This window comes from Clarias gariepinus, chromosome 6, assembly GCF_024256425.1.
Source record: "Clarias gariepinus isolate MV-2021 ecotype Netherlands chromosome 6, CGAR_prim_01v2, whole genome shotgun sequence".
Lineage (NCBI taxonomy): Eukaryota > Metazoa > Chordata > Actinopteri > Siluriformes > Clariidae > Clarias > Clarias gariepinus.
In genome coordinates this window covers 39,752,501-39,815,000 of record NC_071105.1, presented here as the reverse complement: position 1 = coordinate 39,815,000, position 62,500 = coordinate 39,752,501, and the positions used below count along the sequence as shown (strand labels likewise).

Below are 62,500 nucleotides of genomic sequence, written 5' to 3'. Positions count from 1 at the left end.
ATCAGGCTCAAGTTTTCACAAAATATCTAATGTTTTTATACCTTGTCCAAGGCATTGCACTATTAGATGCTTTTCGCAGCAGAGATCCTTTTTCTTTCCCATATCGCTTGAAACCTGTGGCCTGCTTAATAATGTGGAACAACCTTCTTCAGTACTTTTCCTTTTATTGGGTTTATCTGGCAAACTAATTATCACAGGTGTGTGAGATTCATTTCAGTGATCCAAAGAGCCCCGAGACACCACCATGAGTTTAATTTAAAAACGAAACATTTAATGTTTATGACACTTACATCCAATGTGCATAATAATTTGAAACGTGGTGTTAAAGACCCTGGTGTGGAGATAAACACAACTAACTTGAAAAAATTTCCTGCTACTTTAACTATAGATTTTTTTTTAGTAGTAACAATAATAACCATTAAAATAATGACATTTGCTAACTCGAGTATGTGCAGCTCCGTGCAAAAGTCTTATTCTTTAGTACTTCAGGTTCTTTATGGACTTTTCTATGCATTCCTATGGATATTATTGGATATTATTTTTAGGACTTTATTATTTCTAAACATTAGTATTCCAGCACAAGATGTTGCAGAATTATTTTTATGCTAGAAAAGAAAACAGCATATTATATAAGTCAGCACTTTTGCATGAAGTAAAAAAGCACTTTGTTGCTAATTTGCTCATAAAACCGCACCAACTGTACCTGAGACTAAAGGGTCATCAAAGTGTCATCACAACAAATACTGATTTCATTTCATTTAATTACTGTTTTCTGGACTTTACGTCTAATTTATTATTTTATCCGCCCATGCCTTAGACTTTTGCACACTACTGTATGTTGTTAGTGTCATTAATTATTTTAAAGGTAAATTATATTAAAAAAATGAATAAAGACAAGACAATGTTTACACTAGCGCTCAAATGTTTGGGTTCACTTAGAAATTTTATTGTTGGCCAAGTAAACGCACACGAAATTAGCCTGAATAGAAATATAGCAGAAAAACAAGACAAGCTGTTATTGTCAAAGTTAGAAAAAAAATGATTTTAATGGAAATGTCTGTTTCTCTAAACCTTCATTAAAAACACATCTTGCAGTAATTACAGCCTGGCAGACCTCAGGTGTTCTAGCTGTCAACTTATCTAGATAATCTGATGAGATCCCCCAACACCCCCCACCCCCACCCCCACCCCCGTGCTCCCTGGAGCGTCCACACGGTCAGGCTCCTCCCACAACAACGGCTCAATAGGGTTCAGATCCGGAGACTGGGCCGGCCGCTCCATTACAGTCAGAACTCCGGCTAAATTCGAATTGTTTGTGAAATGAAAAAAAAAAAGTGAATTGCATGAAAATGTGTTTTTCTTTGGAAAACAAGGAAATTTGCAAGTGATCCCAAACTTCTGCGTGTTTGTGTAAATTGGAAGGAAATACAATTCCCACAAATGAATTTCCTTTGTTTTCGTTGTTGTTCATTTTAAGCGCAACCAGTCAGATCTGGAAATTCATTCCTGTTTCTCCTTCTGCTTATAATTTGCGGAGGGAAAGTCATTCTTTCAGCGTTATTAATAAACATTTGTCTTAACCACTTCCACACACAGTTTGTGTAAAGCTGAGTCGAGCTCGAGCCACTTTCCTCTTACGCATCTGTTTGAAATATTTCTTATCGGCTTGGTAACAAAATTCACATTTTTAATATTTTCACCCAACAGCCACGTTCCCGTCCTCATCCTGTTCGAGAGATTTCTGATTTCACCGCTGCCATAGCGACCGCGCGTGATGTCTCAGTGATGTCACTGACGTTGGAGCGCTCGCTGTGTTGAAGTGTCCTTCACTCTGATGAAACAAAGACGCGCAACTAAAGCGACTCACACACACACAAGGAAGGACATCACTGTTTTATAAGAGTGTAAAATCAGAAGCACTTGAGTAAGCGCAGACAGAATATTAACACACACATACACACACACACACACTTTAGTGTCTTTCTCAGTCTTAATTGTCTGATGACTCCAAGCTCACACTTAGAGCTGATCTGTGCAGGTCACCTCCAACATGCTGAATGACACACACACACACACACACACACACACACATACCACACCATTTTGCAGGCATTTCTCAACCACCTGACTTGTTAGTGTGCTAACTTCACTATTATTAGCAACGCCTGCAAACTCCCATCTAGAAAGAGCTGCATCTGTGTGTGTGTGTGTGTGTGCGCGTGCGCAATAATATTACATTCTTGCATCACAACAACTGCTGCATAAAATCTTTTTCTAATAATGTGGATTGTATAACACGTGCGTGCAGGAAACGTTACGCTAGCTATTAGCACGCTAGCGCTTCATTTAAACCCTCAGTGCATTTAAAAGACTCAAATTGTTGTGTTTCTCTTCCTCATGTTGATTGTTGCGTGTGTGTTTGTCGTGAGCATTACTGTAATGATTTAGCTAATGTAAGGTAAACCGCTAGCTGTTAGCAAAAAGCTAATCACACTACGTTGTAATAAAGAGTTCGTAACGCTCTTTATTTTTAGTAGGTAAATAAATATCTATTTATCTATTTTCTTGACTTTTGTTCAAATAATGTTGTAACTTTAGGAAACTTTAACTCTACCAGACTGAGAACATCTTAAAACTGGAGAAAACACACACACGCACACACACACACACACACACACGGGGAACATCTGCTTCTGCTTCGGTGCATATTTATCTGTTTATTTATTTCATCATTTGATTATTTATGACATATTTATCTAACACATTGTAAAACCTGTTAAATCATTTGGTAATAAAATCAACTCAGTAAGAGTCAAATATTTATAATTTATTTATTTTTCATTAATTTATTAATTATTTCATTAAACAACACCAGCGTTTAACATCTGGGTTTTAATTCTTAACCATCAGTCGCTGTTCGCTTTCATGCGACACTGAAACAAACCTGATTGTAAACATTAATATTAAACACTATACTGTACATTAAATCTAATTCTATAACGTTAATCAATAAACAGCAGTAAGTCACATTCTATCATTTTGATGATTGTACATTGAATTTCTAACAGATGAACTTATATAATAAAGACTGAGATCATTTTAGTTTTTAGTTTATTTTTCTTTCTTTGATTAAAATGCATTTAATTGCAATTACCATCAGTTTAATTTCTAATTCTTTACAATACCCTTTCATTTTTAATGAGTGATTTGTATAATTCCATATTTTCTAGCTGGAAATATGAAGAGATTAATCCTTTTAAATACATTTTAACACAACAACAAAAAAAGAGATTAACTCTTCCGCACTGATTATAACAGCATTTAATATTAAATTAATTAATGTAATTTTTAATATTAAAAATTAAATGCTGTTTAACAGAAACCTGGATTAAACAGGACGAGTATGTAGCTCTAAATGAAGCTAGTCCTCCTGGATACAGCTACATACACCAGCCTCGGTTAACTGATAGAGGAGGAGGCGTCGCAGTTATTCACAATGATAATTTGACTATTGTACAAAAACACGGACAAAAATTTAATTCATTTGAAATTCTTTATAGTAACATAAGTGTATTTAACTATATTAAGTCAGCTCAGTCGATCCCGCTAATTGTCATTAACAGACCTCCAGGGCCGTACTCGGAATTTCTTAGTGAATTTGCAGATTTCCTTTCAAATCTAGTCGTTTCTGTAGACAAAGTGTTAATTGCTGGAGATTTTAATATTCATTTTGAAAACCCAGAAGACCCTCTGAGAACTGCATTTATGTCTATACTGGACTCGGTAGGAGTAAATCAGTGTGTAGTAGGACCCACTCATAAAGCAGGTCACACTTTAGATTTAATAATATTATTTGGATTAAGTATAAGAAATTTATTCACTGTACCACTATCTGAAGTTATCTCAGATCACTATCTTGTCTCAATTCAAGTGTGTCACAATAATAATGTACACACAGCGCCGCGCTACCGTATGAAACGTACATTCACATCAACTACCAAACAGAGTTTTATCAGTAATCTCCCAGAGTTCCCAACTTCGATTAGATCACCGTCTGACCCCACAGAACTCGATCAGGCGACTGAATATTTAGAGTCGACATTTCGCTATACCTTAGATAATGTAGCTCCAGTCAAAAGAAAAATTATTAGAGATAAAAAACTTGCTCCCTGGTATAATGATCACACGCGCACTTTAAAACAGACCGCTCGGAAATTAGAACGTAAATGGCGTCAAACTAAATTACTAGTATTTCAAATAGCATGGAAGGAGAGCATCCTGAACTATAGAAAAGCTCTTAGTGTAGCTAGATCAACATATCTCTCCACTCTTATAGAAAATAACAAAAATAATCCTAGATTCTTATTTAATGCTGTAGCCAAATTAATCAGAAATAAGACCACTGCAGAAATCTCCACAACAACATCATGCAATAGTGAGGACTTCATGAACTTTTTTAATAATAAAATTGTAAATATTAGGCATAAAATTGAGGTTTTGAAACCGAACAATGTAATTGATGCAGATGTTAATCTAGCCATGTCAGATCAGAACCTAGAATACTTTACTCCCCTTGAAGAGAATGAACTAATTTCACTCATCTCTTCTTCGAATTCATCAACCTGTATATTAGATCCTGTACCGACACATTTTCTTAAACAGATAGTACCAGCAATAACAGAACCCCTGTTGAGAATAATTAATTCTTCACTCAGCATTGGATATGTTCCAAAATCTTTTAAATTAGCAGTTATCAAACCAATAATTAAGAAACCTGACCTCGACCCCTGTCAGCTGTCCAGTTACAGACCAATATCAAACCTCCCCTTTATCTCTAAGATTCTGGAAAAGATAGTAGCGGAGCAGCTATGCTCATATATACATAGAAATGGCATACATGAACTGTATCAGTCAGGATTTAGGCCTCATCACAGTACAGAGACAACGCTCGTTAAAGTAGTAAATGACATTCTATTGGCCTCTGATCAGGGTTGTGTAACTATGCTTGTATTACTCGACCTCAGTGCAGCTTTTGACACCGTTGATCACGCTATTCTTCTTCACAGATTAGAAAATGTAGTGGGAATTAAGGGTACAGCCCTCTCCTGGCTCAGATCCTATCTGACCCATCGTTATCAGTATGTAGACTTAAATGGTGATTATTCTGCATGTTCTCTAGTGGAGTTTGGCGTTCCGCAGGGTTCAGTTTTAGGTCCACTGCTTTTTTCCCTTTACATGCTTCCTCTGGGCAACATAATCCGTAAGCATGGTATTAGTTTTCATTGTTATGCTGACGATACACAGTTATATGTCTCAGCAAAATCAGATGAGAAAATACAGCTTACTAAAATTGAGCATTGTGTGCAGGACATAAGAAATTGGATGCTAATTAACTTCCTTCTGCTAAATCCGGATAAGACAGAAGTTCTAGTCATAGGACCGCATACAGCTAGGAGTAAAATTTTAGATCACACCTTAACTTTAGATGGCCTTTCTGTTCCATCAAATGCAACAGTGAAAGACCTTGGTGTGATTATTGATTCCAGCCTTTCATTTGAAGCACATGTAGATAATATTACCAGGATAGCATTCTTTCACCTCAGAAATATTGCCAGAATAAGAAACTTATTGTCGCTAAACGACGCAGAAAAACTAGTTCATGCTTTTATCACCTCTAGGTTGGACTATTGTAATGCCTTACTGTCTGGTTGTTCAGCTAGATGCATAAATAAGCTTCAGCTAGTCCAGAATGCAGCAGCGAGAGTCCTCACCAGAACCAGAAGATATGAGCACATCACCCCTATCTTATCTTCACTCCATTGGCTCCCTGTGAAATTTCGCATTGATTTTAAAATACTACTCTTGACATATAAAGCATTAAATGGTCTCGCGCCGCAGTACCTGAGCGAACTGCTAGTGTATTACGATCCGCCACGCCTACTTCGATCAAAGGATGCAGGCTGCTTGTCAGTACCTGCAAAAATACAGCCGGGGGCAGAGCTTTTTCTTACAAAGCCCCAAAGTTATGGAATAGTCTTCCAAATAATGTTCGGGACTCAGACACAGTCTCAGTGTTTAAGTCCAGGCTAAAAACCTATTTATTTAGCCAAGCATTTTTATAAATAGATTTGCCATAGGTAAAGGAGCAGATCTGGGGGACTCATGGACGTAGAGTATTATGGTGAACTGGTATGTTTGGATGCTGTCTTCCTCACTCTCATTGATCACTCAGGTTTGCTGACGGTGAGGTGATTGTTTGCTTTACATGTCAGGAAGCCCTCATGTTTGTGTTTCCTTCTGGCTCTCCCTTTTAGTTATGCTGTCATAGTTAGTCCTGCCGGAGTCTCTGCTTGCACTCTACAGTTAATATACATTCACATTATACATTGTGTGACTGTGACCATACCTAACTGCCATCTCTCCTCTTTTTCTCTTTCCCCCCTCTTTCTTTTTCCTCTCTCCTCCTGTCCCCCCCTTTCACTCTTTCCCTCTCTCTGTCGAGCTACACATGTCGTTCCTGAGCTGCCAGTGATCCAGACTCCCTCTGCCCTCCGGACCTGTCTGACCCATCCTGGTGCCCCGCTTCTGGCTGAAGATCTCGTCACATGGATGCCCCGTGTGTCTCTCTGGGATGCGTCTGGTGTCTGGGGATGATTCTCTCTACCTAGAAAATGGTTCTGGCCTTGACTGGTGTTGGCAACTGTTTCTCTGGGGACTTGACAGTTCGATAGCTCATGACTGGAACTTCTTACAAGTCTACCTGGGTCTTCAATAACTACCTGGACTCCATATTAAGATCAATTAACATCAGCTATTATAGCTAAACTGCCTCCCACCCTACACACTGTATAAATGCAGATCATTTACTGCTTTCTGTTTCACCCAGATGAGGATGGGTTCCCTGTTGAGTCTGGTTCCTCTCAAGGTTTCTTCCTATTACCATCTCAGGGAGTTTTTCCTTGCCACTGTCGCCCTCGGCTTGTTCACCAGGGACAAACTGACCATTTTGATTCATACAAATTCACATTTGATACAAACTTAAATAATTATTTTGACTATGTAAAGCTGCTTTGCGGCAATGAAAATTGCTAAAAGCGCTATGCAAATAAAATTGAATTGAATTGAATTGAATTGAATATTAAAATAATCAAAATAATATGCGTAGAAAAAAACAAATGAAATAGTATACATAAATAAAGACTATTGAATAACCAGCTATAGATTGATTTTATTATTATTATTAATATTATTATTAATTTATTAATTTATTTAATTATTCTTATAAGTCTTCTTTTTTATATATATTATTTATTTTTTCTTGACAGCATTAAGTTCTCACTGAGTGATTTATTTTAGGATGTTTTATTGTATTATTTTATTTATTTATGAGACTCCAACACTGTACATGAAACTGTCTGAGGCTGAGACGTTAATCTTTTAAAATCAAAAAGTAAATTTATCAGAAAACAAGCACACACACACACACACACACACCGCTCTACACACACACCGCTCTACACACACCGCTACACACACCGCTAAACACACCGCTCTATACACACACACTCTAGGTCATTTTAAGCCCCCCCCCTCCTCCCCAGAGGAACGGCTCAGTGCATTAAGAGCCGTGTCAGTGCTCAGGATGTGTCAGATGACCTCTGTGACCTTGGTGAACACTCGGGTCCGTGTGGGAGATGTTCAGCAGCTTCACACACCGCATGTGACTCTCCAACCCCGAGCACTAACGCTGCTGTACGACTGTTACAGTAAACCACAGTGTTTCTCTCCGGTCTTTATTTCACCCCAAAACTTCACACGGGAACAGGACACACACACACACACACACACACACACACACACTCATCACACACTCAATTACACATTTGTATATTAAAAAACCCACAGTAGACATTTCCATGGAATTTCCCCCGGAGGTGATTTTTGAATTTGTTAAACTGTAACTTTATTAAAATTTAAATGATCATCTTTCACTTTGTTCTGCTGCTGCTTATTATTATTATTATTATTATTATTATTATTAAGTGTGTGTACGTATCTTGTTGCTCAGTAAAATGACTCACGCTGCAGTGAAGCTGATAACGATATAATTAATGTATTATAATGTTTAATTTCCCGTTCCATCACATTTATCTCATCATTAACAACAACAACCAAAAAGCGGCCTCGTTACTCTGCCGTGTCTTTTCAGTCAAAAAATGGATTAGTGAGCGGTCTTGTACTTACACATGCACACACACACACACACACCCTTTTCAAGAGATGAGTCATCTCAATAACAAAAAGTCAACGGATCTCTTTGTAACACACACACACACACACACACACACACATCTTGGTTGCTGAACCATAGAGCCGGATGTTCCCGCCATGAAAACGCCCGGGAGGCCGGCGAGACGTTATGTTGAGTCAGCGATCACCAGAACTCCACCACATCATAGAGGCTGAGAGGGGAGCATACTCAAAGCATCACGCATCGCAAACCTCTCCTCATGTGGGTCCAATCTCCATGTACGCCTGGACCTCCATCTCCACCTCTCTCTCACACACACATACACACACACATGCTGCAGAGTGGGAGACCTCGGATTTCACATCCGGACACCGAAAGTCATCCTGAGATTTGGGGCTTTAGTCAGAAGAGTACTTTTATTTTTTCAAATCTCAGATTACTTTTAAGTGAAATGCACACACACACACACACACACACACACACACACACATAAGTATCTACTTAGTGCCGTTTGCTTTGCACTGGGGTGCCAATACTTGTGCCGATGGGTTTATATACGGTTTCCATAGCGACAGCTCGTCCACAGGGACGCTTGGTCTGTAAGGGACATTTCATTATTAATATTATTATATTATATTTTATTGTTATTATATAATATTAATATAATATTTATAATATTTTTATTATAAATTTATTATTAAATCTTGGAAGGAGTCTCCAGTACCAGAGCTGAACCTGTAACTATGACGTGACAGGACATGAGACGCTGCTGCTTTATGGGTTTTTTTTTTTTTATTTATGTTTTATACTAACATAACAAACTTTTTTTAAACTCTTTTATAAGAAGATAAACTAATAAAGAGAGAGAGAGGGAGAGAGAGAGAGAGAGAGAGAGAGACTGGTGAAGGAACGAGTGTTTATAGATTTCACAACAGTAAATGTAAGTGTAGACGGATATAAATTCATTTAATAATATATACATAATAACAGTTGGTGCTGGGGAAAATAATCCCTAATATACTTATTTAATTAAATTCTTGAATTAAAATGTATTTCTCTTCTTGTCACACATTTGGTCCTGATGATATTTCACACTGCAAAATCTGATTATGGCTTTTTAATGCATCATGAAACAAGTTTAAAAACAAAAGAAAAACAAAAGATTCTGTCCAAAATTGTAGCATATAAAAGGCAAATAAATTAATAAATTAATTCTGTAATTAATCACAAAATTTTAAAGCAGAGGCTCAGGGTGTGAGTTTCCTGTTCCCTGTACATAAACAGTGTGTGTGTTAGTCATTAAAGAAAAGTTCATCTAGAATCAAATTACATACTAACCTATTTATACATGCATTATTATTATTATTATTATTAATTTATATTATATAATAATAATTTATTTTTTATAATCCAAATTCTTGGGATGGTTTTTATTGTTTTAAAATAGCACTTTTTATGTTTTTTTTGTATACCGCATATACTAAAAAGTAAAATGATATAAACATTCTGTGGGTAAAAATACCAGAAGTTGAAAATAATAATAATAATAATAATAATGTTACATTTTATTTTATGTTATATATAAATGTTAAATCCCAATGTATAGAAATACCAGGAGTTCTAAAAGAAATTATGTAATATTAAGTGTAAAATAGTGTAGTCAGAAAACAAGTTCAAGAAAACAAAAGAAATTAATACAAATATTAAATATTAATAAAAAAAAAATTTAAACATTAAATGTTGAAGAAATAAACCAATCTCTTCCACTCTTAAATGCAAATACAAATAATACAACTAAAACAAACACCTTAATAAAACTTTCTAATGAAATAAAAACAGTTACAGTATTTTAGGTATTTTAGGTATCATTTAAAAACAACAGCAACACAATTATATATATTTTTTAATTAAACCTGACATATTTTTAATTTTTAATTTATCTTTATTTAAATTATGTCATGTCAAAAATGTATATTATATACATATAGTATAGTTGTTGAATTAAATAATTGTTACTTATACCTCAAATACTTTAAATTCTTATTTTGTCCTTATTGTATACTTATTATAAAGTATAACAAAAGTGTGTGTGTATATATATATATATATATATATATATATATATATATATATATATATATATTCCAAATGTGGTTTATTGGAATCTGGCAGAAAAAAATATCAATTTGCAATTTTGTGTAGAAAGTTTGGTTTAAAAGCTATACCCGATTTATTAATTTCTTTCCTGATTATGTTTTTCATTAATATTTATGTTAAATGAGAGTTACGGGAATTGGAGCGGGTTATATTTGATATTTTCTTACAGTGTGAATAAAAAAAGATTTAATAACTTAATACTGTAGATAGATAGAGAGAGACAGAGATCCGTCCCAATGGCTTCATAGTATACAGTTGATGAAAAGACAAAGAAATAGAGAGAGAGAGAGAGAGATGAAGAGATGAAGTGAGCGCTCAAGTGTCTCCACACCAACCCTTCCACCAACCCCCCCCCCCCCTCCCCCCTCCCCCTCCCCCCTACACCCCCACAGGAGGTCTGGGCCTTGTGAAGTCCTCCACACATCCTGCGGGAGGTTCCAGGGAATCTGGAAGGCGTGTACAGTTTATAAATCATTAACATTACTCCATGACAGGTCTCTGAGTTTCTAACGAAAAAACTGTCCAACTGCCGTGCGGCGTCCGTTCGCGGCAGGTTTCGGCTCGCTCCTCCGATGGAAAGGTCTTGGAGACGTTCCAAGAAGAAGCGCTCCTGTCGTGAGAAATTGTGAGATCCTTCATCGGGGCTCGTCACAAAAAAACTAAAATATATTGAAATTTATGCAAAGTGTTAATACACTGACACGGAGCTGCGCCTGTGATGAGTTTAAACCACATTCTGTTCGCAGGAGCCGGAGAGGCCCAGAGGGCTGGGAGACATCCGATACCCGCCAACAGGTACGCACCGGCTGTGGGCCGACTCCCGCCCCCGAGCATCATGGGTATTTAATAGAAATCTTTTATTGAAGCACAACTGGTTCCACAGGCACAACAGAAGTGTTTACAGCCGACAATTATGCTAACACACACACACTGTTACACACACACACACACAGGTGAACAAGTAAATGTGCGAGCAGTGGATTGGGAATAACTCCTCATCCCCTCGGGTGTGTGTGCAAACTCGGCACCGCACATCAATTAATTAACCAGGAACACCAGGGAGGGACCTGCGCTTTCTCTCTACGGTTTGAAGCCGTGAGGTTTGCAGCGACTCAGCTAACGTGTGAGAATCGTCTAAACTGAAAACGACTGGAGATTAAAAGTTCTCACTATATGGTAAATACACAAGCGAGACGACTGGGCTGGAACTCAGAGCTTTCAAACAATGTCTCGCTTCGTCTTAATCATCATCATCATCCACAATTTAAACCGTCATCTTTCAAAGCCATAATAGCCATCATTTTTTCCCGCCAATCTTCTCCGGTCCAGTAGGAGGCAGTATTACACCAACTCCTTATAAACTAAAAAATAATTTTTGTTTTTTTACGCGTGATAATGTAAAACGAGAGCATTTTGCACTTTTTTTTTGAACCAAAGATGGATGAATTCTTAAACTTGTAACTTTGTAAATTTATCTAAATAACTTTTTTAGTATAACTTCTAAACCAAAACCCGACCTGTCACTTTAAATGCATTGAAATCAATTTTTATTAAAATCATAAGTGCTTTAAGACCTGACACTGTATTGTAGCAGATCGAGTAGTTTTACTCTCTGAGAATTAAAACAATATTACGCATCACACTGTCGCCTCAAATTACATCAAACTTTATTTATGTATCACTTTAAAAACAACCAACAGTCTATATACATTTATATATTAACAGATGAAACAGTATTAAACTGTAAAAGCTGAAGTTAAGAAGTGGAGGTTTGCGGATGCGTACCCGATGACGCGGAGTCGCGTTACTGAGTCACTCGTCTGCTGGGAAACGACGACGAGGAAAAACCTGATCACGACACGCTCGCGCTGGGAGATCGAGCTACAACTAATACAACAAACTCACTGTGCGCCCTCAGACCATTACAGAACATGAAAGAAAACCTAAAGAAATGTCAGGAACAAAACGGAGGAGAGTAAAGAACAGCGGCGTTTATGGTGTCCTTTATATTGCTTTAGTAAATAGATTCTTTTATACACATATGCACTCACACCGGTGCATTTCAATAAATTAGAATATCATCAACATGTTGATTTATTTCAGTAATTCAATTAAAAAGTGAAACTCATATATTATGTAGATTCATTACATACAGACTGATATATTACAAGTGTTTATGTATATTTGAAGTATTGAGTTATTGCTGTACATATTCATACTTTTCAGTAGTACAACATTTCTGTGTTAAAAATCTTTCTTTTATTATTGGTCTAACCCAGGATTAGGTCAGTCCGGTCCTAGAAAGTCGCAGTCCTGCAGATTTCAGCTGGAAAACCCTCACCTGGCTGGAGCCTTAGTAATCCTGAGGACCTTGATTAGCTCGTGCATGTGTGTTTGGTCAGGGTTGGAGCCGAACTCTTCAGGATTGAGTCTCACTAAGACCGGACTTGCCGACCCCAGGTCTAAACTAACATTCTAATTTTCTGAGATACTGAATTTTAAGAGAAGAAATTAAGAAATAAACACTTCAGTACAATATCAGTCTGTGTTTAATGAGTCTATATTATATACGACTTTCACTTTTTAAACTGAGTTACTGAAATAAATCAACTTTTCAGTTCTACTTGTTTCTAGTGTAGCTTTAAAAAATAACATTTATGATGAGCAAAAAAAAAGTGATATCACAATATGAGAAATAAAATTAATATTGACATAAATTTGTGTTTTTATTTGCAGAGATATCTGTACGACTTATTTTTCATGATTTTTTTTAAATCTCTGATAGAAAGCAGCTAATGTTAAATGATATATATATATATTTATTTATTTTCAGCATTAAATTTGTTATTAATAATTAAACTCCAAATGTAGCCTTTAAAGCTTGGAGCATTTAGCATTATTTGTTTTGTTGTCTTTTTAATCAACATATCGGACTCAACATATAGGATTGTGCAGTACAGAGAAGCATACTGAACTTACTGAACTTAACTTTATTACATTTTAAGCGACTATTCAAACATGACTGAGCTAAAAATTAGAAATTGTGTCTCACAGGCAAAGAAATAGCACAGATACACGTGATCACGTGTTTTTATTGTTGTTTCTATAAACAAATATAATAATAATAATCATAATAATAATAATAATATGCTAGTTTTGAGAGTTCTACATTTTTGTGACGTCATTCCCGGTAGGGGTAAAATTTACACGTTATAAAAGTAATGATGACTTTTGTTCTATGTGATATATCTGAAAACCCAGACACACAGCTTGATGTCTGAAGCCTCCCTGTTAACACACACCGGCACCACAGGCTCCCATACACAGCTTAATACTGTAGAAACATTGTGGAGCATCATCACTAAAACACAAAAGCGTTAATTATATGTTGCTGGTGTAAAAACAGCGGTTAATGAGCCGCGCTAGGACTAGCGCTGTTTGTGTATGAATTAGGAAAGTGGACCAGCGTTCAGTCGACGCCACACTGCGGAGGAGTCTGTGCTGGAAACAGGGTCGTAACCTCTAAAGTAGTCCGCTGTATACAGTACGGCACGTCTGTGGTGAGAGAGAGAGAGAGAGAGAGAGAGAGGCGATGGTGACTCATCACTCCCACATCAAACATACCTGAACAGCTCCGTCACACCGTCAACCAGAACCCGACCTCAAACAAACCCCACCTGGGCAAACACGCCAGTACCTCACGGCTAAACTGGAGCTCGCCGATTTACATAAACTACAGCTCGATCTCTCTCTCTCACACACACACACACACACACACACGCACACATGCAGAGCTAATACCTACCCACTCAACTTTAATATTTCAGCTATTACTATAGCTGTGTTAGTCTCGCACACACACACACACACACACACACACACACACACACACACACACACACACACATGCCCTGACACAGTGTCATGCCGAAAATCACAAGGTGTCGAAAATAAACTTACAGTCAGATTGTTCAAATAAAATTACGGTTGTCAATATTAACTCGTTAACGCTTAAGTTAAATTTTAATGCGCTACTTTTTTTTTTTACGCCAATTAATCATATGACTAAGTTTGACCCTAATGGCTTCCCATAATGGCCGCGCGGTTACCCGACTGTGTAAAGGCACATGTAATGCGGATAATAAAATGACTGAGGAAACATCACGGCAAGTTTGATTATAAAAAGTTTCTAGATGGAAGTCTGGATAAAAGCAAAGCCCTGGGCTCGAGCGACCTTCAAGGGGAACTATTGTGACAAGAATACATCAACTATAATAAGTGGGAGCGGTGGCTCAGGTGGTTAGGGCTCTAGGATCCGGGTTCGAGCCCCGCCCATCGGTGGGTTACCACACCCTGTACTACCCGGCCGCTGCATGCGGTGCCGGTCCCATTCGAGAATTTAATATTTGTTAAACTTATGTTAATGTTTGAGATGTAATATAAGTGATAAATCTGGTTTCTCTAACTATTTTGTCGTGTATTTCTTTTTTCCAACATCACACATTTATAATACAAATAAATCTAAAAATAAAAAAATTTAATTTAATAAATATCTAGTACTATTTCTTACGAGCGCTAACTGCTACATGACGCAGCGTTCAGACAGCTTTACCGTGCGGTGAAAGTTCACCGGGGCAGTTATCCTCACACCCCAGACTGAAACACAGCAGGGCGAAGGGTGACAGACGGAGGGTGTTATTCTTATCCCACATGAAGGTCTGGTGATGCTGAAACGCCGGAGCTTATTGAGACATCCTCGTCCAGGCCCGTGGTGATGAAACGGGTCATAAGAGGCTTCAGGGGAAAGTTAGCAGTTAGAGATCAGGAGACGCTCTGGGTCATGTGGAATCATTTCTGAACTGTGGCCACACAGTCTGCACACCAGTAATGTCCCGAAGGTGCGCAGAAACACCCGGATGTCGACGAATTGAGTTCTAGAAGGTTCGCAGCCGCCGGGTTTGTTGCTGTGTGCTGAAGAATGTGGGGGGATTTCGAGGACGACGAGGTAGCGAGGCTGGAATGCCAGGCCCGAGTGTTAACGCAGCCTTCATTCCATTTGGTCTCTGAGTCAGCGAGGGACAAACCCTTCAGCACCGAGCCGCAACGAAAACACGCAACAACACGAACAAACCCACAGCATCAGACGATCAAATCTCCTGATCAGATCCTGAAATCAATTTGCTCTGTGTTGATGCGACAAAAGGGGGGAAAAAAGACAAGTTTAAACATTAAAACTGATCCGATCTGTAGAGCTGTGAATCTTAGTTTAACTCCTTCTACGGCTTTTCTGTGGGATCGGACCAGACCAGGCCCTTGGTCTTTTGGTGTCTCCCATCGAGGGGTCGCCAGAGCAGGCCGTCCGATCCACACAGAAACTTGTCACACAAAGTTTACACCAGATTCCCTTCCTGACACAACCTTCCCATTTTATCTGGGCTAAAATCCCCCTCCCCCCCAAATGTAAATGTTTATTATTATTATTATTATCAAACATGATATTACTGTGATAATGAGCCCTAGTCACATGACAGCCTTGGAGACCATCGAGACATTTAACATTTTTTTTGCAGGGGTTTGTTCATGTGATACTTCAATTGTTTACATAAAATAAATATTGTAAATAAATATGATAATGACTGTTATAGCATCTTTATATATGAAATACTGTATGACAAGTAAAAAAATTACATGGAACAAATTTTATAATAAAATAAAAAATATACACGTTGCATATTGAAGCGATTGCATGAACACATCCATTTATATTTAGTTATTATTTTAGTTAAGAGAGATCAGATTAAAAAAATGCGTCAGAAATGCATTGAATATGCTGATATTTTATTGTAGTTTTTCACGAAGATTGTCACATGACTATGGCTCATTATAATAGTAATATATAGGATAGATAGATAGATAGATAGATAGATAGATAGATAGATAGACAATTTATTGATCCCGAAGGAAATTCTAGATATCCATCACCATAGAGACAGTAACACACAGACAGGTTGTAGATTCCACACTGTGTATCTCACATATAATCCGTCCACACGTCCTAAAGGTCCCCAATGTGAGAACTGACCAGAAGTTACTAGTGCAATGAAAATCTAATAACAAACACGGCAAGATATACAGTATAAGGAGTATATAGTTCAACATATAAATAAAAAAAAAAACAAAAAAGAAAAGAGAGAAATGAGGTTCAGTTCATTCATGATGTGCAGTTTTATGTGTGGCAAAGTGACAACAGTGCAAAGGAGATTAATTAAAGAGCAGCATGAAAGTGACAATGAAATTAAGTCTGTGTGTAAATCTCAAAGTATCCAGTAGTTGGAGTAACTGAGACCCTGATGCTAACAGATGGGAGTCAGGAGTACAGGATATTTCTGATTTCAGTTTCTATTTTCAGTTTCTATTTTTCCTAGTTAAATTTAATTTTAATTTTTTTATTTCAATTTTCTATCGTATTTCTTTTATTTATATTTATTACTTATTATAAGCTTTAATTCTCTTTTTAAGGTCACTGGCGGTCGTGTAAGCATTTCACTACATTTCGTACTGTGTATGACTGTGTATGTGACAAATAAAATTTGAATTTGATTTGAATTGAATTTAAGTTTAACACGGTGATGTAAGTAGCAGACATACGTTCATGGCTTCCCCTGCAGTAGGTGAGAAACGCACCACCGATGGCCCTGCCGGGGTCATAATTAATAATCAGTGGTATTTGGTTATTACACCTGGTGGTGGCGTTAGTGTTCTGACTGTCAGTGTATTTTATAAGTTGGACATTTCTTAAATATTAAAATAAGGGAAATTAGTGATGGACACACACACACACACACAAACACACACACACACACAAACTATAGTTTACTCTATAGATATTGACTCAGAAATACTACATGAGCATGAGGTATTAAAAATAAATCCCAAATTTCCCTGGAACCCAGTGAGGGGAGGTGAGGATCAGAGCGCCTGTTTTTCTCCTGGACTAACTGGAGAAGATCCAGAGCTGCTTGAGCTTAAAGGACGTTTACAAACACGGACCAAACACTCGGGTCTGCACGTCTGGGCTGGGTTTTTTATTAAAAACAACAACAAATTATTTCCAAATCATGGAACCTGTGCACAGAGAGCTGCAGTAGTGTGAGCACAGCGTCTCGTCCCGTGGTGACACCCAGGACACCCTTTTCCTCAGGGACACAAAATAAATAAATAAAAACTAAACAGGAAGTGGCGGTAGAAACCAGCTTGAAAATGGTGTTGATGCTCCAGCAGTCGCACCGTGTGAGTGTGAGAACCAGCTGGAGGGAACCGACCGAGGTGTGGCAGAGGTGGAAGTCTAAAAATAATACATTAATAATTAATAAATAAATAACAACAGTTAATCCTCAGGTTTTCACACACACACACACACACAGACACACACATTATTCAATAAGTAAACGTGTAGTGACGAGTGTGACAGTGAAACCATGGGCTGCTCATTGAAGCGGTTATGAACTCAACAACAACAACAACAATAACAACAACAACAACGTCAGCCTCACAGCGCTGATTCTGACACACACCAATTTGCATTAAGTGAAATGATGTGCCTCTGTTCGTATGTGTCAGAGAACATTCCTTTCTTTCACGTCACTCTGTGTGTGTGTGTGTGTGTGTGTGTGTGTGTGTGTGTGTGTGTGTGTGTGTCACTTTTGCTCTATCTTTGATTGATTTCGCTAGAGGTGGAAGTGAAGGAGGTCACCCACTCCTCTGAGCACAGCATCACGAAGAGGTGACCTTGCTCTCTATCTTTCACACACACACACACACCCACACACACACACACACACACACACACACACACACACATACATACATACACGCTTGGCCTAGATTCTGGGAGGATGCTATGCTGGTAGCAAAAAACTGTGTCAGCACACACACACACACACACACACACACACACACATACACACACACTTTTTATGTCTGCATAAACATGTTAAAATTGAAGCTCTGAAAGCCAAATCTTTCACAGGAATTAGACTGATAAACCTCATACACACACCTCTGAAATGCAGACAGTGTGTGTGTGTGTGTGTGTGTGTGTGTGTGTGTGTGTGTGTGTGGGAGGGAACGTCTTTATCAGGACTCTTAGTAATGCTAAGAATGAAGACGTGGCGTTAGGCCTAGTGATCAAAACCAGACCTGACTACTTGCACGCACACACACACACACACACACACACTTCCATGCATTAATCAGCACCGCAGATGCACGGATGCGTACAGACATACAGCTCCATCCGTCTGTCTGTAATCACTCTATAAGTCCCCATCACTCTCTCTCTCTCTCTCTGCTCAGTCAGAAGAGGTTTCATTATTCAGCACCTTCACCCAGACAGGGAGGTGGGACAGACACACACACACACACACACACACACCTACACACACACACACACCATGACTGAACTGCACACAGACAAGCTCTGAATCTCAACAGCTGATTTCCAGAGTGGAGAGGACACAGACAGGTCGCCCCCTAGTGAGTCTGCAGGGGAAGTGTAGTCTGACAGAGAACCCCTACAACACAACCAACAGTGCAACAGTGCAGACGAACACGTGTTCAGGGACGTTCATTCAAAGTAAAGGTCATACTATAACTAAATATTAGATGATGCTCCATTATAGTTGTAATGACGTAGATGCCCGTTCTCACACAGCTGCACTGAACAGAGGGAGAAGGTGAAGAGCACGTGACAGCAACAAGCTTTCTCTAACTGGGTCCTTGGTTTGTCCTTGAAGCATCAGAACTCATGACAGGTTCCCGAGAGAACCACCACCAGCAGAAAACCATCATTCCATAGCACTTCGAGTGCTAGAAGAGAGGTTAGAGAGCACGGAGAACGCTAACACGGTTCTCACTCACCCACTATAAGACTCCTGTGAAGTTGAAGTACAATGTGCTCCTGAGTGATGCAAGAAAAAATCAGACAACAAGATAAACGAGGCACGCTGTAAGGGTGGGAGGAGCATGCTCACTCTGAGAGCGCGGGTATGTGAAAGAGGGCGGATAGCGCATCATAGAAAGAGGAAGCGTGTTCGCTTCAAATCTCAATTCTCTTGGATACTTGGATGGAGATTTTAATGCGGAAATGACACGAAGCAGCTTCACACAAACCCAGATGTAGATTTAAGAGAGTTTAATGAAACAAGAGCAGAATGATGCATGAAGAGGAACATTACAGTCAGGTCACATAGCAGAAACTCGTCATTCACTCGACTGATGAAACACACGCGCGCACACACACACACTTTCTCAGACTTGGGTCCATCCTCATCTGTTCTCAGTTGCCATGCTAATATATTATTTTAAATAAACTCTACAATGCTCTACACACACACACACTATTTTCTCACACATTTGGACTGTGTTTTTGGAAAACGTGCTCCACTGTGTCAGAGCGAAAGGAAAGAAACCTTCTCCACCTCGCTTAGACTCACCATGCTTAGGATCAGGAGGGGGGTGAATACTTATGCATGTGGGTTAGGACACTACAAGGCGTCTCATTTTACTTTGTCCTGTATCTTATACATGAACAAACAGCTGTTCTAATGAGCTGTACTTTTATTAGACAGGTGTTAGATCACCATCTTCAGTGACTTCTTATCTGAAAAGTCACATTCACGGTCTCTCTCACACACACACACACACACACACACACACACACAGACACACAGTGGCCTAGTTGGACGTCCTCTTATTAGACCCAGACCCCGATGCTGTGTGTGTTACACCAGCTTCTCGTATAGAAATGAAGCAAGATCAGCTCTGCCGCACCGTCCCTGACTGATATTTCTACACACACTTTCGACACGCTGACTTCCTCCAGTCTCCTTTCACCCTTAAACCCAGATTAATTTAACCCTCCTGCATCTTGTGACACACAGAACCCTTTGTGTCTTCGTGTTGGGAAACCCAGTAAACAGAGCGAGGGGGGAACATTAATTACGACACCAAGCCGTGTGACTCAGGCCTAACTCAGGACTCCAGAGCCAGAACCGGCTTCTGTCTCTCATTTATTTATGGTTTTTTTAGTAAGTTAGTTTGTTTAACCTTTAACATGAAATTACAAACATCCTTTTTGCTTCTTTGGCAAACGATCACAAAGTCTCAGAAGGACCAGGAACTAAAGTTGACTCATGAAACAGGAAGCATTTTTGAAGTCTGCAATTATTTCAGGCTTTTACCAGAAACACTTTGTATATTCATTACATGTATTAAAATATTTAAAAAAATAAAATCAAAATCAGCTCCATTTTACAGGAACTGCCCCTGGATTAGATTTTGCATCAATCTCTGTCATTTTAATCAGCACGTGCACAAAATTACAGGATAAAAATGCAGAAAAATGAGTCAGCCTAGAATAAGCCTTAACTAGTGCTGCCATCTACAGGCGACATTTGGTAAATACATTCAGACCATCAGTCTTATCAACTTGCATCAAGTCTTAATGAATTCATTAAAACAAATCTAATCTGTTATGAGCATCAGACATGTATATCAGTAAATACCAATTACTTCCTGTTGCTCTCTTGAACAGTGAAGACTTTAATTTTTATTAACAAACCACATCCCCTTATTTAAATCAGTTAACACTTAAAATCTTCTACATTCTTTATCTTACTCACTCATCTTCTATACCGCTTTATCCTGTATTCAGGTTTGCAGGGGGCCTGGAGCCTATCCCAGTCGACTTACTCTAGGGCATTAGGCGGGGTACACACTGGACAGGGTGTCAGTCCATCGCAGGGCGCACACAAGTACACCGATTCACACACTACAGGCAATTTTAGGAACGCCAATCAACTGAACCTACATGTCTTTAAACTGTGGGAGGAAACCAGAGTACCCAGAGGAAACCAACCAAGCATGGGGAGAACATGCAGACTCCACACACACACAGAGACAAGTTATTTATTTAAGCACTCGCATCTAAAAGCCAATCACCTTAACTTAAACACTTCTGAGCCAAATGGACTGAATTCAATATGTATAAAACGACACACACACACACACACACACACACATGTGACCAGAACAGAATTTTTTTTAATGCATCAGTTTCGCAATTTAGTCTTCAGCGATTACTAACATAATATACATTACAGTTCAAACTAATAATATTCCTAATGCATATTTAAAAGACCAAGACCCAATAATTATTTTGGCTAAAATAAAAATGACCCCCTGTTCTCTCAACACCGGCTCAGCCCCGTCCCTCTGATGGACAGAATCAATTCAGTCCTCGGCGTCGGCGAACTGGTTCGTCACGGTCCGGGTGATGTAGCGGATCCACTTAATGGGAGGAGTGTGGTGTGTGGAGGGGATGTAGTGCTGACTGTCTGGTCTCGGGGCACAGGGAACGGAGTACAGGCTCATCTCAGACAGCGCCACCTTCAGCTCTTCCTCAGCATCTGCATGGTAAAAAAAATTTAAAATAAAAAAAAAATCATGGAGCACGAAATTTCTACAAAAAGAGTATACTGCGATTTCCAAAACTTCATGTGAGAAGCACAAACTGTGGAGAAGTTTGACATTTAGGCTTAAACTTTTACGCAATGCTAACCTTCGGACCTCTGGTGCAAAACTAAACAAGCAAATGGCAAACACTGAATACACTCTTGGTAGGGATGGGAATCGAAAACCGATTCTTGTTGAGAACCGGTTCCCAGTGTTTCAATTCCTCGGAATCGTTTGCAAAATTTGCAAACGATTCCCTTAACGATTCCAGTGGGCACGAATGATGTCATCACGCGCATTGCGTAACTTACGCACTGTAGCTTACACTCAGTCCTAAGCGGAACAAACGCTCAAAAGTCTGGTTGTATTTCACCAAAAAATGTTGGACATTCTTGTAGAATTGCCACAAAATAATTTGTTGTATTTTGTTAATTTTACAGAAGAATATTTATTTTATTATTTAATAATTTTTTTCATTGGTGATGCTAATCAACAATTTGTTGTCCCTTTTCTTCCAAATGAGAATCGATAAGGGAATCGATAAAGAATCGAATCGTTAAGCCGAATCAAAAATGGAATTGGAATCGTAAAAATCTTATCAATTCCCATCCATAACTCTTGGTTGAGTGACTATTACTCCTTTTTCCACTAAGGTGGTGCCGGAACTTGTTCAAACCAGATCTTGGCCAAAGCACCGGCCTGCAGACAGAAAAACTAGGTCCATGCTGGCACCAACATTTTGCTAGTGGCAATGCTAATGGCAATATTAGCTGGCAAAAATAAATAAATAAAAAATGCTAGCGGCAAGCAGAAAAACAACAAAGGTCGAACAAAGAACGGCTTATATGAGTGGCTGGGGCGGGATTATCAGGATCCACTTAAAGTTTTGAAGTCCGATATTTCTTTAAAAAAAACAAAAAAGGACTTAATATGCAAAGGCCAGCACAAATGCTTTCTAGTACTGATAAAGCCAGAAGAACTTTTTTACAAATTTCGCCATTGGTGCTATTGTGCTTACCATTATAATTTTTTTTATGCCACTAACATCGCCGTCAGCATCACTGGAAAAGTAGAGGCGCACACAGACATATACAGTGACATTCGGACATGACTCTGTAGCCAGTGAAAAAATAAAGCCGGTTCTTGTGAAGTTTGCTTTTAAACCGGTTCTAAACCGGTACGGGCACCAAACTAGAACTAGCACCTAGTTCATTATGGTGGAAAAGGGGTTTGTGTCTGCTGCTTTGGGAAAGTGGTCAAACTGAAGCTTATCGAGGTCTAGATGTTGAACAGTCTGGTTGTACCAATGGCTCCTAAAGTGGACATTACATGACTCAAGAATATACAGCATGAGGCACAGTGGTGGGCAAAGTACACAAATCCTGTACTTTAGTAAAAGTAAAATTACCCCAAGTAAAATATTACATTTCTATTACAGTGAAAGGCAAAAAAGTAATCGTGTCTTCTTGGTGCTAACCAGCAAGTGGCTTGCACTATGTTGAATTATCGCCACCTGCTGGTCTTGATCTCACTTTCAGTTTAAATCGTCTTTTCTAGTCCCGTCTTTTAAAAACTAATCATATACTTGGTTATTAGAATGCAATGCTATGTAAAAATGTAATGAGGTAGGTAATATAGATATTTGTTATAAGATGTAGTGGAGTAAAACATTATGCTCTCATATAGCTATTCAAGCAAAGTACAGTACTTATGTAAATAAAGTAAAAAATTAAAAGGTAAACTTCTTTACAGTGTTTTTTTCCCTTCTGCTTACTAAAGGTTTTTTTTGTAAACACTAGCTACGTTAACATGGACAATATTTCCTCAATCTAATTTAGAGAATCAGAGATTCCAACTTAGCCATTTATATGATCGGACAAGATGCACGTTTCATGTTCAAAGTGATTTACCAGAAAATAACTCTTTCAGATCCACATAAAATAAAATGCAAGATGATTTTCTTTTCCCCCAGAAGTTTGAGGTTAGGTTAAGCTTTCCATCTTTGCGTTATTGTATTTGATGAGCTCCTTCTTCAGCTAAAGAGCCAGTGACTGAAAGTCTGAAGTAAAGACAGGTAGGAAAGACATGTTTGTTCTCACAAAGTTACTGATCAGGAACAGGATGTAGTTACATCACACAATGTTACACAGAAAGAATAATTTTATTTGAGAGGGACAGGATCAGATCGAGTGTTTACATGGCCAATATTTGTCACCTGAACGGACGGTCAAGCCTTTACAACCCCCCCCAAAATATGATTATAGTGTTGAAAATTGGTAATATTTTGGGTGGCTGGAACGGATTATCTGTATTTATATTATTTTCTATAGGACAATGTGTTTTGCAATACGTTTTTTCGCCTTAAGAACTCGCCCCTGGAACAGATTAAATTCATATGCCGGGGTATCAGTGTACTTAAAATGAATAAAACTACCAGGACAACACGGGGACCCAAGACCTAGGCCTGTGAAACAACTTTTTTTCCTTTAAAAAAAAACAAAAAAAAAAAAAGAATTAAAAATGCACAAATGGAGACACACCAGTGTGTCAGATTACCATAGGGTGTATTATTAGGCATTTCCTTCTCTTTTGCCTCCTCTTTCCTAAGTGAAAACTCCTCGATCTCCTTCTCCCAGTCCTCTTCTTGAAGAACACCAGCTCTCTCTCTCACAACTGGAACAAAATTAGCTTTTTCCGTCTTCCATTGGCATCGAAACCGCTTTCTATTGCAGCGTATCTTCTTTTTGTCTTTAAGTCTGTCAGCGCATGTTCGTCCTGAGGTGAAATCATGTGATGGACGCCTACACTTGGACAAGGCTTGGGGCATTTTATGGCATCGATCTGTAAAAAACAAAAAACATCATTAGTTTGACAGAATTATAGGAGCTCATCAGTGTAATTTAATTGTATCATTCATTACCTTTAATATACTTTTACAATGATTACGGATGTGAAGATTTTATGAGGTAATGTCAGATATCGAACATTTTACAAACTTGTGCCTAAGCAAAAAAACAAAATACAGGAGTTAGCTAGCTAGCTAAAGTTAGCTAACAAAGTAAGCTACGTCAATAATAATGTCAAAGCCAATAATACACATAAAAAAAACTCAGAGTTCAAAAAGATAAATTAAATATGCTCAAATCATTAATATATTTCTCAACACAATTAGTTTAAACCCACCGACGACTATTCTAGAACTTTCCGTTAAAAACCGTTACACGAGCAGCGTTATCACGTCACGCGCGCATTACATTTAAACCGTTTAAAATCTTTAGTTTGTCCGTGAGGCTTCGGGAGTCGACTCTAATGTGTCAGGGAATCGACTCAATCGATCCACCGATTCTTCCATTATTTTTTTTTAGACCACAATAAAATTGCAGGTTTCTGTTGTGCGATATTTAACCTATTAAACTGAAGATTAGTGAGCGTTTGGTGTGTAACATGGCGGTGTGTGTGTGTGTGTGTGTGTATACATCTACACCCTAGAGGATAAAGCTTGAACATTACCTCACTCTCCAGTCAGCTCCTTCCAGTCGGTTCAGTCAGCTTTGGAATCCTCGAGTTGTTTGTCATATTTCTACATTTTGTTGTGTTTTACACTTCCTCCAGCACCTCCAGAGCTCCACTTTAACAGTTTACAGCATCCGTGAGGCGAATCACTGAAGAGTCGACTCGAGGCGTTTGATTTATCCCTCAATCGACAAAGCTTAGAGTCGCAGAATCGACTCTTTTTATGACTCCCCACAGCGTGCATTGTTTTTCTTTCTGCATAAAATGATTTTTATCTTTATATCAGTAAGTGAGTACAAGTTACACAGCTCTGAGACAGCATTTTCTCCACACACGTTTTTTTTTTTTAGTTAAGCCTGAGTAAACTCGACCTGTGAATCAATTATAGTTCACCTCATCAGTTAATTAGTTTCTTCATTTGATTGGCTGAAGGATCACGTGACATGTAAATCAGTCAGATTACTTAATCCGAGGATAGCCAATTTAAAATCTATTTTATAATTGGGGGGTGGAGCCTAAACCAGGAGACGAGGTGGGGATTTACCCCAGACAGGGTGCGAATCCATCACAGGGCGCGCGCGCGCACACACACGCTTCTTCACACACTATGGGTCATTTGGGAACACCAATTATATAAAGACACATCTTTGAAATGTGGGAGGAAACCGGAATACTTGGATGAAACCCACGAAGCAGAGGGAGAACAGGCAAACTCCGTACACACAGACCCGTGGCGGGAATCGAACCCGACAGTGTTAATCACTACTCCACTGTGACACCTTCAGTTTTAGACTATTCATTTTTAGTAAATTCTATCATTTAGATTTAATTCATATCATTTCAAACAAACCAGGGAGAATTATTTATACTTAATATTAATGCAGCTACCACATACACAATATAGCAAACACCAAATCTATGCCATTGTGTCAGTTTCTGTTAGCATTTTCCTGAAATTTAAAATTCTATATGGATATATGGACAGGTTTTTTGTTACAAAAAAAAGGAAAGAAACCACACACTGATTTTAAATTTAATTGCCAAAGTTACATTCCACCTTACTTCAACATGTTATAGTTTACTCCTTCAGTCACACTCAGGACGGCGAAGCATGGCCCATAAAAAAAAAAAACAATATACAGGAAATACGTAACAATACTCCAGTTTACATCAATAAATTAACAAGATGCTAATCTGAGGAGTTTAAATGTTCCTGTGTTTGGAACATCTGTACATCTATAACGTCAACAGTCAAAACGAGAAATTTGATTAGCAAAAGGATTTAAGAAGGCAAAAATAGACGTCATTAGCCATGACAGTCTGGTTAACACACAACACCAGCTGGTATTCGGCTTCTGTCGCTAAATTAGTGGTACTCTATTGGTTTTAGAGCTAGGAGACATTCTGTGACAAAGTGAAAGCTAAGCTGTACAACACAGTCTAGAAAGAATTATGTTGAAACTAATAAGTTTGTCATTTACCTATGTACAGTTAGAAGTATTTACAGCTTGTTTAGAAATTGCACTGAAATGAAGTGTGTTTCAAAAAAGGTGCAAGTCAGCTACACAATCAGCAGGTCCATCAGTGCGGCCAATAATAAAAAGCATAAACACTTGAACAGAACTAAAAAACAGAAATGTGCACATGTTCATGGTGCAAAGGAAAGTAAGCTCCGTGACCGTGAGACACAACTTTACCTTGCAAAAAAAAAAAAACTTAAACAAATAAGTGGAGAAAACCCAAAACAGGTGCGTAGCAAATCCTCAAACCCGCCCAGCCACCAAAAAAAAAACAAAAAAACAAAAAACAAACATCACAAACTGGTTCAAATGACTCACTAATCCCGACACTGAGCCGATACCGGGCGCTGAGATGGAAATAGCAGGTCCTGAATGTAATCAAAGGTCAAACTTTGGCTAAAAATTAAACATACACAAATGTCCTTTTATCTTAAATTAGCCTGAGATAAATACTCAAGTTTTTAATTGGTTCTACAGTATCCAATTTGCTGCCGATTCGTATAACAAATAAATTAGCATTTTAATAAAAAGAAAATAAGGCAATGCTGTCAATGAAAACACTTCTGAAATAAAGAAAAGACCCTGGCGAAGGTGGTGAAGATGATGCAGATGTCTACTTCAGCAGCATTATTAGGAACAGCTTAAAAACAGGAAGCACTTCTTATAGAACATATGCACATTCATAATGCTAAGTCAACATTCAGATCCTGCTCTAACTGACTAGCGTGTACCACTAATCGGTTAAAGAGGATGAGCAAAATTATTACTGTGAATTATTTCTGGGCACGTGTCCCTTTTTCTGGGGGAAAATGATTGTGCTCATGAGGTTTGTCTGATTCTTTAAAAAAGCCCTTATTTTATAGTATTATAATCCAGAATCACTCAAATTTAGGCCAAAGGCTGAAAAGTTGTGATTGTATCAGATGGAAATGTAACATCAGCCCATGTAGTGTATTACACACAGTATTAACCAGTGGGACTGGTTGGGAAAAAGGGCGGAGCTTAAGGTACAACAGCCAATCATAAACGTGATTAAAGGACCAACAACAACAAAAAACTTTAATTTAGTTGCTTCAAGTCACCTCTTCACGCAAAATAGTTTTGATTACAAAATCGAATATCCTAACAGCTTCATGGTGAGGTATCACAGGTATTAGCGGTTATTAACAGTGTCTCTTATTGGTCACTAAAGCATCATGTGGTCCTGTTAAAACCAACACTACATGACACGGCATCAAGCCATAATCAAGTCTCTGACAGACATGATTCAAGTTAAGCTCCACCCCTTAATCCAGTCATAGTAGAATCAGGACGTGCTTCCACCACTTTTTTCATCTTGCACTTTCGATTTCCATCTCTGACACTTTCCCAGACTCGTATTTCCCTCTGATTAACTTTCGTAACACCAGAATTAATGCCCAAAATAGCAGCTCTAAAACGAGCTCTAGACCAAAAATAACATCCGGGGGCCGGAAGGAAGACAATCAGAGTTTTCTGGACACTTGTAATCCATCATCCTGCCGTTCCGCTGCCAGGTCCCCTAATCCATCACAAACTGCAACAACTCCAGGGTGTCCCAAGGTCTCACAAAGAGAGAATTAAGAATATGCTTCACTACATGAAGTCCAAATCCTTTCAGAAGTACGCAGTTCAACCTCCAGGGCAGCAGAGGGCACAAGCTTCGACCTTTTTTTAGTTTTTGATAACCAAGAGCTTGTTTTCAGTACTTAATCTCCAGGATGGAAGGATTGTGGTCGAGGATGGATAAAATAACTTTGTCCATGTACTGCCTGAGACGGATGTTGATCTCTTCCTGCTCCTTTAGAGCTTCCATTAACTGTGGAAAGACAGACGAGTGGACATTTAGTGCACCATGCTACACCAGAGCTTTCTATACGCGTCAAAACTCCAGTACAAAATGAAAAACTCAAAGAATTACTTAGATCTGAGATTCTGATCCAAGAAATGTAACACATTTTATCAGTGAAACATGATGTCATTAAATTGCAACAGATAAAAAGAACGGCAAAGAAAAAAAAAATACAATTTAGGTTTTCTATCTATCCCAAATTGTCTACACTGGCTGGAGGATTGGCAAGGTCAAAGTGATACCTGGTCGCGTGAGGCGTTGTCGATTTCTGCTGCCAGGGACTGAGCTTTCGTCTGCGTGGAGATTAGTGATTTGGCTCCTTGGAGACTCAGAGTGAGGATCTGACCGTTAAGATCTTCATTTTGTTCACGGAGTCTCTGGTTCTCCTGTAGGGGCAAAAAGCAACATGTACACGGAAACCCACTGTTGAGCTGAGATCAGTTCTCACAACAGTAAAACATACATCTCTCTCTCTCATCTATCTTATCTTCCTCTCTTATCTAAACTGAGATCAGCACGAATTTGTGAAAATAGTTTTACTTATTTTATTCTTTTAATTTATTCTTCTTAATGACAGCATTATTTTCGACTTCTGATCTGAGATCAGTATGGATAAGTCTTAGATATGATTATACTTGACCTGAGATCAGATCTTAATTGTTTTTTTTTTAATTTTATTTCTGATAAGCATTGTCTTCTTAATCTTATACCCGCTTAATGTCTGATCTGAGATCAGTACTGTTATTATCTGATTATTTCTAATAACATTAATACATACATAATGTTTTAGAAACCTGATTTGATTAGATATACCGATATGACAAAGCCATGACAAATGCATGTTATAGTGCAAAATAAATAAATAAAAAATGATGTTTATGTAAAATTTTCCAGTGATTCAATATAAATACACAAACACTATGTGGGCAAAAGTATGTGCACCTCTGATCTATACAGTATATACAGTAAAATGTTCATTCTGTATGATTTGCTTGTGCTAACAGTTTTGGGAGGAACCACATGCGGGTGTGATAATCAGCTGTGCACACCTGTACTTTTGCTGGACTAAGTGAAAGAGACCAGGTAAAGGTAATGATGTCATGAACTTGTTAAATTAGCTGATGGGATGAGGGATCAGTGTGAAGCGTACATTAATCTAGTCACTACTGAGAACGATGTGCTTATTTACAAAAATAAACTGTATTAGAAGTTTTAGAAGACTTCGGGCAGCAGCGGTTAAGGAGTGATTTACTTAGAGAGAGCTTTACCGCGTAGAGGCGTGTGCTAACACACGCTCGCTGCTGGAGGTCACGGGGAATGTCCTGTGAAACACAGCGCTATACGCGCACGCACACAAAATCACACACACCCACACGATTCTCCTTGGGGGTAGAAATGTGAACCTGTTCAGGTACATCAGATCCTGTTCTGTATCATGCATAGACATGTTTGTTTCTGAAGGTTTATCGATATTCTCCAAACTCTGTTCCAACATTTTTTTTCCCTCTCCCTTTCTGGATCCCATCCAAACTATCACTGCATTCTGGGTAACTTACGTTCCTGCTTGATTGCTTGTCTAACAGTGGAAGCTGATAAATTAACTGAACGGTCTGTTAAAAAGCTGAACCAAAGGAGGGAAGTGAAATATTGTACTGAGAGTTCTCACTTGTTTAAGCCTCTTCATTTCCTGTTCCAGATCACTCTCGCGAGTCCTTGTGGAGTAATCCGATAGGCTCGTGGACAACCTTCGGCTCCGCCCTGTGCGCTCCATATCCAGCTTGTACAGCTGTAAGTTCTCAAGTTCTCGCCGTAGTTCCTCAATCAGCTGAAAAACAATCATTTTCAGGTTAAGTTTTAGTTAGCATCAAGACTATTAGTTTTAGCATCTAACAGTATTTTAATTAAAAACACTTAAAAAAACACAACATCAGGATATGTCCAAGCATATAAACAGAAATACCATAAATAATCCTAAACTAGGTCAAATGTGCCGTATTTCTTATACATGTGTACTGTATATATACACAATATGTTTATTTCTTCGACTTAGTTTTAATTAGCAAAATGCAATAATACAATTAGCATGTATTATTTTTATAATATAGTTTACATTTATTTAACATAAAAGTAAAAAAATATGAAGATATGGAGGAGATAAACAATACAGAGTGCTTCTACACAACTGCTGTTCATTACAGAGGAATGGTTTGGGCTAAAATATACTTCTGACTTAGACCTAAGGTTTACATTTTTTGCTATCAGACAATAAAATCTAAGGATGAACAGTTTTGACTTAGTTTTGACATTTTCCCAATTGAGTCAGATGCTAGTTTCCCACAGCACTATACCGCTTGCTATAAAACACACACTACCTACATCAGCCTTGCTGTTCCAGTGAACGCTTTAAACACTTAAAGGTGTGCTGGTTTTATCACTGTGCCTCACCTCCTGCATGGCTTCTCTCTCCTTCTGATAGTCGTTCCTGTTCTGCCTCAGTTTGTCCATCATCTTCCTGTATAAATCCATTTCATCTTTCAGACGGAGACTCGTGTCCTCCAGCTTATCAGTCATTCGCTGCTTCTCCTGGACATGCAAACAAATCGTACTCAAATTTTACCAAGGACACAACTACGCCCCTTAACACGCGTCATGTGTGAGACTAACAGGAAAATTAGCCTGTGGTAAGCAAGGTGCAGCACACTTACACGCGCTCACTGAGTGGCTGAATTTATCGCCATGGATATTTGCTACAACTCGTAGTCTACTCTCTGCAGTTTGGTGGCTCAGTGGATCTGAGCCTCGCTCCTCTAGGGCTGGGGGGTTGAATCCTGCCTGTGTGTGGAGTTTGCACGTTTTCCCTGATCTTTATGGGTTTTCCTAAAGGTTCTCCTTATGTGTTCTATAGTCCGAACACATGATGAAGTATGCTTACTGGTGTTTCCAAATTGCCCCTAGTGTATGAGCGCGTGTTCCCCCCTAGGAACGTACGTACGTTCCCTTTAGTGCAGTGACCTCTGGTGTGATGTCACAATGGTATAACAAAAGTTAACACAATGCAATCTGATTCTAAAATACTAATATACCAATATCACGACTAGTTTGTTGTAACAATTGAAACATGCTAAAATTTTAAGCAACTAAAGCTTAAACTTCCTTTAATAAAAAAAAATCTATTTAAATATAATTTTTTATAGTTTTGTAAAAGTTTTATAGTTTTAAATTTGTGATAAATTAAATTTTTGTAACATTTTTACTTTTTACTTGATTTGTTTTAATGGATTATTTGTCTTCCTGTTTATTGTTAAATATTTTTGCAGATATTAATTTAATCATTAATTACCCAACCTTAAATTGCATGATAATTTAATATCTTGAACTATTTTTAACCTTAAAAATATTTTTCCCCTCACATAATCTTACTTCTAGTTAAGGTTATGTGAGATGTAAAAGAAATGACTTCTCTTATGTAAAAACCATCATTTTGGAAATTTCTGGTATTATTTCGAAGTTTAATATAAATTTACTCACCATAAAATGTCTCCATTATTAGCAATTTTTTAATAATTATTATTTTAACTACCTATTTTCTCCAATGGAACGTAATTTCCTATTTATCCATGTTACATTAAATAGTTTGTATTTTGACACTGTTTTAGTACCTGAGGAAAAGCATTAGTGTTTAGCAGTTTTGTTTGTTGTGCAGCTAGCTAAATGTATATTAAACTAAAATTAAACTAAACTTTTACTGCTTTTCTCTTTAAAAATCTTTTTAGAATGACATGAATAATGAATAATAAAAAAAATGTAAACAGGTGAAACTCGAAAATTAATATATCGTGCAAAAGTTCATTTATTTCAGTAATGCAACTTAAAAGGTGAAACTACAGTAATATACGAGATAGATTCATTACATGCAAAGCAAGATCGTTCCAGCCGTGTGTGCTGTGATTATTGCTTACAGCTCATAAAAACTCCAAATCCACAATCTCAGAAAATTTTTATATTGTAAAAAGGTTCAATATTCTAGGCTCAAAGTGTCCCACTCTAATCAGCTAATTAAGCCATAACACCTGCAAATAATTTCATGGGGTCGCGAGAGGGATTAAAAAATTATGTCTTTTTTTGTGATTATAATACACACTTTTCAGTATTACAAGTAAATGTTATAAATAAATATTTTCTGATTTGTAAAGATACTACTGATTGAGTGTGAGTGTTTAAAAAAATAAATAAATTTGCAACTCAAAGATATGACATCACTGTGCAGCGACTGCTCACTAGTTATTGCTACAGCGCATAATTGCACGTGAAAACCGCAACTGCCGAGATAAATAAATCTGTTATTGGCAAATCTAAAAATGTTACGGAAATTGTGGACAGTTTGCCTAAGTCATCAAACCATGTACATCGACCAAGCATAAGAGCAAGACCCCATCAGACCAAAGTAGAAAACTTCGAAAATATCAGGAAGAATTGGGCAGTATGGACTCACTTGCTCTACTGTTGACAACGTAGATTTCCCTCAATGTGTAATCTGTTCAGAAGTGCTTGCTCATGAAAGTATAAAGCCCGGCAAAACACATACACCCTTCCCATTGAAAGGTAAGCCAAAATTATTTTGATGTATAGTAAATGTAGTCAAAATACTGTGAACAACTTATGTTTATTGCTTGTTTTTGATAGTGGGGGGTCGCGAGATCTTGTCGATCTTCAATTAGGGGTCACTGGCTTGAAAGTTTGAGAACAACTGCTTTAAATGGTCTTTCAGTCTGGTTCAGTAGGAAGCACAGAAATGGGAAAGACTGCTGACCTGACAGTTGTGCAGAAAACCTGAACCCCATAGAGAATCCATGGGGCATTGCCAAGAGAAGGATGAGAGACATGAGACTGAACAATGCAGAAGAGCTGAAGGCCACTATTAAAGCATCCTAGTCTTCCATAACACCTCACAGTGCCACAGGCTAATAGCTTCAATGCCATGCAGCATCGAGGCAGTAATTGCTGCCAAAGGGACTTAAACCAAGTACTGAGTACATGTGCATACTTATACTTTTTAGAGGTCCGATACGTTCTATGTACAATCCTTGTTTTATTGATTGCATGCAATATTTAAATTTTCTGAGATTGTGGATTTGGGGTTTTCATAAGCTGTATGCTATATTCATCTCAATTATGACAAATCACGGCTTGAACTATCCCGCTTTGAATATGAAAAAAAAATTATATATATATATATATATTTGCATGTCATATATTAGTTTCACCTTTTAAGTTTCACTACTGAAATAAATGAACTTTTGCACGATATTCTATTTTTTCAACTTTCACCTGTGTGTATATTTTGTTCCATCGTGTATCACAGGCAACTTTAGTGCAATGCTACCGTGTTAGTTTGATTAGCATAGCAAAAACATCTTCCGTTTATTTGCTAGCCCACAGTGACCACACACATCATGTGTACAGTAATAATGATCATCACTTCCTCAATGGCATTCAAAACTGCACCAGACCAGAGTTCTGTGGAATCAGACCACAACGCCTAAGCTCATGATCCACAACGTATCTGACGGATCCTAAATAAACACGCACTTATGCTAATTTACACGCTTTAAAGAGCACTGCTTTTGAATAAGCCCCTATCACGTTATTCATCTCTCACCAGCAGCTCAGTTTGTTTTGTTAACAAGGAGCCCAATGTTTCATCTGACTTCACACACACACACACACACACCCACCCAAACACACACATGGGATCATTAGGCTGGGCTAGCAAGTCATGCTAAGTGGAATAACAGTTTACTTTTAGCCTTTCCTTAGTAATCTATCAACAAATCTGAGGTGAATGTTAACGTTCCGGATGATTCTGTTACAGTTCCACTTTCCGTGTTCCACTTTTACTTTTACTATCGCTAAAAGACTTAAGAACTATGTTCTAGTTAGCTTAATCATTTTGGCCAAACAGTATCTTTATTGTTATGTTATTTTAACCATAAATCTGAGGTAAATGTTAATGTTTTTGGTGACTCTGTATTATTTTTACCCTTATTTCATACATGTAAAATACCTACTGTGTGTTCGCTAGCGAACCCTCAGGCATTACTCGGATTAGCCACAGCATCTAGCAACAGTGTTTACACAACTTTTTTCCCCTTCACCTTGTATTATTTTACGATCTAGGTAATTCATTGTAGAAGTTACCAAGCAAGTATTTGAGATTTTTCCTTTTTAAATGGCTAGTTAGCAAATTAGCTGATTACTATGCTAGCTTATTAGAAGAGATTGTACGGTATATCTATATTCTACACACATATTAACATGTGCCTTTATTTGATTGATTTACAGCTAAATTAACCGTAAAAAGACAAGAAAAAATTAAATCCTCCAAAGTCATTCTGTCAGTCCTGTTCTTGTCACGATGAACTGTAAGAATTGTCCTGATTAGACATTAGAATGTGCCGGTTCAGCAGATTTCTTCCGCTCAGCGATACGCGCTACAGATTGTCTTGTAGATACGCTCTGAGAAAATCTTCTCAGGAAGGGAAAGTTAGCATGCTACGCTAAAGACATGCTAAATGCAGGGGTTTCAAAATAGCAAACTAGCATTTAGTATGCAAGACCATGTTTAAATACCTCACAGATACACACAAGATGTGTTAAAGTCAGCGTGCCATCTATACAGCGGAGAGCTGTGTTTACCCGGGATGTATTGTGTACATAACCGCCACATTGCTATTGTCGCTAGGTAACAAAATATACCATATTATATAAATATTAAAAAAAAAAACATTTTAGTAAACTAGCAAATAGCTTTTTGAAGACAATGTAAAGACTCAGTGACGGTAGAAAAGACACGGAACCATCTAGAACATCAACATTTACCTTAAAAATATCCAACAACCTCAGTATGACTGAAACACCTTAAATACACCCAGCACTTAACAACCACAAACACATTTATCCCCTTACACAGAGAAACATTCACACTGGGTTACTCCAGGAAACTTTCTAAGTGGCCAAGATAAAACACAAGCTATTTTTATTAAATCATCTCATAAAAGTGATGACACACACGGCAACTGAAACTACACACACACACACAAACACACACACACAAACACACACCTCGTCAAGCTTCTCCGTCTGTGTTTTTAGCCTGCTTACACTGACCAGCATCTCTGCGTTTTCCACCTCCAACTGCTGCACCCTGAAAGCAAAACAACACAGGGTTAAACACACACACACACACACACACACACACACACACACACACACACACACACACACACACACACACCTATCATAAACGTATAACAGGCTTAAAAAAAAAAAAAAAGTTTGTTAGTTAGATAAAAGTAGTAGAATGAAAATTTTTGAAACCTCTACTGCATGTGAGCTGAATTACAATAAAAAATGAAAAAAAAAAAAAAAAGATCAAACAGAACCGACTTTACTTATTTAAACTACACATTTTGTCTTTTAACATGAAATCAAAACTGGGATTTCAGAGCTATTTTAGGATAAGCCATTGCCTTTTTACCCTTATTAGATTCGCTAGCAGTAATGTTTACAACTCAAGTAGATACATTTCATACAGATATTAAAGTATTTAAACAGACTGAAAGTATCTAATAAACACTGAAATGCTGTGTATCTCGTGTTTGCTGTTTAAACCTGTTTTATAAACAAAGCTTTTAATCTTTTTTTTCCTGCTCAAAAGTCAAAAGATGAAGATAGAAATTTTTTTTGTGAAAATATAGAGAGATATTTTTAAAGAATTCAGAAATTTGATTGTTTAACGTCTCTAAGTTTACCTGAACAATTGTAAAAGTATGAAGTCATTCTGAATTAAAAAGCTGGTTAAATGATTGAATGTATTTAATAAACCAACAAAATGATCAATTAATTCACATAATCATTATAATCACATGGCTCTTATATTAAGGTCTATTTGCTGGTCCATCAACACACTTTAAATTTTTTTTTTTTTACACAATTTGAATTGGGTAAAATCTTTACTGTGTGTGTGTGTGTGTGTGTGTGTGTGTGTGTGTGTGTGTGTGTGTGTGTGTGCACATTTGTACCGGTTATTGAGTATCTCGAGCTGGGTGTCCTTGTCTCGCTCTAGTTTACTAAAGGAGTCTCGGTGTCTCCGCAGCTCGCTGTCCATGATCTGCTCGGATCGCGCCTCCTGTTCCTTCAGCTGTTCCTCCAGCTCATGAACCCTGCACACACACACACACACACACACACACACACACACACACACACACACACACATTCTAATATCACATGTTTATATTACAGGTTTTTGTGCGTTTCCGATGGTCTGTAATGGTGGTTTAATGACACGAGTTCTTCCTAAAAGCCTATATGATATTATTTTGATGATCTCGCCATGAATGAAGGACCTGCTGGTTCCTGGTGGTGTACAGGGGATCTGTAATGTCAAACTTTAGGCATCTGATGGAATTCGTCTGTACCTGTACTGTAGCAGTGTGTGTGTGTGTGTGTGTGTGTGTGTGTGTGTGTGTGTGTGTGTGTGTGTGTGTGTGTGTGTGTGTGTTTACCTGTGCACTAGGTGTATGTTGTCCTGTTTGAGTTTGGATTTCACATCGCCGTTCATCAGAGACTCATTCTCCAGCTCACACAGCTTCTTCTCTAACTGACTTACCTGCACAGAGCGCGCACACACACACAGTTATGCATTACACCGTTATTTAAAAATATATATTTCGTATATGTTTGTGCGCATGTGTGTGTGTGTGTGTGAGAGACATTACCTTGTCAGCGATATCAATGTCACAGTAATCAATGCTACCGTCTCCATACAGGTCCTCTGTGCTGCTGTTCCTACTGCTGAGATTACTGTGGTAGAGCAGCCTTCTGTGCGCACACACACACACACACACACACACACACACACACACACACACAGAGTACAGTGAGAAGGCACTCACATCTACTGCAATAGAGAGAAAACTGCAGCAAAGCTTGAGCTGCACTCTAGCACATTTATCCCTCTTTCTCACACACACACACACACACACACACACACTTTTCAGGTCCTGTTTGTTTCGGCACCTCTTAATACACCGAAACAAACAGTAGTGTGCGCACACACACAGTCACATTTCAGTCACACACATAACACACACTCAGATTTTTAATAGTTAAAGGTTTGGAACACGTCACTGCTGCTATGGCGACCACAATTAACTAATTAATTTAATCAGAGACACAACAAATGGGTTCGAGACAACCACGCCTCAACACTCTCAGTTTAAACTGTTCAAATGTCTCACACACACACACACACACACACACACACACGCTGTATACACTGAAGGTCCCTGGGTTTGAGATCAGAAGACGAGTCGATCTTAGATTTTCATTTCCTGATCTCTGACGTCTGCCAGGTTATAGTACGACAGGATCAGAAATATTGGAACACATTGGAACTGTCTGGTGTTTAATCTGGCACAACTCGATATAACGTCACCCACTGCGACACGACCCGACCCACTGAGGCGCCACCCACAGGGAACCGACCCGACCCACTGAGGCGCCACCCACTGCGACCCACGACTTCATCTGGGGAAGATGGACACACTGTTACTGTAACAACAATTAACCCATTAAACCTGCAAATAGCACAAAGGTGTGTGTTACAGAGCCACACCTTAGAACTACCTCAGATTAAACTATTCAAATCAAACGTGCATGCGCTCACACACTTTATTTTTATTTATTTATTTATTTCATTATTTGGGTCGGTGTGAGTTTGAAATTAAGAACAATAAACATGGCAGCATTAGAGAGCGAAATAATAACATCTGTGTGATCTAAACACTGCTGTGTGTGTGTGTGTGTGTGTGTGTGTGTCCTTATACAGAACTCGGAACACAAACAACTGTTAATACAACACATTGACATCATCCTTAAAACAATGTGAAGTACTGTGTGTGTGTGTGTGTGTGTGTGTGTGTGTGTGTAATGATTAATAACTGACCTTCATTTTACATACTGTTTATGCCGCACTAACACACACACACACACAGCTTATTACACTCCCCCACCATATAATGTTCACACAAAATACACACCGTCCTTCAATCTCTATTAAAGGTGAACTCTGTGTGTGTGTGTGTGTGTGTGTGTGTGTGTGCGCCTCTGAACAAGCTGAGCATACTGTATACACAAACCGTATCATACATACTCTACAGAACACACACCTAAACCGGTATTCTGTACATACTACACACACACACACACACACACACACACACACCATAGTGTTAGTACAACATACACACACACACACCATAGTGTTAATACAACATACACAACTCTACAAACTGTGTGTGGGACAGTTTGTCTGCATGTGTAATGATTAACCACTGAACACACACACACACACACACACACACACACGACTCACCTGCCAAATGCTGTACTGGAAATCTTTTTGTTTGGGCTGAAAGAAAAAATGAACACCATCAATCTCTCTCTCCCACACACACACACACACACACACACACTCTTTACAGCAGGGATGTGCTGATGATCAGTTCTATAATACATTGTGATATTCAGACCCCTAATAAATATCACAATATAAATGATAATTTTATAACATAACCATGAAGATACGCATCAGTTACACCATGTTACAGTCACGTTATATTTTAAAAAGTTTAAACGACAAAAAGACGTACGTATGATTTATTTATTAAGTAAACTTTTATTTTGGTGAAGAGTGACAGATGAAAAATAATTAGGGGGTTAAAACTTTTGCTCAGAAGCCTTGCATGTACATACTGTATTAGTGTGTGTGTGTGTGTGTGTTTTCTCCTGTGTGTGTTTTTTTATACAAGTGTGTGTACGTGTGTGTGTGTGTGTGTTTTCTCCTGTGTGTGTTTTTTTATACAATTTTGTGTGTGTGTGTGATTGTGTGTGTGTGTTTTCTCCTGTGTGTGTTTTTTTTTATATACGTGTGTGTGTGTGTGTGTGAGATTGTGTGTGTTTTTTTATATACATGTGTGTGTGTGTGTGAGATTGTGTGTGTTTTCTCGTGTGTGTGTGTGAGATTGTGTCTGCTTTCTCGTGTGTGTGAGATTGTGTGTGCGCGTGTGTGTGTGAGATTGTGTGTGCGCGTGTGTGTGTGAGATTGTGTGTGCGCGTGTGTGTGTGAGATTGTGTGTGCGCGTGTGTGTGTGAGATTGTGTGTGCGCGTGTGTGTGTTTTCTCATGTGTGTGTTTTTTTATACAAGTGTGTGTGTGATTGTGTGTGTGTGATTGTGTGTGTGTTTTCTCATGTGTGTGTTTTTTTATATACGTGTGTGTGTGTGTGATTGTGTGTGTGTTTTCTCATGTGTGTGTTTTTTTATATACGTGTGTGTGTGTGTGATTGTGTGTGTGTGTGTGCGCGTGTGTGTGAGATTGTGTGTGTGTGTGTGTGTGTGTGTAATACCTGTGTGTTTTGAGGTTCTTGAGTCGGGTTTCGAGTTCGTTGAGTTGAACCACTTTTTTGCAGCAGTTTGAGCAAAACAATTCGTGCGCATCACCGTTCACCTGTCTCACCTTCTGAGGTGTGTGTGTCGCACTGCAGAGAGAGAGAGAGAGAGAGAGAGAGAGAGAGACAGTCAGTCTTTCCTCACGTTCCTTTCCTCTCTTTTTCCTTCTTCCTACTTTTTTTTCGTTGTTTCTCCCTTTTCTTTATTCCAGTCTTCACTTCCTTTATTTCTTCTTTCTATCGTCCTCATTTCTCTCCTTCTGTCAGAGTTATTCACATGCTTATTCTCTCATTCATATTTTCCTCTTTATCTTTTCATACTACTTTTCGGAAGCAACTTAATTTTTTTTTGTGCTTTTCTGGTCGTTTAAAAAAGTTTAAAAAATTGCAAAAAAAAAAAAAATCACGATAACGAACAATGAAATAAAAAACTTTAATCTTTTTTTTTATCCCTCCATCAGGAGCGCGTCACGTCACTGGTTTAGCCTGATGTAAAAAGTTTAACAGAGGGATGTGTGTGTGTGTGTGTGTGTGTGTGTGTGTGTGTGTGTGTGTGTGTGTGTGTGTGTGTGTGACAGAGCGCGCTCTCTGAGTGAAACTGATTCAGCACCGGTTGCAGATCTGCTGCTTCTGGAAATTATTTCAGTCTCTGCTGCTACTGTTGTTGGCTGTGAATCACATGTTTTTTAAACAGAAATTCACCATCGTACTCACACACACACACACACAAGTACACACCTGGAGGGGACGGAGGACCCGTGGTCGTAGAGCCCGTTCGTGTGCGTCTCGTCCTTGCTGTACTCGATGTCGTCTCCCTCTCCATAATCCTCAAACTGCTCCTCATTTAGCGAGCGGGTCGAAAGGTCAGAGGTCACAGACGGGTTCAGGCTCCGCTCTTCACTCCTGCAACATCCAGTGTCCCCGCTGTCTTAGCTGGTTTATTTTCATACTTGTCTCTAATCATCGTCCCACAATAAATTGTCCACCTTGTCCTGTACGCTTAAAAACTATTCCACCTTAATTCACTCTCTCTCTCTCTCTCGCACACAAACACACACGTGGCTGCTCGCATGCACACAGACACACCCGTCCCTGTTGCTAACACCATGCTAAGATTAAGCTGCATAAAGCTATTTCAGTACTCAGTACATACTGATAACATCCCGTCCTATAACCTTCCCGTAATCACAGGAGTGACACGCCTCCAAGAAAAAACAACAAACAAATCATTTACAGTTACTAACATTAGCTTGGAATGAACTGCATTGTGTGCACGGTGATGTGCAGGTGTGTGTGTGTGTGTGTGTGTGTGTGTGTGTGTGTGTGTGTGTGTGTGTGAGATTTGTTGACACAAGAACTAACTTTTGCCGAGGTAAGAACATTCTCAGTCCTTCCTCTTTGTCTCCTCCTCTTCCTCCGTCTGAGAGTTCTGATCCAGCAGCGCTCTCGTTGGCGCTGTCTCGGTCCGATTCCCGAGCTTCATCATCCTCGTACGGCTCCCGCACTGATACGGACATGACCTCCCTGAGCTACAGGGGAGAGAGAGACATGCGAGGAATGTGAAAATGAGTTGGCAAACTTGCTTTGTAATTTCATAGGTACTGTATCATCTAAATCCATAGAACATGGACATAATGTCCTAAATCCATAGAACATGGACATAATGTCCTAAATCCATAGAACATGGACATAATGTCCTGACGGGTAAATACACACAAGAATGGAAGATTTAAGTGATTAAAGTGCTATCTGGGACCAGCAATAGGGACCTTCAGTAGGATGGTCAATTCAAGTAACATGAGGACCTAGAACATCACAGTGAGGTAGAGCAACAAAGAAACCCACGGAACCATGCAGACTCTGAAATAAGCAACGAAAGTGGAGAACCAAAGGGACCTAGTCCGACACTGGGGCCTGGAGCAACACTAGCTGACAGAAGGACCTACAGCATCCCAGGAGCACCAGGGGACTTACTTGTAGAAACAAGGGGCTCCAGAGCAACAGAAACTTAGAGCAGCAAAGGGAACTACAGTAGATGAAAGAAAGAACCCAGAGTAACACAGGGTCCTAAAGAACAGAGGAACTTGGAAATAAGGTATTCTAGAGCAAAAGTTGGGCCATAGAACAAAGAATAGAGAGCAATACAGAAACCTGGAGCAACACGGGGATTCGGAAACAAGGGGCTCTAGAGCAGCATAAACCTAGAGCAGCACAGGGACCGAGAAGACCAGACCAGACCAGACCAGACAAAAATCTAAGAACTTCCAGGTGAAAAAAGACATAGTTCAACAGCAAAAACTTGGAAACAATCTGGACAATATTTAGCTCTAGTGCAAATCTGAAAACACGTACAGGGTAACAAATGGCCTACAGCACCATGAAGACCAAAGCACCAAAGGACCCAGCAACAAGGTAACAGAGAGCAGGGACTGAACAACATGGAGGCTAGGCAACAGGGACGTGGGTGACTAAAGAGCACAAAAACACAGGAGCCTAGACGCCTGGCAACACACTGGAGCCAGGAACTGAACAACAGAAAAGATTCAGAACCCACTGACCAATGGTAGTGACAAACTGGGGACATTTGGACCAGGGGACGTCTGAAACTGGGGACATGAGGGATATGAGAACTCCAACATGAAACACGAGTGAAATATATGATGTCATTTAATCTCAGCTTGTGTATGTAGACATAATGGTTTTACTGCATCACACATCATCACTGTGGAACCTCCCATCCCTGTGTGTGTGTGTGTGTGTGTGTGTGTGTGTGTGTGTGTGTGTGTGTGTGTGTGTGTGTGTGTGTGTTTTCACACAGGATCCAACATTTGGCAAACCGGTTCCACAGCTAACAGACTTAACGAACAATACAGCCCAGTGACACTGCACTGTGTGTGTGTGTGTGTGTGTGTGTGTGTGTGTGTGTGTTTCTCTGGAGTTCGACTGCCCACTCAAGAGTTTCAGGCAAATGAAGGATAAGAGATTAGGAAGGACAAGCAGGAAGCTGTCATATTTAACACCAAAGCTCAAATGGATCACACACACACACACACACACACACACACACACACACACACACACACACACACACACACTTAAATGAGCAGTTATATAACACACTGTCAAGGAGAAGAAATCAAACATACATTATTAACCATGCTGTGTGTTATATGTATATATACATGCAATATAAAGTGTTTCATGCATTTTCATGCTAAGCTAATAAGAACTATATGATTTACAACTTTTGTAACAAATATTAACTTACATTTAGCTAAATTTCCATATAAAATATAATACTGTAAAATCTTTTAGTGCTGTAGAGAGAACACAAGGCAACTTCAGAGGAAAAAACGGCTTTACTGTAATTATTATGAATTATTACTGTATTTATCCTACAGTACCTCTACCATGCAAAACGCGCTTGCATGAATTACAGTACATATTTTTACGAATTATTTATAAAACTGGGGCGGTACAGTGGTGTAGTGGTTAGCTGTCCAGGGTCTACCCCGCCTCGTGCCCTAAGCCTCCCACGACCCTGAATACAGGATAAAGCGGTGTAGACGATGAGCCAGTGTATAACGTCGAGTAAAATTAAGTGTTTTGGGAGAATATTTAGTGGTATATTTAGAGTTTAAACTAAATATAGTATATACTGTACAGGCTCTTTTTTTTTTTTACCACATCCCCAAATTTTTTTTTTTAACATTTCGCTAGCAATATACCGTGGAGGTCGACTGTAAGATTTATTGTTACCGATTTTTTTAACAGTGGCTATTTGTTTGTAGAAACACACACACACACACACACACACACCTAAATACAATCTGCACTTAACATGTTCTCAGTGTTAACCTCAGCTGAGACCTGAGTAAACGTAGCCCTGCTTCTACAGGCCAAAGTCTCGATTATGTAACAGAGCCTGCCTTCCTCTTTGTTACCATAATAAAGAATAAAAGCCGACTGCAATCAATCTCCTTTGTAAAAAAAAAACAACACAAAAAAAAAAAAAAAACACAACAACCTAGTCAGTGATGCAGGAGGTCACATGACAGGAAGATGTGAGGGTTCACAAACAGGTTAAACACAGGAGATGTACTGTACATGAGACTGATATTTAAACATTATCCTTGTGTTACAAACACTATGAATTAGTGAGACAGTATTTATGAGATGGTTGTGTTTAGGTTGTTTCCAAACATCCTGACAACATCATAAATATCAATCAAATACTCTTACATGTTCTAATAATGTAAAAAATCTATAAATTCAAGTGGACCAAGAGTTGCTCCCTGAGGAACGCCATTAATATAACTTCCATCACTATGGCTTGACTTGTGAACATTCCACAGGAATGATGCTTGACCTCTGACCCTGAATCGTTAGAATAGGAACGATAATCAGAACAAGTGCATTGATATAAACCTGCGCTGCTGTTCTAGAGAATTAATCAACACCTTTTGACCAATCAGGAGACAGAACTCAGACAGAGAAAGAGAAAAGAGAGACAGAGAAATATTAACAGGCACTGTGTTGTTATCTTGAAGTTACACAGTGAACAAAATGTCATAGAGGAGGAGCTAGAAAAAAATAAAGAAAACAAACTGCAACTTACAGTTTAAAACTTTTTCTGAAAACAATATATTATTTAAGGAATATATGAGGACACAAGAATCACAGGAACCTTGTGGCACACCTTATAAACATCTAATGATTATAAAAGATAACATTTATCTACGCTTTCTAGTCTTCTTTCTTTAGATAGTTGCAGGTTAAAGTAAGAAGAGATGGGGAGAAGAAGATAAAACATAGATTTAGTTATGTATTGTGATTTTTTGTGTGGCAAAATCAAAATATATATTTTTTACATTTTATTTTTAATTAATATACATGTTTGCATTTAAGATGATAACATTTCATAGTTACCCTATAATCCTAAAGTGGCACATTCAAAAAAATTCACATATAGACAAGCAGCCCAGCTACCTATATTGGAGGAGATCTTTATTTGCTACATTTGTTTAAAATTTAAAAATTGTAAAAATTAATATCAAATATGAATATTTATTAAATCATGATACTAACAATCGCAAAATGAATCGAAACAGTACCAATTTATTGTGATATTGTATCGACTGATTCCCATGCATAAAACCTACTTTAAAAAAGCTTTTAGAAATGTATATCAGGTGTGCCACAGGGCACCGTCCCAGGTCCTCTTACGTTTTATATAATTGTTTCTATCTGAAGAATATTTCATTTGTTGTAGATTATTTTACATGATGTTCTGCTCACACACAATATGATACACTTTTAAAAAAATGCAAAAAGTGAAAAATATGTACATATAGTAAGAGAATTATTCGGAAAATTACTTGGATACTTTTTTTTTTAAATAATAAAATTGAATCTGTCCCACTGATACGGTCATTTTGCTCACCCAATAAACAATTTTTCTTTCAGTCTAAAAATCGTTTATAGTCGATCTTCAGTCTAAAAATGTTTTCTAGTGAGGGCTAGAAAAAATAGATCACCACCAGAGGAAGAGAAACCAAAGGAGAAACTCCACCACCACCAGCACCTCTATCAGCACTGACGCTCACCATGCTGCTCACACTCTTGGTTCTACAGCAGACTGGCTCTGATCACACCTTGTCTGGTCCTGCGTCTAAGATCTAATCTCAGCCTCGATGTCTGAGGTGTTTATACAAACGTGTGGAGAACTGAGAGCACCTGCCCTCGAACACGCCCCGCTCTGGGTTTGGCACTAGCTCACTGACAGGTATATCCAAACACGGCAGCAACAGGTTGTACTCGAGCGCAGGGTTTATGACGCAGAGGTCATGCACGGACATGAACAGACAAAGAGGTAAATCTCTGACAAAACCTCAGAGAGTAGCGAGACGACTCCAGGACAAATCACGCACCTCTCAAAACAAAAACAAGATCTGACTAATGAGAACTTTAGAGCAATGTTTCAACATTGTGTGACGAGATTAGCCTAATGATGTCTAGATTATACTAATATACAACAATGAGGAAACCTCTGCTTATGAATGATTCTTGGTGGTGTTTCTTCATCAAATCTCGAAAACCTTTCACGTGTGTGAATTCCATCAGGAGAGAAGTTTTTGGTCACACACTGATTTTTAAGGCAATGTTCAGAAGCTGTGAACCCTCACACCGGTCTCTCCTGCTGAAGGACGTGGAGATAACTACAGACGAAAGACTGAAATCAAATTGAAAAACATGAGAGAAAATTTTGAAACACAAAAGCAGAATGATTGATGAGAAACATCCTCCTCCTCCTCACCACGGTGCGCACCTGGATGATGTCATGAGATGGTGTCAGGTGTGGGTGTGGCACTGTAACATTAGAACCGAAACCACGCTGTGCAGATTGAACATCTTCAAGGATGAAGACGCGTAAACATGGCTGTTTATTCCCACAATAATCCCTTAGACTATAGGAATACATTTCATTCTGTCTGCCTGTCTGTCTCCCTCATTCTCTCCAAGTCTGTCTGTCTGTCTTTTTTTTATCTGTCTGTCTCCATCAGTCCCCCCCCATCTATCTACATGTCTCTCTTGTGTCTGCATCTCTTTTGTCTGTCTCATTCTTTATAAAGGTGTCTCCTTTTCTTTTCATCCATTTCTTTATTTCTTTTTGTCTCTTTTTTCCCCTCAGTCTATCTACATCTCTCCGCATCTCTCCATGTCTCTCCGTATCTCTCGTTTGTCTGTCTGTATCCGTTTCATTTGGTCTCACTTTCTTTTTGTCTACCAGTCTGCCCTTCTCTTTCTGTCCTGCCTGTCTCTGTTTTCTTTTTCTCTCTCTCTCTGTCTTTGCCCGTCAGTCTTTCATACTCATTTTTTTTTTCCCCTGTTGTCCATCTGTACACTGTTTGTGTTTCATTTCGTGTCTCTCCTTCCGTCTGTCTCTCTCATTCTTTATCTGTCCCTCTTTTTATGAAACATGGCACAGACGTTTGACAATGCGTGTGTGATGAGGAGTGTATGCGTGTGTGAGACATGAGTAAGCATTCCCTCTCTCGTCCATACTTTGTCTCAATAAACACCAGAAGGACAGGAAACCTTTAATCAGATCCGTTAGGAACCTGTCGAAGAACCGCGTTTAATTTACTTTCGTATTTAAAATGACCCGTATTTTAGTTTAAAACCAGTGCATAATATGTGTGTGAATCCCACATGTGTGTGTGTGTGTGTTCCTTTCTACATGCAGGAAATCCCATATTTCCTCTGTGCTGATCATTTATAAAAGTACACCAGCTAATCAGACAGTTTCAGCTTCAGCAGTCCGTTTCCTCTTTCTGCGTTTCCCCCAAAGCGTGATTCAGAATCGAACACGGAATATGATTCACTGCACAGGGCTGAAGAGGCTCTTTCACACACCTACACACACACACACACACACGTATATACATGGAGATGATGTACAGGAAGCAGTGAGTCATTCAATAGCACCATGGTATGAGGTATGGGTTTAAATCAAACGTCACTCATGCACACACACATCAAACACTTGCATAAACATATATGAAACAGTTACACATACATATACACTACTACTGTAAATGCCCAAACCAATACAAACGAAATGCACGCACACACACCTATGAGATGCATGCACATGCACACAAACTCTCCGTGCACACACACCTATGCGATGGGTTGTGTGTTTAAACAGTGATGATCATTATACTGTCCAACTTCGTCTTCTAGACTGTCTGACAGCAGGCTGTTTACAAACAGCTACAACCAATCAGGGAGAAGAAGCGCCAAGTCCGTCTACACTGAAACGACTTCCGTTTACACTGAGAATCATGTACTGTGTGTGTGTATGTGTGTGTGTGTGTGCGTCTACATACACAAATTTTGCCTATAGTTCCATGCAGCTAAGGACATATTATGATAAAGAGAATGAGTAGCTCACCTCTCATATCTTTTAGTCTGAGTCGTTCGTTCTTTTGAATCTATTGCACCGCATAGCGTCTATGGGAGTCACGTGACAAAAGAACGAACGACTCGGAGTAGAAGAGTCATTGCGAGAATCGCTTAATTCGGTTTCCTGTACATAACCTACAGAGGTCTTGCGATGATTTGCGCATGCGCGCCCAGTAGAACATGAACATGAGATACTCGTTCTTTTGAGTCACGTTAAAGATTCGTTTAAAAAAAACTAATTGTTCATGAACGACCCCTTACAGGTGTGTTCCTATGTAGTTGTTTAAACAGTTGGTAGTATATATGTATGTGTGACTGTTTCATATACGTGTATGCAAGTGTTTCATACAGTACCATGGTGCACAGTGCTACAGCAACCTCAACACACACACACACACACACACACACACACACACACACACACACCTGATCTCGGCTCTGAAACATGAGTCCACAAAGCTGCACTTGTATTCGTGGTGTGTCGAGGGAGCAGGTAAAGACCGACTACAGTGCTCTTACTGGTACAGCCGCGCTGATGAAGCAGGGCTTCACGCAAAGAAAGAAAGAAAGAAAGAAAGAAACTAATATGAACTACAGTAAAAGCAAACTTGATGTTAGATATAGAAATGCTGAATATCAGCATGGCTGTGATAGGGTCGTATGCATGAGAACGCAGACCGAGGACTGAAGATATCACAGCCATGATATTGAGTGTGATATCGCTTCTAAACACCGTTTATCATTAACTGATTATGATTTATTTCAAGTTAGTGTTAGATGAAAAGCTAGTGCACTATTCAGGGTGGACGATCCCGTGTTCCACACACCAAGTAGTGCCCTTGATCGGGGGTTGAAGAGAGATTTGGGATTCAGCCTTGTGTTAAATGCTAGTTAGCTTAGTAGCTCACCTCAGCCATAAACAGAATGACACGTACCGTACAGACCTACTCTTACCCATGCTGAGACCCACAGTTAGTGTCATTAACACCACCTGGGACACCCCCACTCATACACACCTGTATAGTTACACGTCACAGTGCTATTACTGTCTATTATCAGCACTTGTGTGATGCCTCTCTGTCTAACTTATTAATACAAAGAAATCCCATTCTGAAAGGTTGAGTATCTTACGCCTTGTTTACACTAAGTTGTCCTTCTTTGGTGCTCAGACAAATACACTCCCTGTTCGGTAATCGGAGAGTGAATCACAGATGAGAAATGGAAAAAGTAGATAAAAGGATAAAGATGAAGTTTTGTCTTAAAACCACTTCAGCGCTGTTATTTCAGCCAAAGTGAAAATATGAACTAATCCCAGTCAAAATATTCACTTTATCTTTTCTAATTAATATCTATTGGTGCAGGTGTTTGTTTACATTGAGACAGTAGCGCATTAGTAGATTATTTTACAGTAGATTATTAAATCCCACACATAACTGTTCATAACATCACTTTTACTCCACATTTAGATTCACTGATGGAGCAGATTAAACTTCAGGCAGAGATCTAAGGACTGCAGGAGATTCAGTAACGTCTAGACAGACAGTTCTGTGTGATGCTGAGACAGAATCTGTGGACAGACAGAAATGTTTCCGAGACGGGTTTCTGGTCCTCTAATGTATGGAACAAAGACATCATTGAAAGAGCGAGTTCTGACCAACGTACAGACAAAAGTTTTCTTATATTTATGCAGATTATATAAAGATATGCAAGACTAAAATTCTAAGCTGATCATTTACACACTGTGACGTGGACAGGTTGTGTGTCCTACAACACAGAGAAGTGGGTCAGTGTAAGCCGAAACTCAAGTCGACAAACTGGTATCTGGTGTGTGTGTGTGTGTGTGTATGTGTGTGTGGTGTTGCCATTTGTTTTATCACCTGCCCCCCAGTTGGTCTTTCTTACACACACACACACACACACACACACACACACACACACACACACACACACAGTGTTCCTCAGCTCACCCTACTGCAGGGTTTCTCTGTTCCTTTAATAGCTCATTTATAATCCCACTGTTTGTGAGTGAGAACATTTGGGTTTGACACATTTCTGTGGTCTCTCTCTCTCTCTCTCTTACACACACACACACACACAGATAGAGGATTCTGGATGTTCTCAATCTTCTAGATGCTGAGCGAACAGATAAGCTCGCGGTGAGGTCGTGTTACACCGAACACACACGCACACACACACACACACACACAAAAAGTGCCTGTGTGCAATACAGCTTACTGACTTTAATACCAGTGTGTCTGTGTGCGTGAGTGTGTGTGTGGGTCGGGGGCAAATGTGCAGTGAGTAAATGTAGTCCAGCTTTAGTTCTTCTTTCTGTCCAACACACACACACACACACACACACACACACACACACACGTGTTGCGAAAACCGAGTTCCCTTTTCAAACAAATACAAAGTTAATATGAAACCAGAGTCACCTTTCTCAAGGCTTGTCTTGCTCTGTGTGTGTGTGTGTGTGTGTGTGTGATTATACTTTAATAAACCAGAGTCAGGTCTGTAAATGAGCTGGCCTGAATACTTAAACTAATCTCATTACTGAGAGAGAGAGAGAGAGAGAGAGAGAGAGAGATAAAAAGAGATAGAAAGAGAATTGAAACTTGTGTGTGTGTGTGTGTGTGTGTGTGTGTGTGTCGCAAGCACAGGAGTGACAGTGTGATGTGATGAAGCAGAGTAACAGTTATCGCCACACACACACACACACACATTGATTATTTCCCTATAACAGCACGCCCCCAGGTGCGTCACTCCTCGTACATCACAGCGAGAGTAAATCTGATATAAACCTTCACATTTCTACATTATATTCCTTTTAGATTTTTGATTTCTTATTTCTATTATAACGGAATAAAGACAGACATCAGAACTTTTTATCTGTTTAAAGTTTAAGGAAGGAAACAATGGTGTTCGTGTTCTCACTTACGCTATCGCAGCTAGAAACACCAGCTTCTCTCGAATTGTAAAGAAATAAAAAGTAGATTACTGATGATTATAGAAGTGTCCTGAAGTGTCCCCTGAGCAGTTACCATGGAAACCGGAACTTTAGAGCTGCTGTTACAGAGAATTAATCAACACCTCCCGACTAATCAGACGCCAGGACTCAGTGACTGATGGGTCTGAGGATAAACAGCCCACACTAACCCTTTAATCCTGCACAGATTATTAACTGTACCTCCTCATCAGGGCGGAATATTAACATTATTTACCTTTTTTTTTCCTTAAATGTAACTTTTTTTTTATTACTTTATTTTTTTTTGGTACAAATCTGCAGAATATCGCTCAACCTGTGACTGATTTGAATAAGGAGGATAATTAATCAAATGGGATCAGATGAGAGAAGAAACAAAGTGACGCGGGAATAATAAGGCGGGAAAATAACCATCAATCATTTAATGAGTAAATCATGAATAATTAATGAGGGGAATAAAACACTTGGAGTTTCTTACCGTGTGTGTCACTGCGTCCGCATGGTCGGTGTGTGTCCACTCCTCACACTCCAGAGCCATTCACACACACACACACACACACACACAATCTCAACAGGTTTATTCCGTTCCAAAGGAACTCTCCGTCTTCTTTTTCTTCTTCTGATGATGACGAGCTTCTCTCTGTTATCCACACACACACACACACACACACTCACAAACTCTGAGCGAATACACTCACACACACACACTCTCTCACTCACACTCAACTCGCAGCTGCCAAGAGTTACTGAGTTACCGCACTAAGCCCCGCCCACTCTCCCTCGCTGTAAACCTGTTGCCAGGCAACCGGGCCTCGAAAGGAAGGCATGAGGAGGCGTGGCCGAGTACCTCAAACGTCACATTATTTGCATATTAATGAGCTCCTGCGCGAGCAGGGAAATGAAAAGACGCGCGCGCGCTCTCTCTCTGTCTCTCTCACACACACTTTCACTTTAAAACATCAAACACGGAACATTTTATAAAGAGTTTTAACTGATTATTGTGATTTTGTAATAATCTTTTTAGTCATTATTGTGATTTTATAACACTTTTGTATGATTATTGTAATGATTCGAGATAATGTAGATTTTGTTATTGACAGTTTTTTTTATTTATATATTTATTTTTTTGTTTTATTATTTATATATTCATACTTAATTTGATATATTTCACATAAAAGTAAAACAGGAAAACGTTTTTTGAGAGTGAAAATTATGAATTATACAATCAAATTGTAATATATTAATATTGATATAAATATTTTTAAATAGTAAATTGTAATTATTTTATAATACGTTTTTATAACAGTATATTTTATATCTTGTCTGAATATGTAGAATACATTTTACTAATTCTAACTTTCTTTTTATTCACAAAATTAAAGTGTTGCTATTGCTTTTAGTTTATTAGTAGTCATTTTATATTTTTTATATTATGTCTATTATTAGGTATTATTTCAAGTTATTATTTTAAATAATTATTTTTGCTTATTAGTAGTATTATTTTTAGTTTCTTATTTATTGTTTACATTATTCATAGTATTTTTAAATAATAATAATAATAATAATAATAATAACAATAACAATAACAATAATAATAATAATAATAATGAATAACCAGATAAAAGCCAACTCCTCACAGTTTGTTTATTTATTTATTTATTTATTGTCAAAAGAAAACTCACCAGCTCACACAAGCTCTCATTAACACTGTGTTATTAATTATGAAAGACAGATTGAATCTGAATAAAACCAAATTAAAAAAATAAACCATATGAAATGTGTTTCAAAACTCTATTCTCGTTGTACAGAGCAGGAGGAAATTTCACCATTTACACAGGAACATTAAACAACAGGAAGTGGACATTACACACACGGAACAGATCTAGTGTTAGCTCATTTTATTAGTTTATTTCCAGTGTCAGTCTCAGCTGGCTCTACTAATCTCTGCTTAACTTTACTTTACTTTATGCTTTTACTGATTACAATTACAATTTAAATAAGAATCATCACATTTACTCACTACATCTCTATTAACTCTAATCACATTACTTCTATTTATAACACCGCCCCCTGGTCCTGGAGAACCCCTGCCCTGCCTTGACATGGTTCAGTGTTTCCTCAGCTTCCACACACCTGATTTAACTAATTAGCTAATTAACAGCCTTTCATTAATTGAAGTGGGTGAAAAAGTTAAGATAAAACTCCCTCTACTAAAACTGTTTGATCATTTTTTATTTTTTTTTTACCACAGCACTGTAACAGCTGGCCATTACACCGTGAAAAAAAAACACTTGGCCCTGAGTTCAGTAAGTGCCATGCAGTGAGCTGTCGCTACTCGAGCACTCATCACAACTTAACAATGTTTTGTAAAAAGAACCAAAAGTGTGAATCCGTGAAGTAAAAATAGGGATTTGTACTTATAAAGTTCAACGTTTATAAATAAAAAAACAACATTGTTGGGTTGTTTATGCTGGGTCAAAATTCTGGGTTATTTCGGGGACTTTAAACACACTGTTGTGTTGCTCATGTTGGGTCAAATGAGATGTAGTGAGTCATTTACAAATGAACACCTGGTTGGGTTATTTTGACCCAACAACTGGTTTATTATTTATTCTCTGATTTCTCCAAACGGCGGCCTGCAAAATGCACGAAATAATACTGTTATTGTGTCACAAAGTGTAGTTTTAATAGTTGTTTAAGCGAAAATGTACTGTGTGTGTATCTGCCAGACCTTTCCCATTGTTAGAGGAAATGCTATTGATACAGACTCTTTGGTGGAGACCGTTGATGTTTGTTTTTAAAGTTTTCTTGTCTTTGATGTTAACTACACAAAGCAGGGTCTTCTCTCACCTGGGAGTTTCTCCAGCATACTGTAGATCAGATTGATGGACACGAGTCCTCATCTGTTACTTTTTTGAGGACAACAGTGTTTTTTAAATATTTTAAAAAGTTTTATCGCTTTTGTTTCTAATGTCACTTCGAAGGAAATGAAATAGTAATAGCTATTAAATAATTAATAATTAAAATAAATAGTTTAAATATTAAGATGGGGAATGTTTAATGTCATGTGGGCATTATAAGATTTGTTTTGAAAATGTCTATATAAAGTATTTAAATATTGTATTACATCCCCCCGAAAAATGCAATTCAAGTCATATATATATATATATATATATATATATATATATATATATATATATATTATTATTTTTTTTTTTTTTTTTTTTAAGAACGCTTTGTGGATGAGAATCATATTACAAGAATAAGGAACTGGTAGAATTGTGATTATTTTAACAATAGTTATATATTAAAATATATATAAATTAATAAAGGTTTAAATTACTTATTTAACTATGACCCAGGTTTACTAAAAATAATTACTATAAATAAGTAAAATCAATAAATAAATAAATTATGAAAGAAAGAATAATATAAAAATGACAGATTATTATTATTATTATTATTATTTACAAATTTTTCATAAACAAACGCTAACAGAGCAGATTAGATATGTTTTTTTTAATTAAGTGATGTAATATTTATTGCTTATTTAATTTTAAAGAATTTCACTTCATTCTTTACTGAAGGACTAAAAGCAGAAGTGGCATCAGAACCACACACACACACACACACACACACACATGCACAGAGCTTACTAAACCTCATTACCCTGGTGGGTTTATGCAGAGTTTCTCTAACATGAGCCAGACACAACACGAAGTGAGATTATCTTCTGCCTGTAAATCCTGAGTTAGTAAAATAAATTCTTTATGTCCAGAACAAGACGGATTATAAATCAGATTAAAGGGCCAAGCTCAGCCGCGGGGAAGTCGAGGCTCCTCAGCGAGCTTCACTACTGAACGCCAACTTGTCTCGAGTGGAGAAAAAGTAGAATCGAATCCCTCTGGGCCGTTGTGTCGTCAGTCAGAGTGTTAAATCTGTTTGTGTCTCATTAGTGCAGCTGTTTAACCTCTGACCTCTGAACCTTCACTTCTCCTAACGGGGAAACCCAAAGACATCAATATCTAGACTCTGCACTCGTCCCTTCGTTCCTGTGAAACGTCGTTGTGTCCGCCATGTTGGTCCTGGCTAACAAACACACACACACACACACACACGTTTTACTATATAAGTGATTAATATCGTACTTCATCACCCACTCCAGACTGTATACTGGTTTATATCTTTATGGTTTAAATACATTCATTAAATATAGAAAGACAGTGAATGATTTTCTACCAGGAAGTGTTGGTGTGAACCTGACACTCGTACACACTTCCTCTCCTGACATGACTTTACTGGAATGACTCATGTGTGTACTCTCCTCAAACACACACACACACACACACCCACACACACACACACACACACACACACTTTAATCTAAAACTTTTCTGTTCTCCTTTTTACCCAAATATTTAATCTCACATACCAACAAAATCTTTCCTTCTTTCTTTCTTTTTTATTTCTTCTTCCTTCCTTCCTCCTCGGCAGTGTTTAACTCCTCACTCTATCTGATGCTCTCTATTCCTCTTCGTAAGAACTCTATTCTACTCTGTACAGCAATTCTTTAAAGCTACAAAACTAATCTGCTCATGTTCTTCTTCTTTTCCTCTTTTTTGTTAGAATTTCTAAAGAATCAAACAGAAGTAAACCTCGGCTTCATCACCTCCACTACACCAGGACTGAAGCTGATAAAGTTCATCTGTACCTGAACTCACATCCATTTCCCTTTTACATCCCAGAGTGATCCATCGGGGAAACAACGGGCCGAGGTACAGAGAGAGAGAGAGAGAGAGAGAGAGAGAGAGAGAAAAGAGAGAGATGGAGAGAGAGAGAGAGAGGGAGAGAGAGACAGAGAGAGAGAGAGAAAACACAGAGGGTGGGAGAGAGAGAGAGAAAAGAGAGAGGGAGGGAGAGAGAGAGAGAGTGAGAGAGAGAGATGGAAGCTAATGAAGTGGAAAGGAATGTTCCCTCCTGAGTGCACTCTGACTGAGTGTGTGAAAAAAAACTCTCTCAGGCTGTGTGTTTTTAGTTGTGTGTGTGTGTGTGTGTGTGTGTGTGTGTGTGTGTGTGTGTTTTAGCTGTGTGTGTGTTTGTGTGTGTGTGTGTGTGTGTGTGTGTGTGTGTGTGTGTTTTAGCTGTGTGTGTGTGTGTGTGTTTTAGCTGTGTGTGTGTGTGTGTGTTTGAGCTCTGTGTGTGTGTTTCAGATGTGTGTGTGTGTGTGTGTTTCTGCTCTCCCCTCTCCTGTTCTCTCTCTGTCGAGCTACACATGTCGTTCCTGAGCTGCCAGTGATCCAGACTCCCTCTGCCCTCCGGACCTGTCTGACCCATCCTGGTGCCCCGCTTCTGGCTGAAGATCTCGTCACATGGATGCCCCGTGTGTCTCTCTGGGATGCGTCTGGTGTCTGGGAATGATTCTCTCTACCTAGAAAATGGTTCTGGCCTTGACTGGTGTTGGCAACTGTTTCTCTGGGGACTTGACAGTTCGATAGTCCAGGACTGGAACTTCTTACAAGTCTACCTGGGTCTTCAATAACTACCTGGACTCCATATTAACATCAATTAACATCAGCTATTATAGCTGAACTGCCTCCCACCCTACACACTGTATAAATGCAGATCATTTACTGCTTTCTGTTTCACCCAGATGAGGATGGGTTCCCTGTTGAGTCTGGTTCCTCTCAAGGTTTCTTCCTATTACCATCTCAGGGAGTTTTTCCTTGCCACTGTCGCCCTCGGCTTGCTCACCAGGGACAAACTGACCATTTTGATTCATACAAATTCACATTTCATACAAACTTAAATAATTCTTTTAATGGTGTAAAGCTGCTTTGCGGCAATGACAATTGTTAAAAGCGCTATACAAATAAAATTGAATTGAATTGAACTCTATACTGTCACATCAGGAACGTCATCAACTCACTCACTCACACACACACACACACACACACACACACACACACACACACACACACACACACACACACACACTATTTGGGAACACCATTTAGCCTAATCTGCATGTCTTAGGACTGTGGAGACACAAGGAGACAGTGCTAACCACTACGCCACCGCCCCGCCCATCAGAATTTTCTGTCTCCTGATTGGTCAGACAGTGTTGATTCTCTATAACAGCAGCTCTGACTGTCGCGCGGGTTTATCCCTAATGCGCTCGCTCTGATACGTTATCGTTTCCATAGTAACGGCTCTATCACACGGACGTTTTCTGTAACATTGTTGGAAGGAGTCTCCAGTGTTGGTGTTTTGTAACAGTCGCTGGAACATTGGGTTTCCCACATGACCTGTATGTCCTGGATCAGGCTCAAATGGTAAGAAAATATGTGACTGGGCCAAAAACTGTGAAGGTTATATATTTAGTGACATCACCAATCGTGATGTAATAGTACAAATGATGTGATACACAAATGGAAATAAAATCTAAAGTGAAGCATGAAATGTGCATCTTAAAATCTATCTTTAATCTATTTTAGCCATCACGTGAGTGAGTACCTAAGTTTAAAGGTAGCTAAGTACATTTACTCGATTACTGTACTTGCTACATACACTTTCAAATATCTGTCCTTTAAATAGTAGTCGTTTTATTAGTGGATTCTTTATCATTTTTACAACAAATATCTGTTCTTTCTGTTTTACTTCATTTGTGCATGGTGGTGATTTGCCTTCCCTCTGTCACACACTCAACCCTGTAGCAGGTGTTTGAAATCTGAGATGGTTTTAGACAGTGATGAAACCAGAGAGAGAGAGAGGGAGGGAGAGGGAAAGACGGAGGGAGGGAGAGAGAGGGAGAGAGAGAGGGGGGAGAGAGAGAAGGAGAGAGAGAGGGAGAGAGGGAGAAAAAAGAGAGAGAGCGAGAGAGAGATAGAGAGGGAGAGACGGAGGGAGAGAGAGCGAGAGAGAGACTCTTATACTATGAATTAAAGGCTACAGGGAGCTAATATGTGCATGAAGCTGAGTAATTTTGTACTTTTTCTCAAGTAAAAATATAAAAAAAGGACTTTTACTTTAGTTAATTTTTTATCTGAATTTTATAAATTTATCTTTTCCACAACTGTAGCTGGTAATAAACTTCTAAAAATAGTTTTTTTAAAAAAGAAAGAAAAACCCTACAGAATTGTGACATTCTATAATGAATTCTAGATTAAAGCCAGCTAGACAGAGTAGACCCTTCAGAACAAGGGCACTAGGGATATAGGGCACAGGAGCTGATTCTCCCTTCAGGCAGTACATGTCATTGTTAACCGCAGCGCTTTAATTACTGCACAGAATCATTTTCAGCTCAGCTGGGAGGCGTGAAGTCGCCTGTATCTGGTTCTTACATCACTTTTATGTCCCAACATATAATCTGGGCTAATGATATTCACCATCTTTGTTTGCACATTTAAATCTCACGTGCTGCATTCTGATTGGCTGTCGCTGCTCGAAAAGTCAGCACAGGCGCATCAATTATCCCATCATTACCTATAATTATCTTGTCTTTAATTGTTAAAGAATCTGTCGTGTCTTCGAGCAGTCCTATGCATTACATAACTTTCTGTAACATATATTCATTCTGTAATCAGGTAATTAGGTGAAGCAGCTAAAATGTATTCTTAGGAACTGAGTTGTGACATTCGTGCGAAGTCAATGTACAGTACAGGACATTCCTCACAGGGACTTTTAAAGAAATTTGTTTAATTAAAGCTAACGAAATGGTTTTCTTAACATGCAAAAGTAGTCCAAGTGCATGTTGTTTATTTGCTGAAAAACAGACAAATTTTAAAGGAACACACACGTCATGTGAAAGGTGTAAAGTTGTCATCCTGTTACTGAATGTAGGTGTAATAACAGGTTGTAATATTAGCCAGATAAAACTCAAATGACGAGTTTGGATGAAAAAAGCAATAGTTCAGATTTCCCGCTTTGCTACGTGACTATTTGTTGTGTTTAGCTCCTGCAGCTTCTCTGAAAATAGGACAGATTCATCATGATTTAAACAAAGGCGAGATCTCAGGGGAGTAAACTGTACTGAACAAACTGACCGATGAGTGACGTGGGAGTAGAGATCATTAGACCGATCAGTTAATCAATCAGGCGCTGAGGGAAGAGACAGCTTGTCAATAAGGGAACAGAAACTGTTCAACCAGATAATTAATGAATTCAAAAACACACACACACATTGTGAGAGCGTTCAGATTGTCACCGGCATTAAACTCAGATTATGGTGCTGTAACATGAAAATATCATTCTGAAGTTTTGGCAAACAGCTTATGATAGCATGCTAGTGCCACCAACTCTTATAGGAAAAGGTGTACATGATGTAATCAGTGCTGAATAAATCGAAACTCTACAGTATATAAAAGAATAAACCCTGTGTCCCACTTGTAATTACACACGGGCAAAACGGGGTGTTGGTCTCACCTACTGTAGGTGAAAAAGTGAAATATCAGACAGGATCATAGAACATTTTTCATAATACGATTTTCAAATTACATAATACGCTTCTTATTTCCTGATCAATGCTTTGTTTTTTTGTAAATATGCATAAACATTTAGATTTTTATCAGATCAAAAAGAAACACATTTGCTAAATACAATTTTATGCCCTTTTATGTCTGTAGTGTCCGTAACTTCATAAATTCAAATTCAAATCTTTTAATGATCTTAACCGTCTTTCAGAAGAAACTTTTTTTCCAATTTAGATTTTACATGAAAAGACATAAACCTGAAAAGTGTATTATTCTAAAATGCAAAATTAAGTTAAGATATTGCATCATGAATTTTACATGGTTACGGACACTACAGCTTTTTAGCTTGATTGGTTTTTACCAAAAAACTATTTAAGCAACAATTTTTACAGGTCACATGCTTCTAGAAGCTTCCACCACTTTTAGTATCAATACCCATAAAAAAATACAAATAATTTATATTTTAAATGATTATTTTTGGAAGTGAGACAGTATAAGGCTTAAAAATGACCATTTTGGGTCTCATGTAAAATCATCTCTTAAAATGGCTGAAGTTAGCAACTTGAAATTTTTAAAGAAGTGAAATTGTTCACTTTTATGTTGTATAAACTTCGGAAATAAAGTAAGCCTCACACCTCCAGAGTTGGGGTCCGAATCACACCTCTTTGTGGGTTTCTTCCAGGTACTCTGATTTCCTCCTACAGCCCGAAGACATTCTCTGATTAGTGAATGTAAATTGCCCCTACTGTGTGATTGGGTGTGTGCTTGTACCCTGCTACAGATTGGCACCCCATTTATGAGCCCCTGCCAAAAAACGGTGTACCCTGCTTTGTACCTCGCTTTGACCTATGTTTTTTGGGAGGGGCTCATTTCTAAATAGTCCACTGTTGACACAATCTTATTTTTAAGCAAATACTCTCACTCTCTCATCTTCTATACCACTTTATCCTGGAGCCTATCCCAGGGCATGAAGCAGGGTACACACCACTGTGCCGTCCTTTTTAAGCAAATAATCAGAATAAAATTTTTCTGCAAATAAAAGGAAAGTGTGAGATATTGGTGGTGAATTAAGGAATTAAATTAGGAAATTGTAAGAGACCTGGCAACCTTGGCTACATCGCGCTAGTACTGCTAGCATCAGGTGTGTTGAACTTCAATCTTACCCGGCTCTCACTTCCTCTTTTCTAATCTCACAAGTCTCACTTCCTCTGATTGATTCGGCAGATTGTATTTAATTCCTCATCGCTACCGTCACACCAATTAAACAGGAGGACAACCTGAAAGAGTCATGTCACTCAGCACACTTACACACTGACCTTCACTAACTCGTACACTAGCAGGAAGTGTGAAGAGGAAGGAGCAGATCAGGTACGCCGTTAAAATCCCCCCAAACTGTCATTAATAACCAGACAAAGATGAGAACAGATCAAACAACTTACAGCTTCCTTTTTCTTTATTCTCTAAACCTTATCATTTCCTGTTTAATCTTTTGTGACACGTGTAACTAAAACAAGCTACAATGAAGCGAAAAAAAAAAATGCAACATCCCATGAAAGTCTGTGTTTTTTTGTAACATAGTTGCACATATGGACATTTAATCTTCATTTCAACAATCTTGGAGGATTCAAGTTATATAACACATCAGGTGCTAATGATTAGAACGTCTTGACAGAACATTTTGATAGTTTTATTTAAACCTCAGACAGTCTGGTTTGCTCTTGATTGTTGAAGTGAGAGGTATCAACATGGTGCGATCCAAAGAGCTCTCTAAGGCCTTCAGAAAGAAGATTGTAGATCCTTACGAGTCTGGTAGGATATATTAAAAGATCTCAAAAGAATTTTCAATCAGCCCTTCATCTGTCTGGAACAGAATTTACAAGTGAAGAACATTTAAGACAGCTAGCATCATGGCCATGTCAGGCCATCCAAGCACATTCATCCCAAGAGCAGACTGCAAGATGTTTAAAGAAGTCTCCAAAAACCCTAAAACATCATCACGGGTCCTACAGCAAGCTCTCGCTACAGTTCAGCTCAAAGCGCACGCAATCAGAAAGAGACCGTCAACTTTAATTACCGTGCAACACGCGCAAGGAGGAAACCTTTGAAAAACATAAAGTTTGCTAAAGAACACACAGACAAAGGCCAGGACTTCTGGAATAATGTGCTTCGGACAGATGAGTCTAAATTGAACGCATTTGGCACAGAGATGGACGTGTCCTGGTTTGGGGATGTCCTGCTGAATAAGGACCTAAAAACTTATCATAGATCTCATTATAAATTCTGCATTGTATTAGACGGTGCTTAAAAAAGATGGAGTGCAACTGGATCTTTTAACATGACAATGACACACTTAAGACTGGCTGAAAAGGAAAAAATACATATGTTAACGTTTCCTAATAAAGAAAAGAATATTTAATGGGGTGTCCTAATTTTTTCACACAAGTTGAAACACAAACAGTTCTTCACTGGTTTTTCATTTCATTATTTCATTCATCAACTCTTGTCAAACTGCATCACCAAAAACTGTTAATTATTATTATTATTATTATTATTATTATTATTATAAACATTACTGTAGCACTCAGTCAGTCATCCTTAATAACACCATCTTTATTTTATCTTTATATTTTACACAAATCTGATGACCTTTCACAATATTTTTTATCAAATTTATAATAATCAAATTTTAGTAATGACAAATAATTTTTTTTTTACATAATCTCCTTGTTCCTCAATACACT

At 38.5% G+C, this 62,500-nt stretch overlaps 1 protein-coding gene across 3 annotated transcripts; it reads right to left on the bottom strand.

Annotated features, from left to right (window-relative positions):
* Positions 1-26,456: 26,456 nt before the first annotated feature.
* On the bottom strand, positions 26,457-51,986 carry rab11fip4b (RAB11 family interacting protein 4 (class II) b). Of its 3 annotated transcripts, none has more exons than XM_053499017.1 (13): positions 51,770-51,986; positions 41,700-41,866; positions 41,076-41,240; positions 40,296-40,427; positions 39,264-39,299; positions 37,606-37,708; positions 37,393-37,496; positions 36,907-37,047; positions 35,948-36,029; positions 31,271-31,408; positions 30,492-30,650; positions 29,068-29,211; positions 26,457-28,792 (listed from the first exon to the last, which is right to left on the bottom strand). In XM_053499017.1, the coding sequence occupies exons 1-13, from the start codon at positions 51,827-51,829 to the stop codon at positions 28,676-28,678; spliced, it is 1,548 nt and encodes a 515-aa protein (XP_053354992.1). In that variant the 5' UTR covers positions 51,830-51,986; the 3' UTR covers positions 26,457-28,675. The 3 variants fall into 3 exon arrangements, with proteins under 3 accessions (XP_053354992.1, XP_053354993.1, XP_053354994.1); XM_053499018.1 differs by having other exon boundaries at positions 37,606-37,705; XM_053499019.1 differs by lacking the exon at positions 51,770-51,986 and adding an exon at positions 45,944-46,044.
* Positions 51,987-62,500: the final 10,514 nt, after the last annotated feature.

Excerpts from the sequence above, each read along its gene's own strand:
- rab11fip4b (XM_053499017.1), bottom strand. The coding sequence starts at position 51,829 with ATGGCTCTGGAGTGTGAGGAGTGGACACACACCGACCATGCGGACGCA. Across the intron at positions 41,867-51,769 it reads CGGACGCAGTGACACACACG|CTCAGGGAGGTCATGTCCGT; the intron begins GTAAGAAACTCC and ends TCTCCCCTGTAG. Across the intron at positions 37,709-39,263 it reads TCCAGTACAGCATTTGGCAG|AAGGCTGCTCTACCACAGTA; the intron begins GTGAGTCGTGTG and ends GTGTGCGCACAG.